Raw genomic sequence first — 72,089 nt, forward strand, 5'->3', positions numbered from 1 at the left:
GGAAAATACTGCTAAAGAAGGAACTTCATGACCTTCCTCAGAAGAACGTATCTTAAAGATGGAAGAATCTCAAAATGAGATCCTTCAACTCCTTCGAGAGACTTGACAACTAGCGCTAGCACCATAGGAGGAGGTTTTTCTCCCTCGAGATCCACCACTAGCCGAAGATGTTCAACTCAAAGATCTTCACATAGAGATTCCTCTTCTTTTGCTAAGGAAGCATATGCAATTACATCAAGATATAAAACTTGATGACACTACAAGTTCTACCCATCATTCGTATATAGATCGACAACCTCACATTCCTCTAAACATCCCTAAAAACTTAGTCTGACTGCACGTTCTTGAGATCACTCACAATTCCCTATGATATGAACTTTGAAGATTTATCCAAGAAGAGTTTCCCATGAGAGGTGTAAGACAACCTCTTCATTAGTGGGACTTCTAGGAGTCATCACTCATGATTGAAGCCATTATTAAACACCTCGTTCTAACAGGATTCAAACTACTAAGCATCAATTCTTATGACGAGACATCTGACCCATATGAGCTTACCAATCACTATAGAACAAATATGCATAACCAGCAAGCCTCAAACAAGCTCCTCTGCCAAGTTTTTCTTGTTACCCTGAAAAGATAAGCTCAACTATGGATCTATTCACTTCTAGCCAGAACGATCCCTACTTTTATCAAATTGGCTAAAGTGTTTACCGAATAATTTATTATCATTCAAAGAATTGATAAAAATTCTTCTCACCTTTTTAGGACCTACTAGAATAAAAGAGAATCATTAAAGGAGTATTTTTAATGATTTTCCACCAAGGCTCGACAAATTTCAATAGTAGATCCTAAATTATTGAGAGGTGTTTTTCTTGGTGGCCTTCATTCTTTCCCCTTTTATTCAACACTCATGTGAGACATGGTTCATTCATGAGGTGACCTGATCCATTGTGTAGAGGTACAAATCTCTATAAATGAAGCCATAAACACTCATAGAATGTAATTCGAGCAAATAAATAGAAAGCATAAAAGTACACCTGGGATGGATAATTCGTTCTCACAATAAAAGACATAAGAGAAGAATAATCTGCCTCCTAGGCCTCCAACGCCACGATGGGAACCTCGATAGGAAAGGAGTCACCACTAAATGTATCTCAAGCAAATGTGTTGATAGTCATCCGAGATTAGGAGATTAAGAAGTGGCCTAATCTTTTGAAACTGAATATACGAAATAAGGATCAATATTACCATTTTCATCATAGTCGTGGCCATACTAATGAAGCTTATAAGCAAATCAAGGATGAAATTGAAAGGCATATCTGCCAAGATTATCTTCAATTATTTATTCGAGATCCACCTGCTTGAGAGGAATCACATCCCACTAGGGGCAAATTAACAATAATTGATACAACCATTGAATAATCGTCTAATAGTTGGTGAGATTGAGACCAATGCTGGAGGCCCCTTATTATCAAATAAGGTCTTGTTAGTTGTAGATGAAAATTTGGCACCAAAGAAGGATTGTATTTATCATTTTATTACTTTTGATTTTTCTGATTTGGAGGAAGTAAAAACCCTTCATCAAGATCCGATTATGATTAATGTGGGGATAAGTGATCCATGTTGCAATATCAAAATAATTCTTATGGTTAATGGAAGTTCCATTTATGTCCTCTTCCACTCTATTTTTCTCAATATGGGCATCACCAAAGAAAAGCTTCAGCCTTCTATAATTCCATTATAAGATTTGAAAATCGACTTATATAAGAATAAGGAACAATTAATCTCTTAGTTGTACTTAGAGAATTTCTCCGACAGACTGCACACTCCATCTAGTTCTTTATAGAAAAGTCAAAATCGGCTTATAATGATATCTTTGGTAGGCCACTCTAATCAATATTTGGGATTATCACCTCTGTCTCTCACCTTAAAATGAAGTTCTTTACCCTGGCGAGAGTCAGTGTAAGGCGTAGAGAAAAACAAATAGTACAAATCTCCAATCTTAGGCAGGTTCAACCACGTCCAACAATTATTTTGAGTATCAAGGATTTTGATCTTTATATCAAAGATATCCCTCAGAGAGCTTCTCATGTAGAAGACTACACTATTATATCCATATCAAAAGAACACCCTTCAAGGATTGTACATATTGGGTCTATTGTCTCAAATGAGGAGAAGAAAAATTAAGTATATTTTTATGTAAGAAGCAGGATGTTTTTGTGTGTAGTCTGATAGATATGCCCAGAATCGACCTTGAGTGATCGTGCAATCCCTCAAAGTTAACCCAATATACAAGCCAGTAATCCAAAATAAATGAAATTTTTCATCAGATCATCAACAAGCAAACGAGCTGGAAGTTTATAAGCTTTTGAAAGTTGAATTTATACGGGAAGTACACTACCCCACTTGGTTGGCGAATGTCATCATGATAAGAAAGGCTAGTGAAGCTTGGAGAATGTATATAGAGTATATATATCTCAACAAAGTATACCCAAAGAAAAGTTTTTTGCTTCCTTCTATTGACCAGTTGGTCGATACCACCTTTGGACATCAAATGGACTACAATCAAATAAAGATAGATCCTTTAGATGAGGAGGCAATGGCTTTTGGATAGATAAGGGGTTACACTATTATCTAGTCTTGCCATTTGGGCTCAAACATGCCAGATCAATATATCAATGCCTTATGAATAAGGTTTTTAATGACCTCATAAGACGTACTATAGAAGTATATATTAATGATAACCTGGTAAAAAGTCTTCAAAATTTTCAATATATATCTCACTTAGAAGAGTGCTTCTACCTGCTACGATGCTTCAACGTGTGACTAACCCTGCCAAGTGTACTTCTAGAGTCGCATCTAGAAAAGTCTTCAAAAATTTCAATATATATCTTATTAAAATAGTGTTTCTACCTACTACGATGCTTCAATGTGCAACTAACCCTGCCAAGTGTACTTCTAGAGTCGCATCTAGAAAGTTATTAGGGCTTATGGTAACCCTCTAAGGAATTGCAGCCAATCTTAAGAAAATTATGGCACTAAGGGATATGGTGCCTATAAAGATTATCAAGGAAATCTAGAGACTGAATAGAAGGGTGTACTGTCTCATTTCCTGGCCCATTCATGAGATAAATATTTGTCATTCTTCAAGATACTCAAAGGTGCTCGTAGCTCAGTATTCCAATTGATCGATGAATGCCAAGAAGCTTTCAAACGATTATAAAATATTTGGCATCTCTACCACTACTTTCTAAACTAATATCAGGAGAAAAGTTGTATTTGTATATGGCTATTTCTACCCAAGTTATCAATTTGGTCTTGGTAAGAGAAGAAAATGATGTACAATGCCCCTATATATTATATCAATAAGATTTTTTTTGAAATAGAGGGACATTATCCACTAGATAATAAAATAGATTTGGCATTAGTTTACTCTGTCGGAAAACTACACCCTTACTTTCAAGCTCATGTAATTGGAGTCTATATAAGTCTGTCGCTGAGAAGTATCCTATAAAAGCCAACTCGTCAAGTGCTTTATAGAACTGGGAGAGTTTGACATCAATTACCTACCTAAACCCGATATCAAATCTCAAGCACTTACAGATTTTGTATTTGAATGAACCTTTGATGAAGATTACTGAAGCCAATGCCAAACAGTTCCTATGACAGAATATAATTTGTAATTTTGGCATTCCTATAAGGGTTATCACCGATAATGGGACCCTAATTTATTATAAAAATCTTTGCATCTTTTTGTAAGAATTTTTATATTCAGCTAGTCCACACAGTTGTCACCCATCCTCAAGCAAATAGGCAAATGGAGGTTACAAATTGAACAATTTTAAAAGGGCTAAAAAGAAGCCTAGGGAAAGCTCGGGGGCAATGGGATGAAGAACTCCCAAATGTCCTCTAGGTTTATCGAACCACCAACATAACTCCTACAGGACAAACCCGTGCAATATCTGCTTTAGTATGGAAGTAGTCATACAGGTTGATATTAGAGTTCCAAGTAATAATGTTCAAACTTTCAACTTCAGTAACAATGAGGAGAAGCTCAGAAATAACTTGGATCTCCTCCCATAAGTAAGAGATATAGCCTCACTTTGAGTCACTGCATATCACCGAAGAGTTTCTCATCACTACTACTAGAGGTTGAAACCTTGATGTATCTCAATCGAGATTCTACTTATGTGTAGCATCAAGGTAGCTAAAAAGGGCCCCCAACGTAACAAAATCTCTCCCCTATGGGAGGGTCCTTATTTGGTGGCTACTATGGTCAAGCGTGGCACCTTCAAATTGAAGGATGCTAATGGGAAGATGCTCACTCAAACTTAGAATATTGGAAACCTTTGCAAGTATTATCAATAGGTGTTGATAGTACTTTTTGTCTTATATTATGTATTTTCTCCCAAGTCATTATGATGTCCTCGTAAGTATCCTTTTGTATTGTTATACTGATCTCACATTCATCTCTTTTATGTTGAATGTGGTAAAACTCTTCTAGCTACTATATTCGTAAGTTATATAAGGGATTTATTGTACTATCTTATATAATGCAATAATGTGATTTCCACTTTGTTCTGATAATATCTCCTCTTGTAAAATAAAAAACAAATAAAGAATCTAACATCTTTATCCATGATTCAAGAAATACAAAATTTACATTGTATTTCAATCACTGGATGATCAATATCAAAGGAATTTGATCCAACCTATTCCATATAGTTTAATGTTATCTAACAAATGCTTTGACTAACAATCTCATATAGGTCAAATATCCTAGGAGGATGTCTTGAATATCAAAATCACTGGATGATCAATCTCAGGGGTATTTATTCTAACATCTTCCATACAAATTAAATTTCATCAAGGAAATTCTTTGACTAATAACCTAGGATAGGTCAAACATTTAAGGAGGATGTCTCTTACACTAGCTTAAGTCAAAAGAGCCAACTAAAATATTTCTCATCATCCAAATTTGAAATAAAACTAAGTAATTTTCATATGCATATAAGAAAGAAAAGAAAAGAACACTAATAACTTATTAATATATCATATATAATATATGACAATATCAACATCAAACATATCCTATAATCACTAAAATATAAAAAGTGGTACAACCAACAATTGAACAACACTACATAATTTCAATATCATCATCATCCTTAAGGGCAAAGGTCTTCTGTAACTCACTCTCTATCTCATCACCATTATAATATAAGAAAGAGTCACCAAAAGCCTAGCTAAGTGTTAACCCCTTGATCTCCGCTCCAGTCATGCGTTGCACCAGACTGATGCCCTTAAGAAAACCTTTAATGAAGCCTTCCTCCATACACTCCAACTCCAAGGCCTTTACCTCCACATCATTTATATGAACACGAGCTTCCCGAATCTAATCCTGGATGATCATCTTGAAGGTAATAGACTTCTTGAATTCTTATATAATTCTAGAAGGTGACTATTCTAACTTGGAAATTGCTTCCTTCTCAGACAACAAACTCTTGAATCGCTTGTTCTCATTTTCAATGGATACAATCTTCTCCTCAAGGACCTACTGATCTTTAACATGCTGGTTGATTTCTACCTATGCATCTACTAACGCAATATGCAGATGGTCCATCTGTTGATTCTATAAAGAGGCTAAAGTTTCCATAGTAGCCAATTCTGCACTACACTACTAGCTGCTCCTCCACAGTCTTCATCTCCCTGATCTTGTTATTATACATCTTCTTGTACTCTCCTTAGAGATATAAGACCTTCACAAATTTATTATTCCAATCATTTAAGGTCTTGATCATTTCAATTTTAAGATCCATGTGTTCTACCAACTAAAATAATAAAAAAATCTTATTAAGAGATATATCCTTATTAGAATGAATAAATATATCAAAAAAGAAAATGGGAACTCACCAACTCCTTAGATAGTCGATGGCCAATATATTGATTTTTCAAAATATCTTTTGAAATGTGTGACTTAGATGGAGAGACATGGTGACATTTGCTAGTGACAATCAAAATCTACTCCACTCTTTTCTTCTTGAATGCATGTGGATCACCCTCATTCCCTGATCATTTAGGTGGAGCCTTTAAAGGTTGAATAATTGCCTCAAGGACTTTAGCCAACTTCTTTAGCATATGAGCATGCGATCTCCTTGCATGAGTAGATATTACAACCTTAAAAAAATATTCTTCATCTACATATCTACTAAAATATTGTACCTCATAGTAGAGGGTGTCAACATCTGGGAGATTGAGTATCTTCGGTAAATCCTCTACTCCAACGTGTAGGGGAATGGATAAATCCTTAAGTTTTTCTCATTTTTCCTAGAGATTCTAGTTATTCTGCACAAAAAAATTACTAACCCAACTCTTTGATATGTATTGAGTGCAAATATCCAATCACTTGGATCTTAAAGAAATACGACCCTGCATATCACCAATAAGACTACCCTTCCGAGAAAGGTACTCTGGAGACAACACCGCTCCACGATCTCTAAAAAAAACATGATCAATTCATTATGATCAACATGGCTCTATAAGAAAGCTGGGAAAAATGCATTACACATGTCACTAAAATGTCAATCAACTTTGGAGGAGGGGGAAATCATAGCCTCGCTTGCAAACTGAACTCGTACACAATCAAAAATTTTGGAGGAAGGGAATAGGAATGAGCAGATTTTTTAGGCACTTTCATTACAAGATCATTAAGGAGATAAATTTTTTTCCTGAAAATGATCAAAGAATCGCCGGTTATGGTGGATACAACATCATTAGCTTTGGCCACTTTCTTAGTCTTCTTCATACCCTTAGATTGGATAGCATGTCGATTTCCTTTGGCTATGGGGATTCTGGTAGAGGTAAGGTCGCCCATTTGAACTTTTACATTAAAGAGGGGCATTGAATTTGAGTTGGAGATGCCACCTATCAAAAATAGTTGAAGACATATAGAGTAACAAGAAAAATGAGGAAGAAAGAAAATGAAAGGTTACAAAAATTCTAACTTCTATATAAGGAGAGGGACACTAGAAAGGGGGTATTTATATGATGAAAAAGGGGCAAAATTTTTTGAAAAAGAGAGGGAAAGCGTCTTCTAAAAGCTTTTAAAATTTTTAGAATATTATATAAAATTTTGGATTTTTTTTGGGCTCAAAAATGACAATTTTTTGAATTTTTAAAGAAAATCATAAAAAATAAAAAAAAATAAAATAATATAAAGGGGTAACTATAGCCATTGCCCCATTAAAAAAAGGGCGTTGGCCCCACAAAAAAACATTACAAACTGCCTTCATTGATCGCATGCTCTAAGGGGGGCGCCCTTTCAAAGCCGGCTGATGGCCGGCTAGTTCGGCCATCAAATCACTTATGTGCCCAATTTTTTGGCCCGGACAGTCCAAATTAGACATTTTTTGGGTCCTTGAAACCATTTTTCGACATTTCGAACTTAATTCAAGCAATTTTAAAGCTCAATGGAGCTCCTATGATCAAATTTGAGTAAAATTATATTTTTTGGAATGTAATTTTTGGACATTTTTTGCGATTCGATTAAATTGAAATATTGTGACATATATTTTCGGACTTTTGATGCTTCATCTTCTGAAAATGATGGACAACTGATATTCATCAAAGAATTTTCTTGACCAGGCACTAATTGCAAAGCAAAATAAAGTTGGAAACTTCAAAAATTAAATAAAAAATCATATGAACTTTAATTTTGGCAAACTTATAGTCAAACTGAAGGTCTCAAAAATATGAACTCAACGACACCAAATTCAACCCAATCTGAGCTCCAATGGGTCCAAATCAAAGACTCGAAGCACATTTGGAAGTTTCAATCCATAATTTGGATTATGAAATAGTTTCCAAATGTGGTGTACTTATAGTCGAATCAAGTGGATCAATGAGTTGAATCCAACGAGCCCAAGATTGCCAAATTCTGATATCATTAAGATATTCAAATACTCAATAAATGGTCCATGATCAAGGGATTTAACATCGGTCGTCCATTCAAACCACTCCCAATTTACCCTTGATCCTTCTCTTATTTATTGGTCATGCCACTCTTAGAAAATTATAAATAGAACCCTCATTTCTCATGAGAGGGAACCCAAGCCAGAAGAGAAGAGAAGGAAGAGAGCTTTCTTGTCACCAGACTCCTCGACCACCACCGGACTTCTACCTGATAGCCGACCGATGCTGAAGTTCTGCCCAATTGTTGACTGACGTCGAATTTCTGCCCGACTGTCAATTGAAGCAAGATTTCCGCGTGACAAGCAAACATCGCCGGATTTCAGATCTCTGTTTGTAACTAAATTTCAATTTGGGAGTTGATTATTGTAATCTGATCGTCCTCAATTTCAGAGACGAGTTAGTCACTTGTAATCTAAGCAAATACTAGAGTGGAATCCTTTCAATTAGGTGTGGCCCTATGATTTTTTTTCCTTTTCCATAGTTTCCATATAAAAATTTTGGTGTTACACTTTTCTTCTGTTTGTGTGCTTAATATTCGTACAACACTGAGATTAAAATTTTTTAACTCTATCGATGCGTATATTCTAGCCCGCAACAATACTATAACCTATACTATACAAAATTTTGACATGTTTCATTTACCTATTTATATATTGATTATCTATAGGTATTTAGTCACTCTTAGCCTTTTTGATTTATTCATGCTACATGTATATCTTATTCTTTATGCTTATATATATGAGTTAGTTATTGAGTTTAAATTGTTAAATTTATTGGTCATTAACTTTATTATAGCATGTCTCATAAGAGTATTTACCACAACAGCATATTTGTCAACTGTACAGTCTAATAGGTAGTTTTATTTGTTTATTTTTTTTCGTATTTTATTTGATTTTATTTGTGGATTTAGGTAGTTTTATTTTAGTAATTGCTTATTTTAGTGCTTGTTTTAACTACTATTATTTCTACTTTATTGATATGCTATAATTTTGGTTTAAAATAAAAAATAAAATTATATTTTTTTTCTTTATTTATTTATTTTATTACATTACTTGCATATAATTTTTAAAAAAATACAAAACATGTTTTTCTTATTACTACATCAAATCTCGATGTTTTTGGGCGAAACTAGGGTGCAAGTGAGCCGAACAAGCTCAAACTCGACTTGATAAGGAGCTCACAAGCTGAGCTTATGAAGCTGCGAGCTAAAAGAAAAAAAAAAAAAAAAGCTGCAAACGGACTTAATCGGAGGTCAAGAAAAAAAATGAAAAAACTTCTTCCATGGCATTATCACGTCAACAGCTGTCTTCTTCTTCTTCTCCTTTTGGCCCTTCTTCTTGTTTGTCAGTCTGCACCTAAAAAATGAGTCGTGTAATCGAGCTCGAATCACTCTTCCTCTTGCCTGGTATTTCAGACGACTTCGAATCAGGCCCTCATCTTCTTCTTATTGTTAGATGTTTTAGACATTGTGAATCGAGTAGTCAAGCCGAGCTCGAGCTATACGAGTCGAGTTCGATCTCACTATGAAGTAGCTCATTGTGAGGTAAATTGGCTCAGGTCAATAACATCAATATTCGATTTGACTCGTCGTTTAGACCTCTAGGCCAAACATCTTAAATATTGGCTTGAAATATCGTGACTAAACATAATTTTTATTAGGTGCGGAATTTATACATAATTTTGTGTCCATACTTCAATAAAATCATGACACATGTACTATACATGTGTATATTCTTTTATATTTCTTATTTAAAGCTTTTTTCCAGCATAAGTAACCCGGCCCATAACAAATCATGTTCAAATTTTAGGGCTGAGCATTGACGCTCTTTTTTTAAATGAAGGGCCACAAAAACATCATATTTTTAGAATTTTAGTTCAAAAAAACATTTCATAGATGTTGAGAAAGAAAAATGAGTGAAAACCGATGAAGATGAAGATGAAGACTGCTATGGAGGAGGTCAAGGCGATGAAGATGAAAACTAGTCTAGGGGAGGCCAAGGCGACGAAGATGAAGACTGATCTGAAGGAGGTAAAGGCGATGAAGATGAAGATTTATTTGGAGGAGGAGAAGCCGTTGAAGATGAAAACTGGTCTGGATAAAGGAAAAGCCGATGCGATTACTATTGGTTAGGAGGAGGAGAAGCATGAAAATGAAGACTGGTTTGGAGGAAAAGTCGATGAAGAAACGAGGAATAATAGTTTTTTCTGTACACTTAGGGAATATGTAATTTTGAACTATTATTTGTATATTGATAATTTTTTTCTGTACACTTTGGGGGAAGAATGAAGATACTTTGCTTTATTTATGTTTTTTTTCATTGTAGATGATTATTAGAAAAAACATCACCGATAGAATAACACCATATTCTTAAATAAGGTCTGCTATGTACCGCTATGTATCTGTTATATTGGCTGTTATATTGAAATTTTGGCATGCATCGGTAGATATTTTAATCAAAACTGAAAATATGCTTTGTACCACTGCATTAATTTATGTGATGTTTTGTTTATTTTGATATTGTAGATCTCGGTACCGCTCGGTACCACTCGAAATTGCTCAGTACTGCTCCGTACCGCTTGGTATTGCTTGGTTCCGCTCTATATATCTCAATAAGCAATAATAAATAACTATATATTTCTTAATCATATTTCTTACAACTAAATCAATATGATTGATACATAGCAGTACCAAACATAATTTTTCCCTTAATATCAATTCAATATTTATATCGAAGAACTCTAAGTACCAATGCTCGGTACCACTCGGTTTTGAAACTCGCTACCGCTTGGTATAGCTCGGTACTGGTCGGTACATCTTTGCAGCGCTCGGTATCATGCTAGGTATAAAAATTTGGTCCCTCTCAATATTGTAACTTGGTACCGCTCGATACTGCTTGGTACTGATCTGTACTAGTCGGTACCATTCTCGGAACTTGTCGGTACGAACTTGTCGGTACCAATGTTAATTCTATTCTTTATTTACAAATGATTATGTTTTTAACTAGATGGTACCAAGCTATATCGAATGGTACCGAGTTCCCATTTTGTGTACCGAGAAGCTAAGGCATATAAATAAGCTAAGAAAGTTTTAAAGTTTATGTAATTCATATTTGCGAAAAAGATGAGAAAGCTTTAAAATGAACTAAAATATCACGGAGTACAAACGACTGCACTTTTACTACTAAAAATCATGGAGTACAAACGACTTACAAACTTTGAAAACAAACAGAACTTTAAAATTACTCTTACAATAAAAATTTGTTCTGGGAGCAGCGTCCCCGGAAACCCCCGCAGGGAGCGCTGCCCTCTCGGACCCTCGGCAGGGGGCGTTGCCCCCTCAGAACCTTCAACATATTCCCTAAATATACAGAAAAAACTGTTATTCCTGCAACCTATTCTTCTTTCAACTTCAACTATCCCTCTTTCTCTTTCCGGATGTTTGCATATCATTATCTTTATCGGCTTTTCATAGTTTCTTTTTTTCTCAACAGCTATGAAAATATATTTTGAGCTGAAATCTTAAAAATTATGAAACTTTCGCGATATTTCATTTTAAAAAGAGTGCCAATTTGAAACACTAAATTTGAAATGGAATATTTTGGACCGAATCGATCAGGCTGGCAAGAAAAAATAAAAAATAAAATAGAAATTAACATCTACTTGTACAGGCCAAATGCTACGATTCCTCCGGAAGCAGAGCTGTATCTGGTGTAGGCACCTGATAAAAATTCGACTAGACGACAGCAAAATCATTAAATATTTGCATTTGTTTTAAATAAAGTTTAAATAATTTTAAAATACAACCTGATTAAATTTGCGAGAGAAAATATTCGACTCCAAATTTTCCCGACGGGAGAACTAATGCTCTTTTTGTTTTCAACTTTTATAATGAGTGTTATAAGAAAAGCCATTAGCTCGCTTCTTCTCTCTCTTCGTCGCGTCCCCTTCACTCGAGGAAGAGCAAACCCTAATCTAGGAGATGGCAAATAGCAATTTGCCCCGTAGGATTATCAAGGTAATAGATCTATTCCGATCTTACAAGATCTTAGATGAATTGCATGCTTGAGACTAGTATAAGTGCATCTGCCTATTGCCAAGACCTGGATTTTTTTATCTATTGTTTCTATCGTGATTTTTGGACCATGACGTTTATTGGTTTATCGATCTTGTGTTTTGATAGGAAACGCAGCGTCTCCTTAGTGAGCCAGGTAATTTGTCTTTCCTTTTGCTTTGTCTAATCTTATCAGTTGGAACCGTTGATTTTGAGTTTCTGGGGTTAATTTAGCTGATATTTGATGAATTAGGGCTTTTGCTCATGTGATGAATTTTAATCTATATGACTTTTGCCCCTCTTTTTTTATTTGTTGGTTTGCCGATGTCCTGCAGCTCCAGGGATCAGTGCGTCGCCCTCGGAAGAGAACATGCGTTACTTTAATGTGATGATTCTTGGGCCGTCACAATCTCCATATGAAGGTGGCTTGCCCTCCTATTTTGATTGATTGCTTTGTTGTTTATTTTGTAACAGCATGCTAGTCGATCTTTGTTTCTGTTCTCCCTTGTATGGTTTGTTAGCGTAAACTTGGGTAAATAGTCATGCTAGATGTATGGTAATATTTATTTTAGTAAAGTGAACTCCGTGTGTTGCAGCTTTTGATTTTCCAATTTAAGTGGAGTCCTTTTTTTCCCTCCCTTCAGAGTTCACTTTGCTTGAAGGGTTAAATTTTTTATCTGAATAATCTCTTATTATGACTCCTCAAAATTCATCCTTTTCTCTTGCTCTCATTTTTTTCCTTGTTGAGTTTTATATTTTTTTATATATTACGATATATATCTAAAGAAAAAATGATATTCAGTGAGGGTGACTTAAATGGATATATATGTACATAAGATGATTCATGTTGGGGGTTGACTTTGGGAGTATTCATGTCAAGGATTGAAAGGAAATAAAAAGGAAGCGAGATAACCCATACTTGTTTTCATCGCTGAGCATTATATTTCAATAAAGAATTGTGTATATGATGGGAGGATATGGAATTCGTCTTACAAAGTGGAATCTTCTTGTGGGTCCTCATTAGGAAGGAAATTATTATTATTTTAATATTATTAGTCTGTTCAGCAATGGGATTTAAAATATCTAGTATAGGTGGCATCACTTGAGGTAAATGTTTGAGGAGTTAGAATGCACTAGAGCAAATGTTAGTTTGTCTAGATTCGGAAAATTATCAATGTCCTCAACACCATCATCTCAAATTGGTCTATAGTAAGCTTAAAGGATGATAGTTTGTTGATAATGTGGGAGTTGACTTATTAACAACTGTTTTGACGTGCTTGACATCAAACATAGAGCTATACAATGGAAGGGGGCTGAGAGAAGAGACAAATAAGTGCTGAAAGAGAGACTTGAGGGGAGGTGACGGATGAGACATGATAGAATGGATAAAAGGAAGAAATTGAGAGTTGGAAAATAGAAAAAGATGGCTGTTTGGAAGGGCTAGGAGTAAAATTCAAATTCATTATGTTATCAATCATATAATCCAGAATCCAAACTCCAGGGTCTTATTTATGGTAAAAATACTTTAATAATAATTGCACATAATAAACTTAAATAAAAGTGACCTAAAAGTTATCAAATGGGTAAGTTCAAATACATCAAAGAAAAACCTAAAACTTCCTATCACTAATAAAGTGTGAAAATGACTAATCAATCTCATGTTTTTGATGCTGATCATAAGTCTTGATTGGATGCATCAAAGAAATGCGGTAGACCGAATGTAATATGGATCGATATTGTTCAAAAGGATTTGTGAAAGGTTTAAAAACTCATGCAACATTTCATGAATGAATGGAAAATGATGACTCAAAATGCCAATCCCAACTAGTTGGGATAAGGCTATTGATTATGATGGGGTACATTGCTCTGCTGCTTAGGACAAAAAAACTCATATATTAGTCGCCAAAATGTTTCCTAAATGGGAATATTTGTAAGTATTTGTTTATAGAAAGTTATATTTTAGTATCTGTATTTGCTGTTTTTGGAATTTAGGCCTTTGTATAGTAGTTTTGTTCTTACAAGTAATGTATTTTTTGTGTGGATAATTCATTTTTCCATGTTTATATCAGTTATGTAGTACTTTGTTTCTTACAAGTACTGAAGTTTTACTGTGGATAATTCATTGTTACATTTTTTTAATCATTATGTAATAGTTTGGTTCTTACATGTAGTTTACTGTCGATAATTCATTGTTCTATGTTTATATCAGTTATTTCAAAAGGTTGCTCTTTCTTGGCTAGATTTAATATTTAAATTGCTGGTTTTGTGATGTGATGTGCCAGATTCGATTGTGCTTGAGCTGCACTTGACTATATGACATTTAATTGATAGCTGATTAAATATGGATATTAGGTGAATTTGTATGAGAATTTGTTTGTTGATGAGGCTGTGAAGTTATTTCCTGCCTCAATGATATTAATTATCCAGCAGTAAAACAGCTACTTTTAAAAAGGATCGCATAGGGTATTACCATTCTCAATAAAAGTATCTGTTGTGAGAATTTGATTGTTACTGTTACATAAGCATCCAGTCAATGGCTGCCATAATGATTATAGTAGTCACTATGGTTACAATAATGATCTATATTTTACATTTTTGTCTTAGACCCTCCATGAAATAGTTTTAAGCAATGTTTTGAAAACGGACCTGACCGGCCGGTTTGACTGTGAACTGGCCAAGTTACTAGTCCGGTCAAATTCAAAAACCGGATCCAGATTTGTATCAAATTTGCTCAAATTGCTTCGAGCCACCGGTTGAGCTGGAAAACCAGTAAAACTGGTCCCGATTTTATATAACCAGTCATTTTTAAAAAATATTTAATTTTAACTAATTATCTTTTAAATAATAAAAAAGCTTTTAAAAATTTTAAAAGCATATTTTTTAAACATGGAGATGAATTCAACCATGGTATATACATGTCAACTCTCATAGCATGTCTTGTTGTAGGTTGTGTGCTTTTAAACTATATAAAATACAACTATCTTAAACTCCCCTTAGTCTCCTATGATGTAGAACTAAAAAAGTTGCTTGAAGCCATGAATACTGTATGGATTAGAATTAGAACTTGGGTTGGATGGGGCTACACATTTGGTTTGATTGGATTGCAAAATTTTTTAATATGTATTATAAATTTATTATAAAGTGCATTACAAAGTAATAATATAATTTATTTATTATATTAAATATATTCTTACTATAAATTATATTTATATTTATACATTTATTATATATATATTTTTAAAAATTTGGTAAATATGTTTAATGCTCATATATTTACATTTATAATATACATGTGCTTATATCTATATTAATGGCTAATCAAGCTTCTTATCATACTTTATATATCTTTAAGTAATAGTTTTTATTGAGTTTATTATATATTCACTTTTAAAAAAATTATTTATTATATTATTTATATTATAGTTGAATAGTTTTAATATTTATTATGTCATCCGATTTAACCCTGGTTGCACCATTGAATTTTGAACCTCTTGTCCAGTTTTATGTCCAGTCTAGTTTTCACAACCTTGATTTTAAGAGCAAGTTGGATTATGAATAAGCTTATTTATTAGAGATGATGCTTAATTGTGAGAATTTCTAAATCTGTAATTCTGGTAGTTAATTACATATCCGTAAATATTCTCTACGAATCTGATTCACTGTTGGTGTTATTTTACCTTTGTCCATCGTTGGCATTTCCCAGCTTATTGATTAGCGTGCCTTGTTTCCAATTTCACTCATATATGATGGTTGTATTTAATATTTTTTTCGAGTTTTGTTGTATTTTCAAGATGAATACCCTTCGGTCTTCAGTGAAGCTTTATCTTTAAGCAAAAAAGATACTTCCTATTAAATGTAATTCTTTATGGTCTTGGGCTTTTGGTTTTGTGATTGTATAGACCACTCTGGACAAATTATTGATTTAGACCATCTCGATTTGGCAATTAGATATTTTAACTCTTTACATACGTGACCATAATATCTTTTAAATATCTCCATAAAAAATAAAAAAAAAGGTATCTTTTTTTTCATGATTATAATCATAATGAACTTGCTCTCATTTGCTACTTGATTAAAACTTTGTTTATGCATGTAGGTTTTTGCACATTTCATGATTTAAATTTTACGTGTATTAGTGGAGGAAATATAATGGAAATAATAGACCAAATATAATAAGGCTTGAAATTGTTAAAAAAATTTGCATTAGAGTTAGCATCCCAAGCAATGCTTAGAAGTAATGACAAAGTAAATTGATTCAAAAAACTGTCCTCAAATATATATGATAAGGCTAATGATAATGACAATGCTTGGTTAGGGATGGATATATTTAAAGTAGGTTAAAGTGCTGAGATACTTTTTATGTCGTTGTATAGTTACTCATTCTATACCATAAAGAAGTAAGCATATGCATATTTCTATTTTTCTAACTAGAATTTGATACATTTTTCCTTTTTTTGTTTCGTTGGTTAGGAGGAGTTTTTAAACTTGAACTTTTTCTCCCTGAAGAATATCCAATGGCTGCTCCAAAGGTATGAAGACTGCATTTGAAAATGTTTTTTCCAATTTATAGTTGAACCCCTTGACGGTTGTGTGATTTTCCTGCCTAGGTGAATGCCCAAGTGCTACGAACAGTCTTAGGAAAGAACTATATATATATATTGATGTTAAAAATAATTCATTATGACAGGTGGTTATTATTAGGACTTGTAATTGGTTCAATTCAATTTGGCATAACTGAGACTATCCTTTTATTTATCAAATTATCTTGGTAAGCAATTTGTAAGCTTGTAGATTTTTTTTCTTTCCCATCCTGTACACCCAAACACATTTTAGTTGAACTAGTCAGGTTGTAAGGTGTGCTTGATAATTTGCATTTTCCGTAGTGTTTTATGCATAAACTTGTGGAAAAAAGAATCTATGTTCCTTACTTCAAGCAATATGCTTGGCATGTGATATTTTGAGGCATGTTGGACATCATTTGCTATCAAAACTTTTGAGAAAATAATATTGCATCACTAGTTCACAGACTCACTGACTTTGTGAAAGTGTTTAAGATATTTTGTGATCCATCTCGTGTTAGTATATGTGGCATTTTGAGTAAAATAAAGTTCTCTAGTCACCTACTTTTGCGAGAAGTTGAATGAGACTAAACATGGATGCTCTATTTATATAGATAATTTTATACTCTCATTTAAGCTTTAAGATGTTTACAATATTATTTGTTACCAAAAGAATTTATTATCAGTTATGCTTTTTAGGACTTGAAATATGTGATTACCCAAATACATAAAGTAGTAGGCATAAGTAGTAGGCATGTCTAGTGGAATGTGTACCTTCAAGATTATACATTGTCCTAAATCATTCACCTGACATTCATAATGTAGCAACCGATGTAATACTCTATGCTTTCCAACTCTTAACATCATTGCACATTAATGTGTTGGGTTGTGATAGAATACAAGAAGAGTATTTGGCATTTTATGACTTTTGTTTGATTTAATATGATCAAAAGGATGTCTTATGTTCCTTCTTACTACTTGTATGGTTTGAGATGGATATTTTTATAAAAGTAGTTGGGTTTTGCATTCCTCGGACCTTTTTTTGTAATCATTATAATTAGAAATACATGTTTATGGCATGGCTTGAATGCAGGTTTTACTGACCTTCATTAAGAAGGTATATTATTATGGTTATTAGTTAATTTTGTGCACATCAAATAGGAGAAACTATTAAACAACATGCTCTTATGCACAATTTCCTTCTTGGCCCTTTTTCTCATTGCTTGATTTGTGTATGAACTTTGTACTAGGATTGCCTAGGATTGTTAGATGTTTTGATCATAAACTAGTGATAATAGACAGATCTTTAGAATTGTTCATTACATTCAATGCTTATGTAATGCTTAAAAACGACATATGTATTTTCTATTGCCAAACTTTTCTTAGGAAAAGTTAGGCGATTGGGGTTCCCAATGCATAACATATGATAAAAATATCAAATTTATTTCTTATTTTTAAATCTTATGATTAATCGATACTAACCTTAACTTTTCATCAATCTTCCACCCTCAAATTGATGGTCAAACTGAAGTAATAAATTGAAGCTTTGATATTTATCAATAGATTTTATTATAAAAAAGGTCTAGATTATCGGGATCGGCATGTTATTGTTGAATTTGTGTACAATTATGCTATATATAAATCTATGGGCAATATGCCATTTTAAATTATTTAGAGATTGGAACCCTAGAATGCTTGTAGGTATTTTCTACTGCTTTCATTTGTAGATTTGGGTGTATCATTTGCACAACATTTTATGATGAGGTTTGAGAACATATTGAATTTATATAATTAGAAATATTCTAAACATGTGAATTTTTAGATTGTGCTTGTGAATTTGTAATGATTTGTATATGCGTTGAACACTTATTGCAAATCATGTATAAGACTTTGCATGAAAATACCGTGTTCCTTTAAAAATTAGTAAAAAAATCAGTTTCAATGCTCATATTTTATTTTTAACTATTGATATGTTTATTAATTATATTTTCAACATTGAAGATATATTGCCTAATCAAACTTGAGAATTATGTTTTTTGATTCTTGTATGAAGGATTTATACTACAATTATTATTTCTACATATTTTATCATTCTAGCTACATTTGGCTGCTTAGATGTTGAAAGTGTATTTTAGATAAAGGGGCTATTTGGTTTGATAAAAAGTGATTGTAAAGTATTACAAATGTAGGGAATTTAGAAATTTCAGTGTTTGGTTGTATGAATAAAATAATGCAAAGTAAAATTTTGGTGAATTTTAAATTCACTCTATAGTTATTGTTTTGTTGTATTCTAAGCTTGCTATTCTTTGGCCAAATTCCAAATACACCACAAGCCAACTCTACTGTCATCGTTGACTGTCACCCACCTTCACTCATTTCCATTAACCGTCGCCTATTGCCAGCCGCCAATTGCCATTTACCACCATTGTTGGGCTTTGCACTGCTTTCACTTTACTTCAAACTAAACCAAAAAGTAATCAATTGTTTTTATTTTATACTCATCCAAACAACTACAAACATTTCAAATACATTGCAATTCTTTGTGTTCTATATTTCATTTTACTCTGTATTCCTTTTTTTAGCCAAACAAATAGCCCCACAGCAATACTTGAAAAAATGTTGAGCAAATATTCAAATTTAGTGGGATGAAGAACCTCCTTTGATTGATAATTGGATGATTAAAGATGAATTGTAGGAGCTAAGTCCTGATTTTTTTGGATGATTAGATATATATTAATTCTTATCAAAAGAGTTATTTGCATCCTATGAGATTTATGTAATACGTGCCTCTAATCAGGCCAAGTTATCCCACAAAAACCTAATTGGCCATAGGTCAATTATAAAGAATTGAGCCCTTTCAAGCTTTCTAAGGCCCATTTTTATTTAAGAACGAATTTCCCTTGTTTTTAATAATATTTATTTTTTGAAGTTCAATTATCTTTTTTCTTAGATGATGTTATTTTTTGAATGTTGTTAAAATTGGATAGGATTATATTTGCCTTATCCTTATAACTCTTTCTATAAATAGGTGCCCTTGGTTTGTAATTGATTATTATTAGTTGATGAATGAAAGAAAATTACTTATTTGTATGACCAATTGACTACTCTTAATAGTCAAGTTGTGTTTTTAGAGTTATTTTATGTATTTGTGGCTTGTGCTCCCACATACACATGCATGGACATACGTGTAATTTTGGTTCCATTTGAGTAGTCTAATCAAGTCTTTTTGAATTTTTTTGTTTAACTTGAGTTTTCCTAAATTTAAATTTTATGAGATTGCAATTAGACTTGATTTGTTCTTTGGATCTAACTGTTGGCTGATAAGTAACCACTAATAGCTAAGTTTAATGTGAGAAAATTGAGAATATTAAGATACGTATTATAAAACAAAAATAGAATTGATTGAGGAATGATTATGTGAGAGGGATTGTGGGTGTAATATTTATTGAAATAAGATAGTAAAAAGTACTTGGGTAGTTTGGATATGTACTTTGGAGTGTTCAATATGCACCAATAATAGTGTATGTAAGATTAATGTTGAAAAATTAAGAAGAAAAATTGATAAATAAATAGTTAAATGGATGTTTCCAAGCAAAAATATTTATATGAAGTAACCCTTCGAGCAACACTTAACAAGAATGAACAAAGAATGCTGATCCATAATTTTGCCCCCAAGCAATAGGGTGGTAAGCCTAGTGATGCTAGCGATTTGGTTAATCTTTTATGTGCCCGACTTTCTTTATAGGAAATCATCATATGGTATCATGATTCTTATTTAATCCATTAAAAGTGGTATGTTGGTTCTTTTCAAAAGGGGCACAAATGTATGCTTTTTAAATTGATAGAACTTTGCACAAAATGGATATTTAGAATAGGTCTAGGGTCCATAATTTTGGGACCAAAATATGATTTGCACCACAAGTTTAACTAGTGCTGTTATTATGATGATAACATGCAACTTCTAGATGGCTTTTTATTTAAGGGTAGACATCTTTGCATTCCAAACTCATTGAATGATTTGTAATCTTAGAGTTGCATGCTGGTGGTTCTACAAGGTATTTTAAGAGAGATAAGATCTAATGATGACAAATGAAGCTCGAATTAGAGACAGAGGCATTTTTCCCTTAGCAAACGTGTGGGACATGGCTATTGTGCTATAATTCTTAACAAAAGAATATAAAGGCTTGTTGTTTGGATGCGAAATCTTATTTTTCTTCAACACCATGCGAGAGACATAACACTTGCCTTTGATTGGTTGTGCCTAGTTCTAAGCATAGTATGTTGCTTCGACCTTCCTGCATCTTGATGCATATAAGATAAAAAGAATTCGTGAATAAGTGAAGCTATTTAGTGCTTGTGCCTTCGATTGCTTGATTCTAAAGAATATTTAGATGTGCCTTACACTTGCTTGTCAGTGTGCCTTAGCCCTGGTTGCCAGCGTGCCCAAGCCCTGGTTGCCAGTGCGCCCCTGCCCATTCAAATGTACTAATAAGTACTCAATTAAATGCTTTTTGACATCACGATAGCATGTTGGATACACATGGGTGTATGTACAAGTAAAAATGTACTTTTTATGGAAAAAAATTTAAGCTTTCTGGCCATTTTTGAACTATCAGAGCATTCTTGGCAAAAAAGACCCTGCCTGTCTGTTGGAGGGGAGCCCAAACATCATGCAAAGTCATATGTTAAAAAATTTGGTTTAGATGTAAAAAATCTGAAAATTTGGAAAGATACAAAGTTATTTGTAAGGAGTCTATGAAAGTAATTTGCGATGAAAAGATTTTAGGTTTTAATGATTTATATAATAAATTATATACTAAAGAGGGCGAAAGATGTATGTGTAGGCTAGCCAAACAAAGATATATGAGTAGTAAGAATTTATTTAAGTGAAGTGCATTAAGGATGAAGATCAAAAAGTACTTTTTTTAGAAGAGGATATTCAGCAAAGGTGGATGAGATATTTTACTAAACTTTTCAATGAAGATTGTGAAAATACAATTGGCTTTAGTGACCTTAGCACTCTAAATGAAAATAGAGATTTTTGTTTTTATTTGCGTATTACTAAAAATGAATTAGAGAGGCTTTAAAGAAAATGAAGTGTGGGAAAACTGTTGAACCTGATGATATTTCGAAAGAGGTGTGGAAATGTTTAGGAGATGAAGGAATTCATTGGCTTACTAAATTTTTGAATATTATTTTGAAGACTTAAAAGATGCCAGATGTGTGGAGAATTAGTGTGTTAATTCCTATCTTTAAGAATTAAGGTGACGCATAAGATTGTACGAATTATAGAAGAATTAAGTTAATGTATCGTACTTTAAAACTTTGAGAGAGAGTCATGGAGCATAGGTTATGACTTGATTCTAATGTTTCAAGTAGATGAAGGAATTCATTGGCTTACATAAAACGACGGCCTTCAGATGAGCTAGTTAGGATAGTAGATGTATTAGATTTGACCTATGTTAAAAAGATAGAGGTAGACCTAAAAAGACTTGGTTAGAAAATTTTAGAAATGATTTTTTTCTTTATTAGATCTAAATGAGAATTTAACTCTTAACATGACACAATGGAGAAAATGAATTCATTTAGCTGACTCCACGTAGTGGGATAAAGGCTTGATATTATTGTTGATGATGATTCTCGATCTTTTATTTTAAGAATTCTAATATTTTTTGGCTGCCCCCCCCCCCCCATTTTTTTTGGCCCCCCCCCCCCCCCCCCCAAAACCCAAATTTTTGTTTGATTCAGCAATTTTCCTTTGAGACATATTTTTTTGAAATAAAATTTCCATTTATTATTCATTAAAAGAGCATCCCTATTATTAAAGTTATTATAATGATTTGATACCAAACACTACAACCCATAACCTTATATATTCTTAGAATATCTTTTGAAAATATATGTTAAAGCTCTTTGTTTTGTTTGTCCTGCCTAACGTGAGCATACGCAATGCAACCAAATACCTTTAGATTATTGCATACGCCTGGTTTTCCAATCGCCTATTCTTGTGCGGCCTTGAACTTAATTGCTAATGAATGACATTTATCAAATATGAGATTATATCGATTGCTTATGCCCATAATATCTTTAGTAGACTTGCATTATTCAACATGCCTAATGTGAGCATTATTCTTTGTTAAAAGCATTCAACTAGACCATTTTGTTGAGATATCAACCTCAATATGAGATGTCATGATAATCCATTCTCGTAATACTTCATAAATTGATTTAAAACAAAACTCAGAGTCGTTATTCTCTCATTTTCTTGATCTTATTTATTGTTTTAGTTTTAAAGAAAACCTTCCATTCTTTGAATTTTTTTGAAGGTTTTCTTTTTCTATTTTAGGAAATATGCCCACATTTTTTAAAAATAGTCAATAATAAAAGATAGAAAATTCCTTGCTCCGCCGAGTGTAATAGCAAAATTCAACTTTTTTTATATGTAAATGCACATAATCCTTAATTTTTTAAGATTAATGTTTTGAAGTGGCAAAATTCAACTTTTTTTTGGATTTTTTATTACATAACGATCACAAAATTGAAATATATAATATCCGTATTTCTTAAGAACCTTGATTGTATTATTCTGGTCCTCTTAAGCTTACTGATGCATTTTGGAAGAAAAAAATAATAAAATAGATAAGAAGAAATGCAGGAATACAAATATACGGGCTGATTTTTAATTACTCATTCAATTAATAACGAAAGATACAATTGATCTATTATTCCAGAGGTAGATTAGTTCTCCCACATACCCTAGCTACCGCTAGGAACTCACAACAACAAGAGGAAAACAAACTCAATATACATTACATGAAAATCCTAGACATAACTCCTTAAACAGCCCTAACAATTAAAACATTCCTAAAATATTAAAACCTTTCACAATTAAAACTTTCCACAATCAAAACCTTCATAAATTAAAATCTTCCACAATAAAAACCTTTTTCAATTAAAACCTTTCTCAATTAACACCTTCATAAATTAAAACCTTCATAAATAAAAAACATTCCTAAATAGCTCCCCATTGATTCCTTACATAATGAATAATAGCTTATATAGTCTGGCTGTGCCCCCCCCCCCCCCCCCCCCCCCCCCCCCCCCCCCTCTCCATCATATCAATACTCCCCCCAAAGATGTACCTTATCCTCAAGGTTGAAGGATGGGAACTATCTCTTGATTATCTATTTCAACAACATAATCTACTTCATGACGATTACCACTTAACACATGTTCAAGTTCTATATCCTTCATTATTTGCTCGTGCTTCACTCTAGAGAATATGCCATCTTTCAACAATTTAACATCTTTGCTAATGCCTTCACTTTTGTGCTTCTATTTGACTTTCATGCTTTGACTTTTCTTGTTTCATCATCCACATTGGTATCAGAAACAACTTCTCCTTTAGAAGTCCTTCAATATCTGCTATTGCTTTCTCAAGCACCTTAACCTTTGCACGTAACTTTTTTAGCTCTAAGATTCTGGCCGATGCTCTTAGACTTCTTGAGCTGTGATGCTTGCTTCGTACTTGAATGAAATTGTTAGGTTGTTTTCTCTTACTGTTCAGTATGCGAAGATTTTTCAATGAAAGAGTGTGTTCCTCCAGTGGCGTAATCTCATTTTCCAAATATGCAAAAAGGGAAGCATAAGCATTCAATTCTGCTTTCAATCCCTTATTTTCTTTTCCAAGCACTTCAACTTTTTCTTTTAAATATTCTTCTTGAACATTTCCGCAAGCATTTTCTTCAACTGGAAACTTCATTTGCACAATATCAGTTGTCCCTAAGCCCTTAAGTATCTACATCAACTCAATGAACTTCTCCTTAAATATCAATTCCATGAGATGAAACATGAAGGTCATCTAGGAACTTTGCAGCTTCTGCTTTGTTGGATCTACATTCATCCATAACCTTTCTTGTAGAGTTGTCTTCCAAGGTTACTTTGCCTCTGCTTCTGGCCTCCAATGAGATGAACTTGCTTAAATCTTTAGTCATATGCCTCGAACGCTCGCTATCCAGATACCACATGCTTTCATTGGACTCGTGTGAAGGCATATCTACAAAATTAATAAAGGTGATCGCTTTGGAAAACAAACCAACTTGGGTCCCAAAGTGTGAGAATATGTGGTCATGCCATATTGTGCTAATGAGGCCTCAGGCCTCCAAATATATCATGTGTTATGATGGACTCGAAGTGGATAGACTCGTGCAATGTGTCCTACCATGTCACAAGAAAAACACCTAACATAGGGAATGAATGAGCAAACTTATGTGATGATGGTTTCTCCTTATATGTTGAGTATGCATGTGGTGCTTTCCTAAGTGGTGAGTGAGCGGATCTTGGTGCGTGAGACTTGAACATTTTAATTTCTTTTTGGAATACTTCATTTGAACTTGTATAAATTCTCAATTTAATATATGCATCATGCTCACTATTATCCAAATTCTAAGTCAATTCTACTAATTTTTAAATGCATGTTTAAAATTAATATGGTCGTGTTTTATCCCTAAGATTGTTTTTCAACTGTAATTTGTTTTGCAAAATAGTGTGTTGATCAACTAATGCAGTATGCTTATCTTTTAGTCGTGCAACAATTTTTACTAGATCTGTTTGCTCTTCTACCAATGCAGTATTATTATACTTTAGGCTAATTAATTTATTTTTAAGTTTTTTTACTATAATTTATTTTTTTATTATGAATTTTCTGTTTTTACCCTCACTTAAGAGGGTCGTCCTATGTAAGCCCTAGGGGCATGTGTCTTGTTTTAGTTTCTTAGGCCTATATATAGAGGCCCTTTCTTGTGTAATGTAATGATGGATTATTAATGAAATTTTATTTGCACTTGTGTTCTTCGGAGAGAACTTGGGTGAGGGAATCAGAGTTTCCACTAGCCGCAGGATGGGTCCAGGCTCGTGGTGTGAAGTCCCTTGGAGAAGGGCAACGTACTACCCGTCAGCTGCAGGATGTGTCCGGGCTCACGGTTATATCTTTCTTTCCTCCCAAAAAGCTTAGAAACTCTCATCCTACTTCCCATAATGATGGAGATGCTGCTCCCTCCTGCTCCTCGCAACAATGAAAAGGCCGCTCTCTCATACTCCTCGCAATGGTGGAGAAGATACTCTCCTAGTCTCCTTGGTTAGTGATGAGTCTTTCTCCCAATGACTTCTTCTATAGAGCTCCTGTCCCAGAGCTCCAAAACCACAATCCGGAGGACCAAGGTGCAAACTAATAAAGATAACCGTGTGCACCCCCTAACACAACCCTTGACTGCCTAAATAACAACCTCTCAACCTCATCTTTTCTCTCCCAAGTGGATTGGGCAACTCTCTCAAGCAAAGAGAAACCTCTCTCGCTCTCCAAAGGATTCTCCTAGGGAAAAAAGCTCTGGTTACTAACTTGTCCCCTACACGATTGTTATGAAAAAATCAAATTAGGTTCTTTAAAGGAAACCTTAAAATTTCAATTTTAATACACTAATCATACAATATGAAGTGTGGATCGTATTGCTGAAAACGTTTTTCGTCCGTGAGGCGAGGCGAAAGCCTTGAGGCGGTCTGAGACGTAAGCCTCACGGACGAAGAATTGCGTAAATGAGAATTTAAGGGTTTTAGCAGGTAAATAGTTGTAAGATTCTCACATACAATAAAAACATCTAAATGACAAGTGAAATTAGTGAAAAGTAAGGAAATAAGTGCAATGAAATCATGTTCCAAAGTACAAAACCACAAAATATTAGTCTATCAAAATTCCCAAAGTACAAATAAGAAAGAATATATAAAATCAAATCATGTCTCATCACTAAATGGGTCTTCAAGGCAATCTTCTTCTCCAATTGTATCTATGAATGTCATATCTTCATCATCTTCAATGTGACTTACTTTTCTCTTCCCTGTTCAATAAGAATGATCATTATCATGTTAATTACCCAATTGATATAAATATAATGTAATACTAGCATATAAGAAGTTGTGGAATACTTTTATTTTGTTGTTGTGGTGCAAAACTAGTGGATGTGTGTGGTGTGGTAGTGGTGGATTGATGCAATCATAATTTCTGTATTTTCATTTTCAAATATTGAACATTAGTATTTTATTTAGTTTTTATATATTTTTTTAGCTATCCAATGATGGAAGGCATCCAATGATCATGGTAGGTTGTGCTTGGGCTTTGGTAGACCTTTGGTTTGCTAGCTTGTTTGATCCCTTGGGCTGTTGCTGGTTCTCGGGTTGGCTTATGGTTCTCGGTTTGAGCTTATAATGATGTTGGGAGGTGGTGGTTTATTGGAGTTGAGCTTTATTTTTCTAAGTTGCTAGCTCATTAATGTTGAGCTGAAGTTTAGTTCAATTATTGGGAGATTTATTGAGCTTCCTAGCTCATTATTCCAAAAAGGTATGCTTTAAATCAAGGATTTAATTTGGAGTGGACTTGCCTCTTCTCCTCCCCTTTTTCTTCTCATTTCCCTGTGCTAGGTGATTTCCCGTGCCTTGCTCCTTTGGTTCTTGTGGCTGGCTGTTCGGTTCTGCAGCTGGCTGCTTGGTTCCGTGCTGGGCTGCTCGGTTATGCGGTTTTCTGCTTGGTTCCCGTGAGTTCCCTCCTCTGTTTTGTTGTGCCGTTTGGGAATTGTTGAAATGTCTGTTGACCTTTCTTTTCCCTAAATCTTATTGGCTTATTTGGAGGTGATTTGGCTGTTTGGTTCCCCTGTCTTGCCTATATATAGTAGATGATTTTTGAAGGAAAAGATTGTTGAATTTGGTTGAGCTTAGTCTCTTAAAAAATCTGAGGGTTTTCTTCTTCTTGGAAAAGCTTGAGATCTTTATCCACTTTTTCTTCTCTTCTATTTCGTATGGACTTCTCACTTCTTTCTTCTCTACACAAGTTCCACTCCATTTGTATCCTTTTTCTTGAGCTTTGGGAGGTGTTTGTTGGCTGATTTGGGAGCATTTGCTGGAGGAGTTTGTTTGGATGTTTGGACTATCTTGCTGTGGTGGACCATCGATTTGCTAGCCTTAAGCACATACTTTACTTAACCTACATTTTGATGCATGTGAGGAAACTTTTCTGTCGGTTGTTCTGAGGATAGCGTCTTTTTATATTTCTTTTATTTCTTTTGATCTCTCTTATCATTTATTCGTCGATTTTTGATGTCATAGATGATTGCTACTATTTGATTCAAGTTTGGTTATAGTTTTGCCCATCGTTCTCCTTATCTGGCTTTTCTATCTAGTTTGCTTGCATCAAGTTTGGTATCAGAGCAAGTTCTTATCCTTGGTTAGTGTGTTTTGTTGGTTTCTTGTCTTTGTTTGGTGGGTCCTTTCTAATTTCTAAGATGGCTAATTATCCGGGGGATTGGCAAAATCTTATGCAACAACTGAATAATTTGTAACAAAAAATCAATACCATGGCTGAAGCAATTGAAAATCTGAATGTTAATAATGCTAATCCTAATGTGCAAATATCTAAAAGTGAAGAGGAGGTTCCTAGAAATCAGCATAGGCAACAAAAAAATTGGGATCATAGAATAAAAGTTGATGTTCCTAACTTTGAGGGAAAACTTTAACCCGATCAATTCCTTGAGTGGGTAGAAAAGATGGATCAATTTTTTGGGTGGAAAGAAATACCTGATAATAGGAAGGTTTGCTTTGCTAGTGTAAAACTTTCTGGTCATGCCTTAACTTGGTGGAAAAACTTTCAAAATAATAGACTTAGGAGAGGAAAAGAAAAAGTCCAAAACTGGGAAAGAATGAAGGAGAAAATGAAGGGGAAACTCTTACCAACTGATCATGCTCGAACAATATTTTAGGAATTTAATAACTTGCGACAAAGAAATCAATCTGTTGAAGAATACACCGAAATGTTCTATAAACTTCAATCCATAAATGATTTAAATGAATCTAAAAAGAAAACTGTTTCAAGATACATCAATGGCTTAAAGTGGTCAATCCAAGATCAACTTAACTTGCATCATATCATTAAAATTGACGAGGCTTATCGTATGACACTAAAATTGGAAAAGCAACATCAAAGGGAAAGGGGTCACAATAAAGTAATGGAAATATATAAACGACGACCAACTGGCGGGATTAAAACTCAATCTCAAACTTCTGGGAGAACATCTGGTGTGAAAGTTAAAACATTTGAAAATTAAAATGCAGATAAAGGAAAGGGAATTATAGGTGCTAAATCTACTGATCAACCTAGATTAATTGGAGCATGCTATAAATGTGGGCTTTATGGTCATCTCTCTGCCACTTGTAGGAAAAACAATCCACCAAGAAATAATCTTATTGAAAATGATGAAAACTTGGAGGAAGAAGAAGAAGTAAATGAGTCTGGGTCTGAAAATGACATTGAATTAGAAAAGGTTGATGTTGAAGGTGATGAAGGTGAAGAGTTTTTAGTGATTCGACAAGTCTTAACAACAAAAATTGACAATGGGGATATGTGTCTAAGAAAAAACATATTTAAAACAACTTGTACAATTGAAGGGAAAATTTGCACTTTTATGATAGAAAGTGTGAGTTTTGGAAATTTTGTTTCTCAAAAACTGGTTGACAAGTTTAAAATAAAGTCAACACCACTTGCCAAATCCTATAAAATCTCTTGGTTCAAAGAAAGGGGAGATGTTCCAATCACCAAGCAATGTGCTATCAATCTATCAATTGGGGGATCTTTTAAATATCAAGTTGTTTGTGATGTTGTGCCTCTTGAAGTATGCCATATTTTGTTAGGATGATCTTGACAATACGATCATAAAACTATTCACAATGGAGAGAAAAATACTTACACTTTGATTCAAAATAATAAAGAGTTCACTCTTCGTTCACAAAAACATGTGCCTGATTCACCTGTTAAGAATAACATGGTTGCCAAAATTAAGTCTCCTGAACTGCTTTTAAATGTTAATGATTTGAAACATTCTGAAGTCGCTTATTTGGTTTTGGGAAAAGAATCTGATACTGCTTTTCAAATTCCTAAAGAAATGCAAGCTTTAATTGATGTGTTTTCTGACATAACTCCTGATGAGTTGCCAATTGGGTTGCCTCCGATGCGAAATATTCAACATTATATTGATTTAATTTATGGAGCTACTTTGCCTAACCTTCCTCATTATAGAATGAGTCCATCTAGGCATGCTGAATTTTTTAAGCAAGTGAATGATTTGTTAAAAAAAGGTTTGATTCAAGAAAGCTTAAGTCCATGTGTTGTGCCTGCTTTATTAACACCAAAAAAAGATGGAACATTGAGGATGTGTGTGGATAGTAGGGCAATAAACAAAATTATCATTAAATATCGATTTCCAATTCCTAGACTGGATGACACGCTGGATATGCTAAGTGGTGCCAAAATCTTTTCTAAAATAGATTTGAGAAGTGGGTATCATCAAATAAGAATAAGGCCTGGCGATGAATGGAAAACTTTTTTTAAAACTAAAGAAGGTTTGTATGAATGGCTTGTGATGCCTTTTGGGCTTTCAAATGCTCTGAGTACTTTTATGAGAACTATGAATCATGTTTTGAAACCTTTTATTGAAAAGTTTGTTGTGGTTTTTTTCGACGACATTTTGATTTATAGCATTCATTCTTCTGAACACTTAAATCATCTGAAGCAAGTGTTGCAAATTTTAAGATAACAAAAGCTTTTCATCAATCTTAAAAAGTGTTCCTTCATGACTTCGAGCTTGACATTTTTGGGTTTTATTGTTTCTGCTGAGGGAATAAAAGTGGATCTGATAAAAATAGAAGCAATTCAAAATTGGCCCATTCCTAAAAATATAAGTGAGGTGAGAGGATTTCATGGCTTGGCTTCTTTCTATAGAATATTTATAAAAAACTTCAGTTCTCTCATTGCTCCTATTACTGATTGCTTGAAAAAAGGGGTATTTAGATGGACACCTCAAGCTGAAAAAACTTTTGAAATCATTAAGGAAAAAATGAGTCAAGCTCCCATTCTTAGCTTGCCAAATTTTAAAAATATTTTTTGAAGTTGATTGCGATGCTTCTCATATTGGCATTGGTGTTGTGCTTAGTCAAGAGGGAAAACCTGTTGCTTACTTTAGTGAAAAACTGAATAAAACTAGATCTAAATATTCTACTTATGATTTGGAGTTTTATGCTATTGTTCAAATTTTGAAATTCTGGAGGTGTTATTTGATTCAAAGGGAGTTTGTTTTAAATACTGATCATGAAGCTCTTTGTTTTTTGGGCTCTCAAAAAAGTTTGAATAAAAGGCATGCCAAGTGAGTTTCATTTTTGCAAGAGTATACTTTTTATATCAAACCTAAAACTGGTGTTTTAAACAAAGTTGCTGATGCTTTACGTAGGAGATCTCATTTGTTGGTATCTGTTTATCCAACTAGCACTTTTGATTTTTTGAAAGATACTTATGCAAGTGATTATGATTTTAAGGGTATTTGAGATTCTTGTCTTGCTTCTGGAACTGATCATTCTGCACAGTTTGTTATATATTAAGGTTTTTTGTTTAAGGGGTCTAGACTTTGCATAACTAAAAACTCTTTAAGAGAATAACTTGTGAAAAAACTTCATAGTGGAGGTTTGGGTGGACATTTTGGGCAAGGAAAAACTATTGCTTTAGTTCAAGAAAAGTATTTTTGGCCTCATATGAGAAAGCAAATTGCCAAACTGGTTAAACAAAGTAAAATATGTCAATCTTTCAAAGGAACTTCATAAAATTCTGGTTTGTATACTCCTCTGCCTATTCCAAACAAACCTTGGGAGAATATTTCTATGGATTTCGCTTTGGGTTTGCCTATTACTATTCGAAAATTTGACTCTGTTTTTTTGGTGGTGGATCGCTTTAGCAAAATGGCACATTTTATTCCTTGCAAGAAAACTTCTGATGCTTCTTACATTGCTGATATGTTTTTTAAAGAAATTGTTCGTCTTCACTGTGTTCCTCGTACTTTTATTTCTGATCGAGACACTAGATTTTTGAGTTATTTTTGGAGAACTCTTTGGGCAAAACTTAGGACTACTCTTCAATTTAGTAGTGCATATCATACTCAAATTGATGGACAAACTGAAGTTGTCAATCGAAGCTTAGGAAATTTATTAAGGTGTTTTGCTGGAAAAAAACCTTCCCAATGGGATTTAGTCTTGCCTCAAGCTGAGTTTGCTTACAATAATTCTGTTAATCGTTCCACTGGTAAAACTCTTTTTGAAATTATTTATGGACAACCTATTCCTCACATTTTAGATAGAAACTGCTTGCATTTACCTAACAAAACTAGTGCTGAAGCTTTTGAAACTTTTGACCACATAAAGACCATCCAACAGCAAGTCCTTGAAAAACTCCAAAAAGCTAATGCTAAGTACAAGTCTACTACCGATAAATATCGAAAAGAGGTTATTTTCAATGAGGGTGACTTGATTATGGCTTACTTTCGTCGCCAACGATTTTCTGTTTGTACTTTTAGAAAGTTAAATAGAAAGAGATTTGGACCTTTTCGTGTGCTTCAAAAATTAGACACAAATGCCTATCTGTTGGATCTAACTATTTCTGTTGGCACTTCTCCTGTATTTAATGTTTATGACCTTTCTTTATATGAAGGAAATTCTGACGATTATGTAGAAATTGAAACTTTGCCACCTTCTACTTCTTTTGCAAAAACTGAAGAACATATTGAAGATATTATTGATGTCAGGATTTCTAAAACTAGACATGGCAAGCATAAGAGGTTCTTGGCAAAATGGAAGAATTGACCTCTGACCGACTGCACTTGGGTGGATGCTAATGAGCTAAAACGACGTCATCCTGATCTTTTTCAAAAAGTTATTGAAGCTTTCTCATCCGGAGATGAGACTCTTCCACAAGGGGGGGATTGATGCAATCATAATTTATGTATTTTCATTTTCAAATATTGAACATTAGTATTTTATTTAGTTTTTATATTTTTTTTAGCTATCCAATGATGGAAGGCATCTAATGATCATGGTAGGTTCTGCTTGGGCTATGGTAGACCTTTGGTTTGTTAGCTTGTTTGGTCCCTTGTGCTGCTGCTGATTCTCGGGTTGGCTTATGGTTCTCGGTTTGAGCTTATGATGATGTTGGGAGGTGGTGGTTTATTGGAGTTGAGCTTTATTTTCCTAAGTTGCTAGCTCATTAATGTTGAGCTGTAGTTTAGTTCAATTATTGGGAGATTTATTGAGCATCCTAGCTCATTATTCTAAAAAGGTATGCTTTAAATAAAGGATTCAATTTGGAGTGAACTTGCCTCTTCTCCTCCCCTTTTTCTTCTCATTTCCCTGTGCTGTGTGATTTCCCATGCCTTGCTCCTTTGGTTCCCGTGGCTGGCTGTTCGGTTCTGCAGCTGGCTGCTTGGTTCCGTGCTGGGCTGCTCGGTTCCGCGGTTTTCTGCTTGGTTCCCGTGAGTTCCCTCTTCTGTTTTGCTGTGTCGTTTGGGAATTGTTTAAATGTCTGTTGACCTTTCTTTTCCCTAAATCTTATTGGCTTATTTGGAGGTGATTTGATTGTTTGGTTCCTCTCTCTTGCCTATATATAGTAGATGATTTTTGAAGGAAAAAGTTGTTGAATTTGGTTGAGCTTAGTCTCTTAAAAATCTGAGGGTTTTCTTCTTCTTGGAGAAGCTTGAGAGCTTTCTGCACTTCTTCTTCTCCTCTATTTCGTCTGGACCTCTTACTTCTTTCTTCTCTACGCAAGTTCCACTCCATTTGTATCCTTCTTCTTGAGCTTTGGGAGGTGTTTGTTGGCTTATTTGGGAGTATTTGCTGGAGGAGTTTGGTTGGATGTTTGGACTATCTTGCTGTGGTGGACCATCGATTTGCTAGCCCTAAGCACATACTTTACTTAACCTACATTTCGATGCATGTGAGGAAATCGTTCTGTCGGCTGTTCTGAGGATAGCGTCTTTTTATATTTCTTTTGTTTCTTTTGATCTCTCTTCTCGTTTATTCGTCAGTTTTTGATGTCATAGATGATTTCTACTATTTGAATCGAGTTTGATTATAATTTTTCCCATCGTTCTCCTTATCTGGCTTTTTCTATCTTGTTTGCTTGCATCATGGATGTGCCAACTTGATCTGCTTCTCCCCTCAAGATATCCACACTTAGATCCTCTAGTTGTAGATCTGATAATGACAAATTTGTCTCGTCATCTATGAACCACTCATTATCAAATGCCACATCATCACAGAACAACGAGCCCTCATCATCCTTCAAATCCTCAACCTCCTTTCTCTCAATCTCTTGTTGTGCATAATATACACAAGGGAGTTCATTCTAAGTGTTGAAAGCCAATTTCTTATCTTTGTTTGCACTTGACTATATGTACTCCAGTTTCGCTCACACCCAGAAGGAGAACAAGTGAGTCCCGAAGCTCTAACAGTAAAACTCTGTAACTCAGGGGTGGAATCACCAAATTGTATCCACCATTCAACTTTTTTCAAGAAGAAAAATGATAATCAGAACATATTAAAGTGTTATGCATTTATAAAATAAGTATACATGGAGACCGTTTGACAATAGTTGATTTTGTTGCTTGCAGACCAAAAAATCCCTTCCTATTCCGAAATAAAACAAGTTATAAATCTGCAGGATCCCTGACGGTCTGGTCCCGTATTAGTCGTTCAATGCAGTGATTCAAGCCAAGCTTCACCTCCGGGTTTGAGGATTTCCTCTCTGAATATTGAATTGAGGATTGAGATAATATGCCGCTGCATGTAGATGATGGTGTAACTGGACCTCCCATCGAGCATCAATGATATCCCAAATCTCTCTATAACTTGCCTCCTCTCCTCCTAAGTTATGTGCAATCAACTTTTTCGTCCATCCATAGCATTATATATAAAACTCATGGCTGGTTTCTTCTCGGCATCCACTAAACATAGAACTTATACCAAGGGTCTCGTGCTCAATATGACATAGGTCACAGTAGCCCAAAATTTATCATTTAGAATTAGCCTTCTTATTTCCTTCCCCTCAGTTTTCTTCCCCCACGCAGAATTAAGCCATTGTGTTGATGTAAACATTACTTCAAGTGGTTGTCTCACATCCAGCAGACTCTGCAATATCAAATAAGATGTGGCAAACCTGTAGAATAAATTTGCATTAGGAATTGAAAATGATTTGTAGTGAACAAATGTAATAACGAACTTAGTGGTTGCAGGGCGAATGATTTCATTCTTTGAAAACTTTCTCATTAAGGCTAAGACCCATGATTGGTTGTATATGAACTTTGTGATATTCTTCGCCTTAGAAAGAGCGCTCTTGTGTTGATGTAAATCACCAAGTTCCTCCAATATGAGTTCGATACAGTGTGCTGCGCAGTGGGTCCAATACAGGTGTTTCCTCTTCTCCATCAACATCTTACCGGCTGTTTTATATGCACTGGCATTGTCAGTCACCACATGAACAATCATATACACCCCAATTTCCTCAACAACCCCATCTAGTAAATTGAAAATGAATTAAGCATTTTTAATCTTATTTGAAGCTTTAACTGATCGTAAAAATATCGTGCCATAGGGATTGTTGACAAGGATATTAATCAAGCTCCTGCTTTTCATGTCAGACTATCCATTTGACATAATGGTAACACCAATCTCAATCCATGTCGGTTTAGTCTCATCAATGCTCTGCTCTGTGTTATGCAACTCCTTCAAAATTCATGTTCGCAACTCATACATGGAAGGTGCTTTCAACCCTCTCCCATACAACCCTATAGACCGCAGCATATTGAAGTAGGCCGGCGATGTCGCAACATTAAATGGTATGGTATTCTCAAAAAAAAAAATGCCAATATCCATGCAAACCTGCCGTCTTTGGTACCAACAGCAGGCATCATTTGTGCTTGTCCTCTATTCTCTCATGGATTTGTCATATACTGGTCCATATACTAGTCCATAAGACCCCGTGCACCTTTATTATGTATAGTGGAGGAAGACCCTTTCCACTCTCGCTCCCTAAGTAAGCACCTTGTTCGACCCTTTCATTAAATTGCTCATGTTGTAAATGTTTGGCCGTCGTACTCTTTTTCATATAAGTTATAATTTCCTCTTGCACGTTATCCGAAACATCCGCACAAGGTGCTACATTTTTATGTGAGCCAGATAAGTGTTCCTTCATGCAAGTTACTCATCTCTTCACCACCTTATTACAAAAATTGCATTTTAAATACACGTCTTCTCGTCGCCTTCTACATCAACTTGCACAATATATTTCTAAGAAGGGTCACGTCGCAATGACGTATTTGCCTTTTCCTTGCTTTAACCATGTTTCCTAATACAAAAATATGAAAACAAACAAAAAATCTCAAAAAAGTTCAATCCTTAGATTTTCTTTCTCTTGAAAAATCTTTTGTTGAACTAAAAAAAAAACTTAAAATCATTTGTGGACTTCACCTAGAGGGCTGTCGGACACTTCAAGCTCGTCGGAGTGATGCGGCGCCGGTGGGAGAGGCGGCGGGAAGGGAGGCCGAGCGGACGTGCGGAAGAACTTGCGGGCTGCGGGTTTTTTTCCCTGCTCGGTTTTGGGTAGGCTGCGATGATAGGGAGGAAGAAGCCTTGTTGCATTTAGATTTAAGTGTGTGGGTCCTGGTTATTAGAGGCGTGCGCCTCACACTAAATTGCGCAATTCAGCCTCAGAGGCGCGCCTCACAGTGCAAGAAGCGTACGTCTCATGAGGAACTAAAATTGCTTAGGCAATGAGGTGATTTTGCCCAGAACTTCGCAGAAGCACGCCTCTGATTGCACAATTTTAAACTACGTACCCAATTTTGAGTTATGATAGATCCGACTGTACGATATAAATCGTACAGTACGATTAGTTGAATTGGATCAACAATCGTCCACCAAAAGTTCTATTAGTTCGTCTTAGACGATTTTGATCGTACAACATGAATGTTAATCAAGATTTGATCCTGATTCAATTGCTTGATCAACAATACAAATTAGACAACATTCATTTATAATTATACATCACAAATGTGCTCGTATACTATGATTAAGTCAAATTTTAAAATTCAAATTTGTCTAAATTTGATTGCTCATATCCAAGCGTGTGTGTTTTATCAAAATAACTAATCGTTATGTATGATCAAAGGTCATGTAGTTTGATTAATTATGCTGAATTTTAGTTTGATTAATTTAAATAAACATTTACTTTGTTTTTTGAAACAAGTGATCGTACAATGCAATTGATATCATATAATATGATTCAACAGAGAAATCAAGTGTTTAATTTTCATCCTCACCTTTGAGTGTGTGCTCGTTTGGCTTACCAATATAAACCTATATATATATATATATATATAGAAAGAAAGGGAAAATTATAGACTCTTATTATAAGTTTTGACTAGACTCTGTTGCAATTCTTGAGTTTTCTTCTTTGACTTGATTTATTATATGTTATATCTGAAATGTTAGTATAACACAAAAAACAACTAATATATATTGCAGAGAATAATATGTTATCTAATAAATAATGTTTGGAATTATTAAAACAATACGATTGGCCTCATGAATTTCAACACGAGTTGTCTATCTATATCATCATTTAGTTTGAGTTGAATGACTCCTTCAACTTGAACTATTCATGTCATGTTGTTTTATAAATACAGAGTATCACCTTTTTCATTGAGACTCAAAATTAACTCTTATTTAGGATACCAGAGTCTAGGATCCATGAGTTGCTTGGATCTTAATTTAATATTTATAGGATCTAAAGACTCTTAAAGCCTTCTTTCACTAACACAATATCTTTATCTTTAGCCATTTGTTTGTTCTTGCTCTTCATCCTGGGGCATTTTTTCATGGAATGATCTTCTTTATGAAAACGAATGCATTTTATTGTTGCGTTTGACTTGGATTTTGATTGGTTCTTAGACTAGTTCCCATTTTCTTCATCTTCTTCCCTCAATTAGCTTTTCAGTTATGATGCCCAGACATGAACACATCGACATAGATATGAGACATCAATTGTTGAAAATATTGGACATAGATGCGAGTTGGACATAGTATTATATTTTTTATATCTTAAAAATAGTCATAGTTATTAAGAAGGATTGAAAAATAATAGATCAATTAACTAGGATTTGTGATTAAAATGATTAATATTAGGATGTTAAGAGTTGAGTGTTGATGTTGTATGTCAGACATTGAGAGGGAAGACGATAATGTTGTTGACAGTTAGGCATCAATGTTGTGCAATGGTCATAGGGCATCAGGCATCGATGTTGAGACAGCTTCGACCATCGATATTGAAATAGTGTTGTTCATTGATGTTTAGTTGATGTTGATAACAATGAGATGTCGAGATGGCTCGGGGGCGTGATTGTGGGTATAGAAATTGTTGGCGTCGAGCATCAATGTCAAGATAACATCATACTTTGATGTTGAGATGAATTTGAAATGTTGATGCTGTGATGACGTCGAATGTCGAAGTTGAGATGGTATCCTAGGTGCAACATGCCACTGAGAAATAAAAATGAGAATGCTTGGGGAATGAGGTATTGAGCAAGGGTGAATAATTTGAGTATGTGAAGAGAAAATATGAAATTTATTTTTTATATTTTTAATAAATTAAAACTTGAAATACAAGATTTATATTTGAACTTTTTTTAAATAAAATATTTAAAACGCACGTATCCAATTTGTTTTTAATCTAACATGTTTAGGGTATCAAATATGTGTCATGTACGATATATGTCGGACACTGCATACCTCTTTGAGAAGAAAAATGATGGTACATCCTAGCTCTTCAATTGCAGCATTTTAATTAGATTCAAAATTTATTTGAAGTTCTTTTGAATTTAGTGCATTCTTTATTTTGACATAGATAAGGAGAGATTTCTATAATGTATAGCGTCAATCTTGGCTATAAACATCTTCTTGAATCTTTAATGTTTTTCTTCTTCCTTGATCTAGTTTTCATACCCCTTGTAGAGAAAACTTCTTCTGGTTCTTGATAAACTACAATCAGGTTGTCAACAAAACTCCACTTTCTTCAGTCTTACAATCCGTCCTTATATCCTCTCTGGTTTAGCGAAAGCAAAAGTACCTTCACTCTTTCCTTGATCTTCTTCAAGATTTTTCAGCTGTAGCTAACAATTCGATCACCCAATCCTTTGGAACATGTTATTTCTGTCTCCGACCCTTCAGCACTCCTTTTATAAGAGACTTCAGCACGTCATTTGTAAGAGATAGAATAGCTGCGCTAGCTTTTTCGCATCTCCACAAAAATCACGTGGTAGCAAGGAAGGAAACTCCACTGTTAAATAAAACATTATAGCCAACAAAAGGGTGAAGGGAAAATAGAGAGGAGAGGGAATAATAGAAAAGAAGAAGAGATTCTTTAACTAAGAAAAGGAATTGAATTGTTTCTGCTCTGAAGGGTGAGGTGTATTTATAGGCACACCTTTAAGTATTTATGCAAATTAAAATATACATAAATAATCTCCAAAGCAAGAAACTAATAACAATTCTTCTTAAAGAACTAAGTAAAAAGAACAAAAGGATTTGAGTTATTTTATTAAAGAGCATGCTTCTGGTTGGGATTTGATAGTACCTTTAGCTAGGAGTATAAATGAGCTGAGCTTGAGCTAACTGGATGTTTGTTCGTGTGTGGTTAGCTAAATGTTTTATTGGTTTGAAATTGACTCATATTTGAAATTATTCATAAACATCATGCTTGTATTTGATTCCTTTTAATCTTATTGAGCTCATTTGGCTCAAATTATTAAAAAAATAAGTTTAATTTTTTTTAATGAAGTAAGCATACACAAGAAAATAAATAATTAAAAATTTCACAAGTTGTTTTCACACAATTTAAATTGCAGTAACAAATTCCTACTCAAATTTTATAGCTCATCATATGATTTTTTGAAGTCAATTTAATTAAATATAAATAAGAAATGCATTAAGACGCTAATATCTATTCCTAAAACCTTTGATCTATAGCTTTAGTCTTCAATTATACAATCTAAGTGGACATGCTCTTCACTATGCACTTTTCAATGGACGTGCTCTTTTCTATCAACTAACTTGTTAAAACTTGAATTATTTACTTGAAATAAAGATATTACAAATTGTTAGTGAAATGTTAAATTGTGAATAATAAGTAAAGAGTAGAAAACACATCCAGTTTATGAGTGTTGAAGATGTTAGAAACTAATAATTGAAAATATTGACGTGCAGATTAAAATTTCAGTTTTTTACTTATTCTCATGTCATAATTGTTCGCCAAGTTTTATGTTGGCTATTGACTATCTAACGTAACCCTCCATTTTTCTCATCTATGATTTAGGACATGACAATGGTAGCATTAAAGCAAGAAACAAATAACAATTCTTGCAATAGAGGTATGGAAATGCTTAGGAGATAAAGGAATTTCTTAATTTACTAAACTTTTTAATATTATTTTGGTGACTAAAAGGATGCCAGATGAGTGGAGTGTTTTTGTATCTATTTTTAAGAATAAATGTGATGCACAAGAGTGTGCGAATTATAAAGGAATTAAGTAGTGTGTCATACATAAAAACTATGGAAAAGAGTAATTAAGCATAGGTTACGACGTAATACTATTGTTTCTCAAAACAATTTTGGATTCTTGCCGGGTAGGTTTACTATGGGAGCTATATATTTTACTAAGAGTTTTGATGGAGAAGTGTAGAGAGAATAAGGAGGATCTAGATATGATATTTATTGATTTAGGAAAAAATATATGATAAAGTTTCAAAAGAAGTACTTTAAAGAGTTTTAGAAAACAAAGGAGTTAATAATGTTTTTATTCAAGTTGTTAAGGATATGTATGCAGGAGCTAATACTTGTGTTCAAATACATGGTTGTTTGACCAAGTATTTTCCTATTTCAGTTGTATTACATCAAGGATCAACTTTAAGCCTATATCCTTTTGTTTTAATCATGGATGTTCTTATTCGACATTTGCAGGAGGATTTTCCCTAGTGCATGCTTTTTACTGATGATATTCTTCTTGTTGATAAGATTAGAGAGGGAGTTGAAGGAAAAGTTGAATTATGGAGGTCAATCATATAGTCTAAAGGTTTTCATTTGAGTAGATTTAAACTGAATACATAAGAGTGTAATAGATTTTGTGAGGGAATTGTGACTTTAGGTAATGTAGTCATTAAAAAGAGATATCTTGGGTCTATTGTTCAATGTGATGGTGAAATAGATGGAGATATTATTAGTAGAATTCAAGTAGGATGATTGAAGTGGAGGAATCCATCAGGCTTGTTGTGTGACAGAAAAGTACCCCTCAAACTTAAGGGAAAATTCCATAAGATGGTGATAAGACCTGCAATGTTTTATGGCACCGAATGTTGACCATTAAAAGAGAAGCATAAAATTAAGCTAAGTGTTGCAGAGATGAGGATGCTCAGGTGGATATGTGACTTTACTCTTAAAGACGGAATGCGAAATGAGTGTATATGTAAAAAGGTTGGAGTATCTCTAGTGGTAGATAAGATTAGAGAGAGTCGCCTTAGATGATTTGGTCACATAAATTGTTGGTGTTTCGATAACTAGATTAGGAGAGTAGATGTATTAAGTTTGGCCTATGTTAAGAAAGATAGAGGTAGACCTAATAGACTTGGTTTGAAAGTATTAGAAATGACCTTCCATTATTAGATTTAAATGAGAATCGGACTCTTAATAGGACATAATTGAGAAAAAGGATTTGTGGTGCCGACCCCACAGTGGGATAAGGACTTGATGTTGTTGTTGTTGTTGTACTTCTCTTATCCTCTTAAGGGCTGCCCATCTTTATGCCATATTAACCATAGAAGAAACATAATTCATATCTGAGGTATCAGTTGTAGATATGATTATCTTTTAAATTTATGATAATCAACTTAAATAAATCATCACAGTTTCTCTCTACCAAACAACATTTCTTTAGAAACCCAATAAGTAGCTATTCCTAATGGACAATATAATGCTGTGTTACACCGTTACACTAAGCAAGCTGTGATAATATATGCATTGACATAGAGATCAGTTTCACAAAAATTAACAAATAACTGAATCAGCCAACAGAAAAACATAATAACATTGACCATTTGCACAACAATCCAGCAAGAATAATAAACTTAGTTTTATAAATGAACCAAGCTACATAATCAAGTGACAACATTTATGTGTACCAAACTCATAACATGGAGTATTTGCAAAAAAAAAAAAAAAAATCATAAACATGAATACATGATTTAAGTAGTTTGAGTAAAAAATAAAAATACAACAAGAATTAACTAGATTGAGTAACCACATCACCTGATCGCAAGGAGATATTGAATGAACAAGAAGCAAGTGGGAAACAATGTTTACTACTACAACAACAAGAAGAGAAATGCTTAGTAGAGTTCTTGAAAAGAAAGCAATTAATAATGCTTATATTCAAGTCAGTAAGAATATGCATGCAGGAGCTATTACTTGTGTTCAAACACAAGGTGGTTTGACCAAGTATTTCCTATTTCAGTTGGATTGCATCAAGGATCAGCTTTAATCCCATATCTTTTACTTTAGTTTTGAATGCTCTTACTAGACATTTGCAAGAGGATGTGCATTGGTTTATGTTTTTTGTTAATGATATTCTTCTTGTTGATAAGACTGGAGAGAGAGTTGAATGAAAATTTGAATTTTAAAGGTCAATCTTAGAGTATGAAGGTTTTCATTTAAATACATCTAAAATCAAATACATAAAATGTAATTTTAGTAGTAATAGTTTTAGTGGTGGGATTGTGACTTTGGGCGATCAAGTCATTAATAAGAATAAACGTTTTAAATATCTCGGGTTTATTGTTCAAACTGATGGTGAAATAGATGGGGATATTATTAGTTGAATTCAAATTGGATGGTTGAGGTGGAGGAAGCATTCAGCTTGTTGTGTGATAGAAAAATACCCTTTAAACTTAAGGGAAAATTCTATAAGATGGTGGTGAGAACTGCAATGTTTTATGCACATGTTGGCCATTAAAAGAGAGGCATTAAATTAATTTAAGTGCTGCAGAGGTGAGTATGCTCTAGTGGATAAGTGGCTTTATTCTTGGAGACAAAGTGCAAAATGATTATATATGTGAAAAGTTTGAATAGCTCCAACGGTATATAAGATTAGAGAGTTTCCTTAGATGGTTTGGTCGCACAAAAAGTCAGCTTTCCAATGACTTGGTTAGGAGAGTAGATGTATTAGATTTGACCTATAATAAAAAAGGTAGAGCTAGACCTAAAAAGGCTTGGTTAGAAAATATTAGAAATGATCTTTTTAGGTGTGTATCTTAATTGACATTTGGCTTTTGTTTGTTTTAATTTCTTCTTAAATTTCTTTGATTGGGGAAATTGTTATAGTACTATTTGATGTGAATTTATCATATTTGTTGGTTTACATCAAAACATGGCAAGTTCTTACTCTAATTTATAGTCTTTAGATTGAGAATTTTCAACCAGAATTGTGTGATTTGATACATTACATTATTTTGTTGCATTACAAATTCCAGACCTAAGACATCCTGCACCACCAGTTAGTCTAATTAATTGAAACAACTAATTATTCTTGTTTAAAATATATGTAAGAGCACATTAAAGGTGTTTCAGAAATAATTCATTTTGTTTTTAAATTTGAAAATGAAAACATGAATGTTGAATTAATACTTTTTCAACTAAAGTAACTATTTTTTAAAAAGAAATAAGAAAATAGGAAATTTGGCCATGTTTCCATCCATTTTCATTTCTAGTTTTTTTTTTGAACAGACCATACAAAAAGATGTTTGCTTTTATTTCTTATTTTATATTTTAAAAAAAGTTTTTTCTTGAAATAGTTTGAACACACTTATGGGTGTTATCACATGTTTTGGAAACATTACAAGTGGTTGTTTAGACCAACTAGTCAAATTAATGGATATTTTTCATGAATATTTTATTATTTTATTTATTATTTATTATTTATTTATTTTTAATTTTTTTTTTCATGAATATCATTAAGTTTCTATTTACATTTAATTATGGTTATTTGATCTAGAATAATTAATTATTCAAAATAATTTATTATGTATTATGCATTGAGGTCATTTAGATATTACTTAAGGGGTTGTTTGGTTTGAAGTAAAAGGGTGTAAAGTATTCCAAATATAGGGATTTGGAGAATATTGGTATTCAGTTTTTGGTTTTATGTCAGTCAAATGTAGTATAAAATTTTGGTGTATTTGGAATTCACCTTCTAGTTCATTTTGGTATATTTGAATTCCTTAGATTTGGGTGATTTTTCAAAAACACTGGAACTTCATTGCGTGTCGTCGCTCGCCACCGCTGTCTGCCACCACTACCAACCTTCACCATCGTCCTCCACCACCATTGGCCGCCACTGACTGTCGTCGACAGGCACTGAACGCCATCGCCCCTCCAGCCTCCACCTATCATATTTTAGACTACATTCATTTTAGTCCTAGCCAAAAAAAAAAAAAAAAAATCCCTGCATTTATTTTACACTTCCAAATAATTTGAAAGTATTTCAAATACACTTTATTATTTTTACATTGCAGTTCTTTTTACAATGTATTCCTTTTTAAATCAACCAAACTACACCTAAGGTAATTAATTATTCATAAAATAGGTATTTAATTATTCTTTTTTTTAGTTAAAAAATTTGCTCTGAAATCAGAAATTAATGATTAATTTTATGAATAGTAGTCAGTTAATTATTTTCTTAGATTGTTATAGTTAAAATTGAGGTAAAAAATAAACTCTTAGATGTCTAAAGTGTAATTGGTAGTCAACTAATGTTTTTTTACCCTCCCAAAAATCCTCAAGTTGGGAGCTCATTATAATGTAGCCAAGGATCGAATCCAAGGCTTTGGCAACAACTTCCAAGGACCCAAGGTCCTTTCCAACTGGATTAGTTCTCACCCAAGAATTAATTATTATGTTAATTAACTGTTTAGGCAAATAACTATCAATAAGAATTGAAGGTCTTCGTAGTGTTTAGCTATAGTAATCAGGTATTGATAATTATTTAATCAAATAGTTTTGGATTATCATTGATTGCAGTATTTTTAATGACGATTTTCAAGGCTTTAGAATTTTTTATTTGTGGTTATCTGAGGCTGTTGTCTAGAGTAATTTGGTTTTTTTCTATTAATAAATATGCTTCTTCTTTCTATTCATACAAACAATAAATAAATATGGCCATCTTAATATAAATTTTTATTATTTTAAGTGAAAGAAATAACAATGAAATTAAAAAAAAAATCTTCATGGTGGAGTGAATTGAATCGGGTCCTAAGCTTTTAACACTATTATTGTACCTAGTATGAATGTCTGACCTGTTTGGTGATTAATCTTGATTGAGTTTAATGCGTTTTAAAATAAGGATACAAAACAATTTTCAATTATTCATGCAAGTATATCATATATAGGTTAATCTTATGTGGCTTTTCAGATTACTACACATTTGTATAGCCCTTGCATACCAGTTGGAAATTGGAATAGCTTTTACAAGATTTATGTTTAGATCACTTGAATTTGCACTTTCCTGTAATTTTTCTGACCCCATGTTGTGGGATAAAGGCTTGTTGTTGTCGTTATATGATGTTTATAACACAATATTTTATTTTTTTGTTATATATTGCCCATGGACCTATATCTTCATTGATTATTTCGTAAAGATAGTGCATGATCATTTTCTTCAAATTTTAACTCAGCTTCCAAAACTTTCCACATTCATTCAAGGGTGCAATTGTTTTTTCACACGCTGGAAGCATCTTTTCATATTTGCATCTTACTAGTTTCATGTACGTTAGAGTCATTGACTTATGAACTGTAAATGTTTTAATCATCATTGTAACAGGTCCGCTTTCTTACCAAAATATACCATCCCAACATTGATAAGGCAAGTGTATACACTCTTATTGGTTGATATGTTTTCTATTTTGGTAATTTTTTCTTGATGATAGGCATCTACACGTGCAGCTAGGACGGATATGTTTGGATATTTTAAAGGATAAGTGGAGTCCTGCTCTACAGATTAGAACAGTTCTGTTGAGGTGACATTCCTATTATTCTTCACTAATAAATAATTATTTCATGCACTAATTGAATTATGATCCCCTTCCGAAGTTTTATTACTTAAATAATTGAAGAATTATTATCTTTTTTGTTAATTTGGTTGCAACAAATGACTAGAAATTTTAAAAATATTAAATGCACTACTCATATGATCAAACACGGATAAAAATCACACTTTGAGTTTTCTCAAGTTTCTTTAAGGTAATGCCTCATCACCGCTCATTTTCATCTTGACTCTGTAAGTTTTGATCATTAGTAGTGCTTTATCTCAACAAGAACAGAAATCTCAATTTAGCGTGAGTGATGTTAAATCATTCCTTATAGAATTTCCTACAAGGAATTCTTTACATGAGTTCAGTCCATCCAACAACCCTATGTGGAGGATGCCAGCTCATGCTGATGTCTTCTGCCCATGAGAGAGAATTCAGACTGTTTTATTCAGATAGAGTTACTTGACATTCCGCTATTACCATTGAACATTTCCACTACTTTTTGAAAATATGAATTGGGGTATTAGAAGAAGTTTCATGACATTGAAATTGTGAAAGTAAGATGTTTTTTTTTCTTTCCCTCTGCAACTATCTAATGTTATATTCTCTACTGTATAAATCTTAAGCTTCTTAAGTCATTGTAGTTAATGTCATTTATTACTATTATGTAGATAATTGTTTCCTTATTATAAATGCTATTCATGAAAATGACCTACCACATTTTTATTTTGGTATGTAACAACGTTTCATTACTTTCTCTCTTTTAGCATCCAAGCCCTTCTCAGTGCTCCAAACCCAGACGACCCACTTTCTGACAATATTGCTAAACATTGGAAGACAAATGAAGCTGAAGCTGTTGAGACAGGTTTGCCCATATCTTATAAAGTATTGTTTTTCACTCTGGATTCCATTGCTGGGGCCGAGCTGGCAACTTCTGCTTTCCTTTGTAAGCTTGGAATTGTTTTATTAGATCCTAACATTGATTTCATTCTCTTAACTGGATTGGCGCAGCCAAGGAATGGACTCGCTTATATGCAAGTGGACCATAATCGTGTTTTCATCAAATGAAATTCTACAATCCTGATATACCCTGGTATTAGCTTTAACGGCAATAATGAACTGGAAAGTTTGAAAGCTTCTCCATCAAGTAGCTGGTGGTGGTATAAAATCTGCATATTGTAAATTTACTCTTAATTTCAAAACAACTAACTCAATATCTGTATCATGAGCTACTGGAACTGCTTGCTCTTTAATTTTTCTTGGGTTTCTAATACACATGCATGTCTATCATCCAAATCATCACGATGATGCAAACTAAATGTTTTTCAGACCTTTTTTAGTGAGCTTGAGGTGCTCAATTACAATGTTCTCGTCTTACTTTGATCTGTTTGCTACGTTGTATTGCTGCTGCATGATAAAAATTCTTCAAAACGCAAGCAGCCTTTATTGGACCAAGTTGTGTCACACCGAAAAATTCTGTTGTCTTGCTTCATATGCCTTTTATTCAAGCTGTAGATTCAAATAAAAAATATTTATAATTTACATGGATTTCTGTCTGTCTCGGTCAATAGAATTGGATTAGAAAAATGATTTAGTTGAGGTGCTTCATTTCCACTGGAACAAGAATTGGATTTTTTTTTCTCACATTTATCAAATTGATCTCTCCGTTTTTCAAATTCAAATCCCTTGGATTTATTGATTCTCTTATGAATAGGAAATGCATAAAAGCCAGGTCGATTCATTGTTATGATCAGAAAAGGGGATGAGAGCATTGGTAACTGTAGCTCTAAGAAATTCAAGCATGTTTGAAGAGGTAATCATATTTTGCCTCTGTTTTTGGAATTGGGAATCACTAAATTTTGTTTCTTCTAATTTGGAAGGTTCATTTGAATGTTTGTTCACAATTTCAAAATTATCTCTTTGGGAAGCTTCAATTTTTTGGAATTCAAAGATTCATTTTAAGAAATTTATTTATATTGACATATTAATCTTAAGAATTATCATTCTTCCAACAGTTTTTTATTTCTTTTACACTACTTGCAACAGATTCTTCCTCCATGGCTTCTATTCCTCTGAATTTAGATGTAGGCTTCCAAATTGCTCCATAGAATTGGCTGAGGTGGGCGAAATTATTTTGTGCGGTCATCGGAGGTCAATCGGACGTGTCATATCATCAATTTACTATGTATGATCTTTGTATATTATTATGTATTGGATGATGTAGCATGTCCTGATTGACCTCCGGATAATTTAGTGACTGCATGTAATAATTTGTCCCGAGGTGGATGGCTTTAGATAGTTGCTTCTCTTGTTATTCTTCCATCAGTTACTGGGTTTCCTCTGATAGGGCTCTCGGTATCACTGTTTCTGAGGTTTTTACCTACTAATTTACAGCTCCTCTCAGATTTTATTACTGTTGACTTAGTGGACACAAATTCTGCTGCAAAAAATTGCTTGGAATCAAATTAAAATTTTCTGACCTAGGTTAACTAATCTATTCTAAGTTTCTTTTTCTTCTTCATTTTCTTCCTTGATTTCTAATCATAAGTTTGCCAATAATTTCCAAGAAGCAAATTCAGAAAACAGATATCTTTTGTGCTCAAATCTATTGTCTTTTGGATTTGGCCGAATTATTTCTCTTCTATTTAGTTGAATTAGTTGGTTGTCCAAATATACTCTCTTTTGGATCTGGTTGAATTGCCTCACGCTCCTCTTCATTATGACATATACTCGATTTCTTATTTAATTTAGTTTTTTTTTTCTTTTTATGCTGTGTGGGCTCCACAATTCGAGCCACGGCCTCTTCTACCTTTTTTTTTTTTCTGTTGGTGAGAAAAGTTTTAACGAGTTTAAGTTATGGTGTAAATTTTTAGAATACATATTGAATTTTTAGATAAGACAATCAAAAGATTTTATCCTTATTTTGTGACGAGTTAATGATTTGAGTTCTAGTTTCCTATAGGTGTAAGTCTTTATAGTTAATTATCCCTTGCGATAATGAGTTAGTTCTAATTAAGGTTAATCATTGGATAGACACTATGTACCCAATCAATAGTAGCAATAGAATTAAATATTGAAAAGTGAAAATTTATCACCGCGCACATAAAGTGGATGGTTGGGGAATGGTGATCACATGGTTTTGTCTTCTTTGGTCACCATGGTCTTTAGTTTTAGTCAGAGGATGTAGTAGACCTAATCCGACCTAAAAATTATTTTCGATAACCATTGGTTGCTTAATACAATGATACCTTATAGACTTGAGGTGAATGATTGTCTACGGGCATAAATTTGTGTCCATCTTAACTTATTAATTATATCTTATTGATTCACTATTCAAGATTTTAGAACTATTGAGGAACATATAGGCTCTGGTCCTGATCATAATTTAGTAGTATAATTTGATGGTAAAACTACTTGATCAAAGAGCCTTGGTCATAACCGTTTATTTGTGATGTCATTTGATGATGAAATCAGTTGTAAGAGGACACGTGCCACATTCTTCATGACAAGAGATGATTTGAGAATGAATCATAGTGATATTATCGACTAGACATTCACTTTTTATGAGCTGAATTAATTTTCAAATTTATTCATCTCGACAAACTATTGCGGATGGTGGATGAATTTTTATTTTAAGTGTTTAGGTGATTTATTTTGATTAGATATTTTCAAATTTTGAAGAGCAATATATTTGAAATCTTTATTTAAACTTAGCATCAAACAATAAACTTTGAGATTTGAGGGTATTTCTTTAAATTTGTTGGACCCCTCCAGTTGAGATTTACATTCAACATGATCATAATTGGAGTTTTATGGGTATAGTCATTTTATTAGTCAAACATTGTCAACAATGTTTTCTAGCAAATATATAATTGGGTTATGCTCCTATTTTTTGGAGTTGTCGTATAGATATGCGAAGTAGAGTATTTATTTTAATATGTAAGTTTCTTTTGTAAGAAATTTTGAAGGTCTAATATGAACGTATAAAATTAAATACTTCGGTTAATTTCAACAAGTGTCAGTTCAAAGAGTTTATGCTTTTAATAGTGAATTTTTATTATAATAGAATTCAAAGGCTAATATGAATGTATAAAATTGAATATTTTAATTAACGTCGTGTATTTGTTCGATGTTTCAAATCGTGTCAAATCCGGCCTATTCAAAGTAGAGGATCGAATTTGAACTTTATATATATATATAATATATATATCATGCTCGTCGGGGCCCATGCAGGTATCTTAAATTTCATTTTAAATGATATGTGTGTGCATATCAACATATTTATACAATATATTTTGTACATTTGAAAATTCATTCATTATTTCTTTAGTCTGCACAACATCTTCAAACTTCTTGTATAGAGTTTATGCTTTTAGTAGTGAATTTTTATTGTAATAGAATTCGAAGGCCTAATATGAATGTATAAAATTGAATATTTTAGTTAGCGTTATGTCGTGTATTTGTTTGATGTTTCAAATCGTGTCAAATCCGATCTATTCAAAGTACAGGATCAAATTTGAACTAAGTTCACTTTTGACATGCACAATATTATATTATGCTCGTCGGGACTCATGCAGGTATCTTAAATTTTATTTTAAATGATATATGTGTGTGCATATCAACATATTTATATAATATATTTTGTACGTTTGAAAATTCATTCATTATTTCTTTAGTCTGCACAACATCTTCAAACTTCTTGCACATGTCATGCTCGTGAGGGCCCATACGATATTTTGCTTTTTCAATGCATTTTGCAATATTATATATTTGTATTGTTATTTGATTCATATTTGTATGATTACATATTTGCGTGCTTCATGATTTAAACAAAGCATTTACATAATATGAGTAATGCTTATATATAATTTGCATATGCATTTATATGATTCTTGTATGATTGGCATAATGCATTTGCATAATTGATATAATGCATATGGAGAATTGATACACATGCATAAATGGCCCATAGTGTATTTGCATACATATTTGTATGCTTGTTTATATATGCATTTGCATGTTTTTATATGCATTTACCTATTTGTATGTGCACTTATGTGCTTGCATATACATTTGTATGTTGCTTAGTATATGTGCATCATATACTTACATTTATATAATGCACTCATAAATTTTATTTAGTGCATTTGCATGATGCATTTATATATTTGTTTAATATGCATGTATGCTATCTTGACATGATTATTGGTGCATATGCTAGATGCATTTATTTGATTAATGGTATGAATACATATTATGTAGTGCGCCCAGACGACTGGAGATATAAGTAAATGCCACTTTATGTATGTGTATAATTCATTTGTATATATTTGATATATGCACATTATATAATAGGGGACTCATAGATGACACCTTTCAGTGATTTGACATGTCGTCCATACTTTAATGAGGGGTCATATAACTCATGATACGCAACAATGTTCTAATGCATATGATTCATAATTGATTGGCATAATGCATTTGCATTTATATGATTCTTGTATGATTAGCATAATGCATTTGCATAATTGATATAATGCATATGGAGAATTGATACACATGCATAAATGGCCCATAGTGTATTTGCATACATATTTGTATGTTTGTTTATATATGCACTTGCATGTTTGTATATGCATTTACCTATTTGTATGTGCACTTATGTGCTTGCATATACATTTGTATGTTGCTTAGTATATGTGCATCATATACTTACATTTATATAATGCACTCATAAATTTTATTTAGTGCATTTGTATGATGCATTTATATATTTGTTTAATATGCATGTATGCTATCTTAACATGATTATTGGTGCATATGCTAGATGCATTTATTTGATTAATGGTATGAATACATATTATGTAGTGCGCCCAGACGACTGGAGATATAAGTAAATGCCACTTTATGTATGTGTATAATGCTTTGTATATATTTGATATATGCACATTATATAATAGGGGACTCATAGATGACACCTTTCAGTGATTTGACATGTCGTCCATACTTCAATGAGGGGTCATATAACTCATGATACGCAACAATGTTCTATTTTTTTTTCAAAGACATTCACAGGGTGTACGACACATTCACAGAGTGATTACGAGTCTCTAACTTTAACAGTTAACATACACGTACTTAAGACACTTGTGCGCTTGTGACTCCTCCGCTTGTCATTTTGTATTTGGAGTTTGGCTCAGCGGGTCCTAAAAGGTGATCAGTTTTCTGGGTCATAAATAGGGAACTTGATCCTAATTCATTTCTTTGCACATTTCACTTCATAGAGCGTGTGTTGCTAAGGGGTTTGAGTGTGCATTAGCTCTTAGCAATTAGTTCTCGTACAAGTTCATTAACAGTTCTATTATGTTGTACTTATTATTATTTTTCATTCATTTAAATTTTTAGTTTTCAGAACCTAGGTTGTCATGTACTTTTTGTTGACTTAAGAGTTTAGATAAATTTCAATTTCTTTAAATTTTATCTATCATTCATTTTGTTGTAAATTTCAACAGCACTCCAACATTTTCTTCGTATAGGAGGCTGCATTGGGTGTGCTAAGTCTTCCCATCTGCTAATAAAAATAGCTACCATAGGTGTTAGATGACAATACGAGCAAATTTTTTTGTTTCCCGCTTGTTAATAAAAACGGTCATGGGTATTGAAGTACCTGTTTATAAACTGTAACATTTCCCTGCATATTAAGAAAAATTGTCATGATTACTTAATTTTTTTTATACATATAAATTTTCCCACTCACTAAAAAAGCTGTCAAGTGTACTTAATTTCATGCATACGAATTTTCTCGATCGTTAAAAAAAATGGTCACGATTATTTATACTCATGCATACGAATTTTTTCGCTCACTAATAAAGCGGGCACGAGTATCTATATCATGCATATGATTTTTTTCGCTCACTAATAAAAGACGTCAAATGTACTTATATTCATGCTTATATATTTTGCACGCTCTTTAATAAAAGCAGTCAGAGATACTTATATTCATGTATTTAAGTTTCTCACTTTCTAATAAAAGCGATCACGGGTACTTAATTTCATACACATGAATTTTCTCTTGCTAATAAAAGTTGTTATGGGTACTTATATTCATGATAACGATAATGACGAGCCAACGAGTTAACGTGTCACATGAAACCTGTGATATACACACACACACACATAAGTTATTCTTATTAATTGTATGCATTTTTTTTAAATGAGGGCCAAAGAGAAAGAAAGGGTGCAACCTCTCTATCTAGACTGAGAAAGAGAGAAAAGGGGTCTTTAATGGATATGGTGTAGGAATATGTTTGTGATGAGGAGGGTGATGTTAGAGAGAGAAAATCTCTCTTAAATTTTGGAGAGATTTTTTTCTTTTTAGGTAGAGGGAAAATAAGAAATGATGGTGGGAGGTGTAGAAGGTGAAGAATGAGGTTTTGAAGATTAAATAAAGAATTTTCTCTTTTTAGAAAGAGAATTTTTTTTATCTAAGTCTAGAGAGAGAAAGTGTGAGATGATGGAGCTTTTTGGTGGAGGTGTCGGTGTAGAGGAAGGTTTTTTGTGAAGATGGATGTGAGATTTGAGGGATGAAGGGGGAGAATTCAATTTTTTTAGGATTAGAGTTAAATTTATGTCTTGGAAAGGAGGAAGAAGAAGGTGGGCAAGGAGAAGAAGGGGAAGCGGAAGAGAAATAGTGGAAAGGAAGAAATAAGAAGGAATGGAAGAAGAAGAAGAAGAAGAAGAAGAAGAAGAAGAAGAATAAGAGGAGGAGGAGGAGAAGTTTACCTTACGGTGGTAGTAGCAGCAAAAGGCTTGGCTGAAGGCTGTTGGAGTCATGTGAGAGGAAAAACTGAGTGGGAGAGTGAGCCATGCATGAGGGAGTGTCGCGGGCATGATTGTGAGACGTGATGAGTGAATAAATGATTGGGGTGAGTGTGTGGGGAGTGTTTAAGTGAAATATAAGGTGTATTTTAGGAAATTATTTAGATTTAGGTGTTTTTTTATAAATTACTATTTATAATTAATTTTAAATACAAAATTAATATAAGTTTTTAAAATTACTTTTTATCACCTTGGTGTCCATGTTGTCATTGTCGTTTGCACACATTGATGTTGCTCGATTCGTGTGCACAAAATTTAAATTTTTACCAATCGACGATCCCAAGCAATATTGTTGTTAGTTTTAGTTATTTTCATTACTCCAGACACATTGTCGTTGTCTATTTTACGAACGACATCCATTTCAGTGATTTGGGTTTTTGTTTAATGCATGTCGGGTGAGTTTTACACAATGTAGTTCTCTTGTGCTATCAAATTCATAGTTCATGGTCGACCCAATCTTGAAACTAATATTGAGGTCCACAAATGCTTACCAACAACTGTGGTGCTTACCTGTAGTAGACCATATTTGTTGCAGATAGTTGAAACTATGAATCTCCAAGAACTTTATATTTTTTCTTGGATGTCAACACATGATAGGGGCTAAATTTATGGGCCACTCATTTAAATTTATCCCCATATCATTAACTTATCACCTCTTTTCTTGTCATCTTTATCATCGTAGTTTTTTTTTTGTTGGTATTAATGTTTGGCCTGAAGAATTGGACATAATTCAATCATTGATGTTGTCAAAGATCATGCACATGAATCTTGACTTAGATATTAAATTTGAAACTGTTTTGGCTAAGCTATAGTAGCTTGTTGAGCTAATTGGGATTACATCAGTCTGATGTTTTATTATAATAAACTTGTTGATGAAGAATCCAATTTGAAATTTGAGACTTGAGGTTGTGAACAAACATGCCTGAGCCTTGACCAAAGTGTCATGCTTATAGTTGCTTTTGGTTAGGCAATAATTGCTTGTTGAACTAGTTGAGATTGTTTTTGGTCTTACGCTTTTTGTTAATAAACTTACTGATGACGAATCCAATTTGAAATTTAAGAATTTGATTCCTCTATCTTGTTCTTTGTACAATATACCTAGGAAATGATTACTTGATTAGTCTTCATTGACTTATTAGGAAACTTGCATACCTTCAAACATTTGCTTTTTTCTTTGGTGGATTTGATGAAAGAGTGCATGTTAATGACTTAGCCCTCAGGTTTTGCATTAGGTCAATGACTAAGGGTCAATGGCCTAGAGCTTTAATAATTTGATTTCTCTAATCCTTTGCTTTGTGCTTTGATGGACTTATTGAAGAAAAATTCCCTCAATCCTCATTTTGTATTCAATAGATTTATTGATGGATTTATGAGTTTTGATTTAATTGGTAGCACCAAATGGAGTTATTACCAAATATAGGTAGTACTTTGATCTTTAACCAATTAGGATGACCTTGATCTGACTTACTTAGGCTTATCAAGTTAAGTAAGCTAGAACTTGACAGCTTTTATCATCTAACTGTTGAGATAGGATTCCTTTATTACAGCCTTTTTTATGGCTTATTTAGTAAGCAAAGTTGTTAGCGACTCGGCTACATCTGAGCATGTTGAGTCCAACCTCATATGCCCACTCAACCTTTAGACTTGGGCTATGGAGAAACGTGCTCTTCGAATAGGATTTATTGAAGTTTGCAGATTTGGAGTTTTCCTTTGTGATTTAAGATTTTGGAGCTTGCATACATTTAGTAACTATTTTGAATGAGACTTGTCACTTCAATTGTCACCTCAACCCGTTAGTTGGTGAGAAGAATCTTTTGGGCCATGACTAGTTAAACTTTTCGAGCCAGATAAGCTTTGAGAATCTAGTAGTCCTAGTTATCTGGAGGACGAAATGGGGGTTCCCTCATTGTGTCCTTTTTATGGCTTATTGAGTAAGTAGAGCTGCTAGCGACTCAATCATATTTGGGCTTATTGAGTTCGTCCTTATACACCCATTTGAACATTAGCTTTAGGCTGTAAGAAAGCTTGTGATACTTTATCTTGGCTTATTGGAGTGTGTGACCATGAAAATTTTCTTTCTTGACCTTCAAAATTTTGGTATATTAAAGAGGCGATGTCTTGAGCCTTGGAGAATCACCTCCATGTACATGTCGAAAGGAAAACTGCCATATCCCCTCAATTGAGAAGATGTTTATATTTGATGATTTTAAATATTTATTTGTGAATCTTAACATGAAATATGATGTCAATTTAAATAAATATTTAAAATATCCCATCTTGCGGTGGTTGGTTAGACAAGTTTATAGAATTTTATATTTTATGATTTTAAATATTTATTTGTGCATCTCAGAATATATCATGATGTCTATTCAAATAAATATTTGAAATATTCTTAAAAAATGCATCATATTGCATTGGGATTTTCATGGTTTATTAGAAATAACTTTTTGCACTACAAGAAAATTTTAAAAAATATAGTACATATGTAAATATGTATATATAAAGTGCTCATTTTTTAACATGAGATTTTAAATGCTATGTTTTCTTAAGAAAACTTTATGTATGATATTTTAAATATTGATCATTGGTTGGAGGCATGAGTCTTTGTCCATTCAGATCAATAAGTTGATAGGCTCCTTTCTGATACACCTTTTCGATGGGAAATAGGCCTTCCCAGTTAGACTTAATTTATCTCCAATTCTTTGATATGATATTATTGATCTTCTCAGCACCAGGGCTAATTCCCTTCTTAAAATGCTCGATGATGTACCATATGATTAAAAGATCTCATCATTCTTGCTTAATAAATCTCTTGATTTCGTTTAGTTTGTAGTCTAATTTTGTATAAAACATCGAGCTCTTCCATTCTCAAACGAGCATTTTTCTCTTGAGTGAGATTATATAGGACAACTATCTAGAACGATAGTAATTCGATATATAATCAACACTACTTTAACCCCGAACACCAATGCATAAGGAGTGACTTTAGTTTGTGCCTTGTAAGTAGTATGATATGCCCATAACACTTCTAACTTTTTGGTATCTCACTTCCTTTTATTCTTGATAAGGATCTTTGTAAGCATTTCTTCGATATTTGTTGAAGGCCTCTGCTAGGTCATTCTCCCTTAGATTGTATATGGATGATGATATCAATCAATTTTAAGCGGATCAATGAATTTATAAATCTTAGTATTTTTAAAACCTGGAACATTGTTTGAGATTATGCGGTGCGACACATCAAATCTATAGATGACATTATGAGTAAAAAATTTGATCATGTTTTTAGAGGTGACTTTTTTAACAGAATCGCCTCAACCCACTTGAAGAAGTATTCAGTTGTTGCCAATATAAAGCAGCGTCTAGCTAATTACGATGGATCAATTAGGTTAATTATATGTCCCCAAATATTCAAATGGCCAAGATACCACCATATGGTGTAATATATTTGGCAGCTGATATATAAAATCATCATGAATTTGACACTCATGACACTTCTTAACATTATTAATAAAATCTTTTATTAGTGATGGTACTAGTAACCAAGTTTTTTGATCTTGACAGCTATTTGATGACCTGATTTGTCTGCACCATAAAGTCTCTCATGAACTTTTACTACCATCTTATCATCCTCTGTGTTTCCTAAACACCGTAGCCACATCTGATTGAAAGCTCTTCGATACAACATGTTCTTAACAAGTATATATCAATGCTCTCTTCCTGATATGTATAGCTAATGATTTATCTTTTGGGAGTTTGCTTTCTCTTAAGTTAATGATGAATGACTACCTCCAATCATTTTATTCTTCGACCTCTTAGGAGTGCCACCATAACTTTGAGGTTCTACTAGATTTACGTCTTATTTTGACCATTTAAGGTTTTTCTGTTTGGTTCTCAAGAACAATTTGTTGGGGAGGTTGATAATCAACAGAGTTGCATCCTACTGGCTTGGATTCGATAACCCCTTTATCTATGGGGATTATAAATTTGTTGGCTCTAAAATTTGACCAGTGTATACTCTGATCAACACATGCGTATCGCTCATACTTTTCATTTGCTTATCCAATTTGGCTAGACAACTAGCCTTACTATTTTGAATTCGGGGAACTCATGCTAATTTAATGGTTCGAATTTGCTTCATAAGCTCAAGAACTCATCGATGATAATATGCTAACTTAAGCTTATTAATTTAATAAACGTACAATACTTAATTTATAACAAGCTGATTTTGAATTTTGATTGAAATGACAATTTTGAGACCCATTGTTAAAGCCTCATATTCAGTTTCGTTGTTAGTTTGAGATTTGACTATACCAAATTAGTATATCATTATACCTCTATCAGGTGCTACAAAAATGAGTCTGATACCAATTTAGACTTTGGCTAACTTTGGATGTTTGACAAGCTTAATCAATGACGCTTCATCGAAATGCATCTCTCAAACTTATGATGTCTCATTTTCTTGGATATGCATAATTTGTTCATCAGGAAAATCATCATTGAGCGATGAGTCTGTATGAATAGGATGCACGATGATAAAATCCACTAGGACTTATCCCCTCATTACCTTTTGTGGCATATATGTGATATCAAATTAAAGGAGTATCACTACTTATCTAGCAAAATGACCTATTAATTCTAAAGTTTAGCTGACCAATGTTTTTGATATCAAAGAAATTTTATGAGACAACATGTAGTGGCAATGTTTTTGGGCAACAAGAATCAATGCCAAGCAGTGCTTCTCATTTGGGGTAATATATCTCTGATCTAGTCATCCTCGAACTAATGTAATAAAAGGCATTTTATTTGATTTCTTTATACTAGGTTAGCAGAGATCCAAGGGACTCTTTCAATACTTCTGTGTATAAAATGCGAGGCTTCCTCAGAATTGGCACTATAAGAATTGACGAGCTTAATAAGTATCTTTTAATATTATTAAAAGCTTCATTTGTCGCATTTGAGGTGGCAATCTTTCTTCATCAATTTTAAAATAATTAACACATGTCTGACATATTCGAAATAAACTATCGAATACAAGCAATTTACCCTTGTAACGAGTGAAGATTTCGAAGACTCTTTAGTGGTGTCCTCCCCATAATCTCTTTAATTTTATTGGGGTCAATTTCAATTTCTTGATGACAAATGACATACTCTAATAGTTGTTTATATCCCAACAATTTTTCTATGAAATAGAAGATGCCGTAATTGGATGTATTATCAACTAACAACTCTGATACTGGTAGCAAAAAGTTGTCTTGTTGACATGCCTTGTTGAAATTCCATAAGTTAATGCAAATATCAATTTCCCAATTCTTTTTATGAGAATAATATTAACAATTTAATGAGCATATTTCTCTTCTCGAATGAAGCTTACTTTTTCTAATCACTTGCTCTTCGATCTCCAATCTATTTTTCATGGAGCTTGCTTCACAGGCGGTACATCCGATATGATAACTAATCTGTGAACCGCTATATCAGGAGATAATCCAGGCATTTCGGCATATGCTGAGACAAAGAAATCCTTGAATTCATAAAAGAGATCTTTTATTTCTTCATCTTGATCCTCGGGGAGAAGATCATTGATGATGATTGGATGAGAATCCTCCTCTTTTCCCAAATTAACTTTATTCAACTCATCCATTATAGTAATATGTCTACCATCTTCAAGCTCTTCTAGTGGAGATTTAGATTCTACGTGCTGTTTATTTGAAAGATTAATTTCATAAAGTTCTTCCTTATTGCTATCCTTAGAGTCAACTTTCATATATATTATTGCACAACCAATCTCCTTTCGAGGGTACTTTTGTACAATAAACTAAAGGCCTCTTCTTGTAAGGACATTACTTTTTTCACATGCGAGAGGACTTTTCTTGTACTATATCTTCAGAAGGAAACTAGTTTGTCGCTTAGTAATACCTTTATGAACTCCTTGTTTTCACATAAACTTTCAAACTCTTCTGAGATAATACCTAGGAAACATTGTAGAACTATCTCTCCATGATGAATAAGCTCAACGAGCTAGTAAAACCTCTCTTCTTGACGTTCTCTAGATTTGTAGAATAAAATCTTTGGTCTATTGTTTTCACTTAAAGAACATGTGTAAGATGTTTTGAGTTCTTCAATGTTATGCACCTCATGAGGGATAATTTCTCTAGAGTGTTGTGGAGGGAGATGCATATTAATGAATGCACTTTTTGAGTTTGACAAGTCACCTATTCTGCTTGAGAATATACACTATGCTCTGCTTGCGCAGGTGGACTCATATTCATAATTATAATATGAATATTTTGCATTCTTCTTTCCTTTGACTAAATACTGGTAGGTCTTCTTTGATTCATTAGGGATGACATCTTCCTCTATATTACTTCCCAAACGAGACATAGTTATATTCGGTTTGGATACAATGCCTATTTTAGGAAGAGTTAGTGTTGCCTTCTTTTTTCCTAATTTCTTTTTCTCAAGTTCTTCTTTGGGATGCTTTGCAGTTTTTGAGTTTGCTATCTTGGCTTCAAAAGAACTTATTGGTTTCAGCTCTTTTGGGATGAAATACTTTGCATCTTCATATATATTTACTTCATGAATCGGAAAGGGATACATTTTGCCTAAGACTATGAATTCCTCTACATCTCTAAGGTACTTCAAGCACTGCTTCTGGGTTGATGCCATATTCATGCAACTAGGGGTGGCCCATAAATTCCTTAAATGAATTATGTGCATCTATCACATGGAATTTAACTTATGTATAAAGTTCTCCAAATTTGAGAGGAAGTATAAATAATCTCATAGTTTTTAGATCTTTCTCATTAAACCAATATATCATTTATTTATCCTGATTAAGACATTGCACGTGAAGGAACAATGATCTCAATGACCTCAAACTCATTAGATTTATGGAAGATTTGTGATTGATCAAGAATTGTCTTATCATGATGCCATCACTCTCTACGGTAATATACAGAGGGTGATTGTGGTTAGTCGTTCTAAATATCAGATCATTCTCAATAAAAGTAATGATATGTTCATTCTGAGCCTGTAGAACAATCATACAACATTTAGAGAAGTATGCTTCATATCTTTCAATTTGGGGGTTTTGATAGCGTGGATTAAAGTCTCTTAAAAATCTTCAAATATTATGAGAGCTTTGTATAAGCTGACTTGTGCATGAATCTTTCACAAATGAGACAATATATTATAATCTATCCCTTTATTTGAAGTAGAATTCTTCGTTGAATCTTTGAGAATAATTTCTTCGTTGATGAATAATTCTTTTCCATTGTCTTTACTTGAGACTCCATTATTTAGTGGAGGCGGCAATATCTTTCTACATCTCAACTATACTTGAGCCACTTCATTTGATTCATATTCATCTAATGAAGCACTTTCTTTAGAATCCACCATTGTTATTTTGGAAGGCTCTTCTACAGGTTCAAAATCACTACCCAACCTCACATGCTCCATTTGTGACTCTATGTATGATTCTGACTCATTTTCATTTGGGAAGTATAAATCTTCATCTTATTTGTAGTCCATCGGCAACACATCAGGTAATACTTAGAAGTCGCTTCTTCAATATATTCTTCTTTTATTAATGTATCTGATGTCATTGAAATGACTCAACATATCTTCACAATAAGTGAATTTTCATCAACTTCTTCTGTTTCAATAATCTTAAGTTATGGCAAAAAGTCAATGAACTTAACATGCTGCCTCACAATATGATAATAATTATCCAAATTATCTATAACCCTTTGGGTTGCGATCTTTTTCTCTTTTATCTTTTTTTAGTTTAGCCTTTGTTTTAGGAAGATTTGATCTTATTTATTAGACTTTAATGAACTAGGTTGAATAGGATGCTATCTGGAAGTAGATGCACTTAAAATTAGCATTCCTTTTAAGTCTAGCACCAATTTAGTAGGAGATCTCCATTTAGTTCTAGGAAATCCTTCAAGCTACTTTAACATTTTCAATATATTCATTAAGATCGTAGTCTCCCATTATTCATTTTGAATTGGTTCTTCTTCTATGTTTTCTTTAGTCGAGGGTATGGAAGACGACATGACCACCCATGTTTATTCCCTCTTGGGATGAACCAAATTACTCTTTGATAGTGTAAACTCTCATTTTTAGTATTTCTTCTAGCTAATTCTTAAAGGCGTAGCAATCCTCAATAGGATTGTTGATTACCTGATGATATTGGAAATAATTTGCACTATCTGTATGATTGGCCACCTAGGCTCTCTTATCTTATGACAGTTGTATACCTGCTCTAAGTGGTTGCCAAAATAATTTGGCAATACTTTTCCTCTTAAATAGATACTTATTTATTCTATCTTTTAGGGATGGAATGTTCAATCATTGGTTCCCATTATTTTCCTTGAATTTCTCCTCCACCAAGAAAGGTCAGAGGCTTGACATTTCCTTTTAGTATTAGCTTTGATTGAGGATTAGGATTGACTGGCTGTTTCCCTCTATCTTCTTTATAAACAAGTTATTTTTCTTTATCAACATTATGTGCCACATGTTTTCCCTTATCAACCCTGAAAGATAATATTAAATGAGCTTTCACTCTTTATAGTGTCTGTAGCTTTACATTTACCTATTATTACAGGTGGCCTTGAACTTGACCAAGTGTTGTTTAGGGTTACTGTTACAATTGAATATGTTATACTTTGGGTAAGTCACCTGTTCATTTTGCATGATACGGATGATCTTTGTTTACTATTTTTTCTATCTAATCAGAAGCTATGATAGCCTTAATCTTCTCATTGATGATTATCTTCAACTGTATCACAATTACAAGCTCGGTCGTGCTTGCCATATTTTGAGGAGTAAGCTGGTGGGCCAAATAATCATTTATTATTCCTACTTTATGTGCAATTTACACTCTTAACACTTGGGGTCCTGGATGAGCTGGCAAATTAATGAGACCACTGCTTGATGCTTGATGATTTATTTGTTGGATAGGTATAAGATTGGTTGTGACATTTCTTTGGACCATCTACATTATCATGGCCATTTGCACCGTCATCTCAATCATTTTGGCATTTGACTGAGCTATTTATTTAACCTTTGCCTTTATCTAACGTCGCATCTGCCTTTATGCTTCTACCAGTGTAGTAGCATCAGCTAAGAAAGGATTCTCTTCAAATTCCACATCTTCTTCATTCTCCAAGGAGTCAACATCTCAACTGGCGCTAGATCCAACCCCATGTTGTCGTTGGTATGCTTGTAAAAGTGGCAGCTCATTATCATGCCCACCTTATAGACCACTTTAACATCAATAATCTCTTTATTGTCATATTCTGTATTCAAATCTCTGAGTGGCACTTCCACTAGATCTTTAGCTCATTATTTAATACAAAATGTTCTTCGATACATAGATTGTGATCGAAGCTAGCTTCTTCTAAATAAGGGATTGGTAGACGATGGGATCCCCTATAGAATTCTCCAGAGTGTTGATAAACAGAGAGAATGTTATCTGGGATCCTTTTCGATACCCATTTTAAATGATTTTTATTAATGGGAGTGAATCTTTGGGGGTTGCACTAGATGTCACATCCGTACTTATTCTAATTTCTAATATTTTTTTATAAGGCTTGAGCTTCCAAATCTCCTTACCCTTCCATTGGGCCCTTTCGATAGCAGATTCTTTGACACATGGTACAAGTGTCACACGTAAATGTTATTCTAGTGGAGCTGACTTAAATTTCCTTTTGAGTCACTAGAGGTAGCACTCTCTTAGTGTGGTTCTCATGGCTTCAATTATTATTGGCCTTTGGTTCTTCTTTTTCATCAGCTCTTTTTCCTTTGCGACCTTCAAAACATGGTGGACCCCATATAGAGTCTCGAGATCTTTTCTATTTCTAAGGAGTCGGGGCTTAGGGTTACTGCTCCAAGAATTATTCTTTTAGCTCACTAAAAGAGCTATTTCTTTTCATCCATTTTAAATTTGTGTATTTATTTTGGTAGTGATGCTAACATCTTGCTTTGGTTGCTGAGTTTGTAGCTCTATATTATTCTTCCTTCTTTGCCTCCTTAATAATTTTCTTCCAGTTGAGAAAGCTATAATGTCATGCATTCTAGGTGTGAAAGGCTTATTTAACAGGCACCATAACATTTTTTTTGCCCAGCTATAACCCTCTTCATAGTCAGGGTCCCTGACTGGGATAGTCTTTCGAAAAGTAAGGTCCTTTTTTTAGGGAACCTCATTAACAATAATAACTTTGGCTTATTGTGCTCTCTGTGCTAGAGGATGCATGCGACGAGCAGCTACTTTAGTAACGTGATGCCTCCCAATAAGACCTTTCATTATCAATGCTATATATAGCGATGGCTATAACCCTTGCAGTAACTGCAAATAATTGTAAACCACTAAATTGGATGCAGGTACCAAAGTTTATGGTGTTGATGATAGCGTTTGCTAACTAAATGCTAGCACCACATCGCAGCTGGATGGTGAAGAGTGTTCTAGAGGTCCATTCCGCAAAGAATGAAAGATGATGATCGATAATTAAAATTTAATATATTATCCTATACTTTCAAAGCATAGGGACTCGACATAATAAAGTCATAGAAATGGATAATTTGTATAATTTCAAAATACCATTTAGAAAATTTTAATGAGTTCAATTAAAAATCTCATTTCACGAATGATATTTAAATTATATTCATTGTATTTTGTTTATACTATAACTTAAATATATGATTAGCTAAAGATGGAAAGAAAAGTCATCCCCAACAGACTCGCTAGAAATCTGTTGGCTCTAAAAATTTGTGCCTCAGTCTGGGATGCTTTCTTTTTGTGTCGACAAGGTGAGTTTTTAATGAGCTTATGTTGAAACTTGTTGAATATGAAATAGGTTGTTAGACCTAAGCTTATGTCCCAAAGGCAAACCAAGAGGGGGATTAAATTGATAATTTAAAAACTTAACCCTTTCTTGGATTTTAAAGATTCAGAACCTTTTTAATAAACTGAGCAGGTTGATTTAGATTTTTTTTTAAAAATAAATTTTCAACCATAGAAAAATAAAATGCAAAATTAAAGAAGCTGAAATAAAAAGGCACAAATATTTATAGTGGTTCGGTCAAAAAATAACCTACATCCACTCCCTGAAGTCTCCCAGTTCAGGTATTGCACTATTACCATAAGTGTCTTTCCTTTTGCTCTCACAGCAAGGTGGAGAAGCCTTCATAAAACGCTTTTCCACCACTACCTGGTGTGGCAGAGAACTGTCATCCTTTTACACCCTCTAAGTGTTGGCAGAGAACCGTCGGCTATTCACACTCTCCAACTGTAGGCAGAGAACCTTCATCCTTTAAGACCCTCCAAGTGTAGGAAGAGAACCTTCGGTTGTTTACACTCTCTAAGTGTAGGCAGAGAACCTTCGGCTATTAACACTCTCCAAGTGTAGGCAGAGAACCTTCGTCTTTTTACACCCTCCAAGTGTAGGTAGAGAACCTTCAGCTGTTCACACTCTCTAAGTATAGGCAGAGAACCCTCGGCTATTCACACTCCTTTAGTGTCGGCAGAGAACCAGATCTTCTTGAAAGATCTTCAAAATAGAAATATAAAAGGATAAGAAAAAAAAGAGTGAAGTAAATATAAAGTATACACAGAGATCCTTACCCTTGAGTAACCAAGTGAACCCTTCATGCTTCAATAGGAAGAAATCTCCTTCAAACACTCTCTCTCACTCTCTCCTTCAATTTCTTTTTACCATTCACAAAGACCACGTGACAAAAAGATTAAATGATAGTCTTAAGTCGACCTTTTATAGAAAAGACAAAAAATTGTACAAAAAATTGCAATTTTCAAATTTGACCGTCCACGATCATCCTGTATGATCAAATTTTGTATGTATGAATAATTTAAAATTTTTTGTCTAAGAACTCATTATGAATAGGTATAAACTATATTCGTACTTGATTATCGTTTGTACAAAATATGTTCGTCCTATCTGAATAGAAATTTTAAAGCACGTATATACGAACGTCTAGACGAAAACTCAACAGAGCCCATCATCCCAGTACAATCAAAAAATATCATTTGTATGAATTACTTTAGAGGACAAAACAGAGAAGATCGTCCTAGTACGAATGAAAAATATCGTTCGTACGATCTTCACATTCATAAAAAAGTAGAGAAGATCATCCCGGCATGACCGAAAAATATCGTCCGTACGATTTTCACATTTGTCCAAAATAGAGAAGATCATCCCGATATGAATGAAAAATATCGTATGTACGATCTTCACATTCATCAAAAATAGAGAAGATCGTCCTGGTATGAACAAAAAATATTGCCCATACGATCTTCATATTCGTCAAAAATAGAGAAGATCGTCCCGATACGAATGTAAATATCGTCCGTATGAACTTCATATTTGTCAAAATAGATAAGATTGTCCTGGTATGAATGTAAAACATCGTCAGTGCGATCTATACTTATAAATTTTTTTTGCCATTCTCTGTTCATTTCATTGCTTATTGGGGAAAATAACTGACCAGATCGTCCCGTACGAAATTGTATCGTACCGTACGATCAGTTTAAAAATTATAAATTTTAAAAAATCTTTCCCAGTGTGTGTGTGCTCAGTTTCTCAATTACAATCTCACTCTTTTAGACTTAATAAAATAAAAAAATACAAATTTCAATTTACAAAACACTCTAAGCTAATCTTGATTTAAAATCTTCAATAATCTGGAGTATGATTTTCCTGAAATATTAGTACACATAAGAGAAAAAACAATACTTCTAAAATATGTTAGAACAAATAATAATCAAAATAATAATTTTTGGAATCAACAAAAATATACAAGTTGCAAGAATGTCAAACATGCAAAGCTATGTAGCAACTATCTCAACAATCTCCTCCTTTTTTATGATGGCAAAATAATTATTGTTTGAGTACAATTGAAAATCTTAAATTTCTCCTTAACTCCCCCTGAATGAATAAGCATACGAATATAAGAAGTTTTTATTATGAACAATTTAAAATTTTTGTAAATTTTCAAGTTTTTTTTTTATCACACAAAGCACAAACAAATAATATTTCTCCCCTAAACACGAACAAAAAAAACACAAAAACATATAAAAGTTCAAATAATGTTTCTCCCCTTTTTTTACAATAGCAAAAAGAGAAAAAGAAAAAGACAACAGAAATGTAAGAAGTTATATGAGAAGCTTTTGATAATTGATCTTAAAAGAGATGGAGTTATAACTGCAATAATAAGATTAATGTTCTTTAAAGAAAAATAAATATTCTTATCATTTAAATTAAGATATAACAAAGATAAGATAAATATATCAAGGTCATGAATCAGTCTAGATAATTGGATAAGGAAAATTATTGCAAAAGTGATGGAATGAAAATTAATGTAAGTCAATTTCCAATACAAAATATAATTGAACATTAGATTGATTTGAAATTGAAGAATAAAAAATAGAGGAAAGAACATATACTTTTGCCGACATTGCGCATCTTTTCAATATTTGTGGCACACTTTGTGCATCTTTTTATATTTGGGCTAATTTTGTGCCTCTTTTCAAGTTGCAAACCATTGCGTATTCTTTTGATTTTTGTACACTTGTACATTTTTTAAATTTTTAAATTGATCTTTCTAAAATCAATAATCTAAAAGCTCAAATTTCTCTAAGTACAAAGATAATTATATTGAAAAGAGAAATAAATAATAATAAGATATCAGGATTACAATAATAATATTAAAAAATTTATATGCCTAAAAAAATATGAAATTGATATCCTTAACTTGATCGAGTTATACATAAATTTATAAAAAAATTAGATTTTCTAATGAAGTTAATTTTTGTATTGCTTGTCAAATTATACTACTTTAAGATCATTTAAGTTAGGATTATCATATAGGCAAACAAACATTTCAACCAACAAATATAATCAAGTAAATAAAAACATGACATGTTTTATTGACATCAAAATAAAGGATAATACATTGGGGCTCAGTTGATATCAATTCACAATGGATATTGTAAAACATTAAAATAAAAACTAAAAATAGTCACAAAAACTATCAAAGTCATCACATCAAATCCCAAGTGCTGGCAAAGGAAATCATAAAAGAAGTACATTTTTCATTATGAGGGGCCCTGGTCTGGAGGAGATGGCTGGTTGAAGAGATTAAAATAGTTATTTATCATAGCCATGTTGGTATTGACCGAGTCGAATAGACCTCAGATCCAACCCATATCCTACTGATATTGATAATACTGCTGCTGTAGATGAGTCTCAATTTGATCAAAGCGTCGATCAAAGTGGCTCTCAAGATGATCAAAGAACTGGACCAGGTCCTGAAAGGCTAGTCCTTGAGCAGGCTTAGGTGTAGGTTCAGGTACTCCCCCTTCTTCCTTAGAATCCTCATGTCCACCTCCTTTCCTAAATATTGCTCGGAATGAAACATCAGTAAAATAGGTAGGAGTTTCCAGATTAGGATAAGGGTGGACTAGGTCGTACTTCTTCTCAAGTATGTATGTCACAAAGTGTCCTAAGGCTATGTTCTTCTTTCTCTTATGGGAGACATGGCTAATTTCAGAAATCCCATGAATATAGTCAAGAATGAGTTGGGCTTCATCTATAGGTTGATCAGTCATAATAAGATAGGTTATAGTGAAAATAAGTGGTGTGATATTGATACGGTCACGAGCTTTAGGAATTATAGTAGTTCTAAGAATGTGCTGGATGATTTGAGCATCTAGGTTCAAAGTTGACACCTTAGGAAAATGGCATACGTATCAAATTCCTCTAATCACTTAATTTATTACTGTCTAGTCATAGTCAGAAGCAGAAGTCAAGGTATGGGCTCTTATTCTTTTAGTCCTCAAATTTAAAAATATTCCCATATCCTCCTTAGTTATTTCAACCCTTTTCTTCAGAAAATAACTACTAATCTTAGTCTAATCAGAGCTAAAAATCATATTGGCAAGGAAATAGTGGAAAGTTTCATTATTATAAGAGTGAATATGAGTGTGGATAAATGTGAATTGGGTACAGGCCAAAAGTGGCATGACTTGATAGATGATATTTTCTTGCAAAATAAATCTATAAGGAGTGATTTTTGCTAAGACAAATCTAAAAAAAGATTCTTCGCTTATTTTGGACAGGAAATTTTCTTCGGTATTTTTAGAGGAAGGTCCCTTAGTTAGTTGATTAGCCAATCTACCCCTTTTGCTAGAGCTTGCCATTGAAGAATTTGGAAAGATGAGAGGATTTAGAAAGACTTTTGAAGTATATGAAATTAGATTTTTAAAGCCTTCTATTTAAAGAGAAATAATCTTTCATACGTACGAAAAGGGCTTTGTACCGTACGATGCTTGAAGTCGTACGTACAAAATAAAATTTTGTATGTACGAATGAATGCATCCAAAATGAAATGACTTTTTCATAATTATGCAAGTTATGAGATGTCCTTTCATACATACTTTTTGACCAAACGATCATACAGACGAACAGGTGTTCATCCGGGACGATCAATTATTTAAGATCATTTTTATGATGTCTTAAATCATCCCCCACTCAGAATGCCACATGTTCGTATGTACGAATGTAAGGTTCATACATACGATCAGAAATAATAACTGCTCCTATCTGTATAATCGTCTACATGCATACATACAAATGAATACATATTGTCCAGTTGATCTATGGATCGTACATATGAACTGTAATGAAAATTAAAAAATTATATGCATTCTGTTCTACCCAATGATCGATTTGCCATAGAATTCATCCAGTATGAATTGAATTTTATACAGTACGAATAGAATACTTAGAAAATTTCGTTCAATCGATCAAATTCATGAATTTTAATGTGAAAATATTTTGAAAACACATAAAACAAACAGACAAAAATCACAAAAGTAAACACGCACATAAAATGATAAAAATAGAAAGACATACAAATAAATCAAAACACAAAATACACACATAAAAAACACATATCAAGGTAATAGAAATTTTAATTTTCCCTTTGGATCCTTATCCAATTGAACTAAGAAACTCATAGGTTTACTAACAGGTTTAGCATTATTCATTTCATACTTTTTGAGGATGTCCTTAACCTATTTCGATTAACTAAGAAATATTCCTTCCTCAATTTACTTAATTCTAAAGCCTAGAAAGTAATTTAAATCTCCCATTAGACTCATTTCAAATTAACTATTCATTATTTTAGAAAATTCATCACAAAGATTTTTATCAGTAGATTCAGAGATGATATCATCAATATAAATTTATACAATGAGTATGTCATCTCCCAATTTCTTCAAAAAGAGAGTTGTGTCCACACATCCTTTTTCAAAAGATCTCTTAAGTAGGAAAGTGCTCAATCTCTTATACTAAGCCCTAGGTGCCTATTTCAAACCATATAATACCTTTTTCAATTTAAAAACATGATTTGAGTATTTTGGAATTTCAAATCCTGGAGGTTGCTCAACATAAATATCCTCTTAAATTACCTCATTTAAAAAAGCACTTTTAACATCTATTTGATACAATTTAAATAATCTAAAATAGGCAAAGACTAACATAACCCTAACTGCTTCAAGTGTAGCTACAGGGGAAAAAAATTTCTCAAAATCAATCCCTTCAATCTGATTATACCCCTTAGCTATCAATGTAGCCTTATTTTTAATGACTACTCTTGAGTCATTCTTTTTATTCTTGAATACCCACTTAGTTCCAACTACACTTTGATCATTTGACCTTATAATTAATTACCAAATTTTATTCCTTATAAATTGATTCAATTCCTCTTGCATTGCCAAAATCCAAAACTCATCCGAAAGTGCTTGATTTATATTTGTGGGTTCTATTATAGAAATAAAGGCAGAATGATTAACTTCTTTGCTCAGTCCATGCCTAGTCTTAACACCCTCACTAGGTTCACCTAAAATCAATTCCTTAGGGTGGTTTTTAAAAAAACTCAATTTTTTAGGCAACAGATTTTCTATCTTCAAATTTTATTCCAAATTAACTTTCTCAATCTTTTAGGAGTTTATTTCTATCTCTTCCTCTTCAATATTCGAATCTTCCAAAATACCAAATTCATCAAAAATAACATGTATGGTCTCCTCAATTACCAAAGTTTTTTTATTGAATATCTATAAGATTTTTCAACACCAGAGTATCATAGAAAAATTCCTTCATCTGATTTTGGATCAAATTTTCCTAAGATAAATTTTCCATTATTATGTATGAACACCTTGCATCCAAAAATATACAAATGTCATAAATTAGGTATTCTTCCCTTAAGTAACTCATAGGGTATTTTATTCAAGTTCGATTTGATATTCACCCTATTCAAAACATAACATGTCGTGCTAACCGCTTTAGCCTAAAAATATTTAGGAAGTGAATATTCTACTAACATGGCTTGAGAGGTTTCAATCAATGTTCTATTCTTTCTTTTGATTACTCTATTCTGCTGAGGGATTTTAGGTGCAGAAAAATTATAATCAATTCATTTTTCCTTACAAAAATTCTTAAATTTTTCATTTTCAAATTCTCCACCATGGTTACCTTGGATTGTTTAAATTTCACACCCTAGTTTCCTCTATTCCCGTATACTATGCAAAACATCACTACTATTTAGGCATATTATGCAGCTAGTAGGAAAATATTTAACATAATATCCTTTATCACATAGCTGACTAATACTCAAAGATTGTGCTTTAAGCCTTCAACTAGTAGTACATTCTTAATAAAAAAAAGTTTTTCAAATCTTCTATCATACCTGATCCAACTACCTTCCTTGTGGTGTTATCTTCAAGTGTAACTTTGCCTCCATTCCTTGCTTCTAGCGATATGAATTGCTTAGTATCTTTAGTCATATGCCTTGAGTAACTACTGTCCAGATACCATATGCTCTCACGAGGCCTTGTATGAGAGCGTGCCTGTAAAATCATAAAATGTTAGACCTGGGAACCCAAACAAGTTTGGGTTCACCTTTTGGCAACTTTAAAACAGACGCATGTATGATATGTCTATGTTTATGCATCTTTGGTCTCCACACGAAATGAGTTTTTCTATCTAAAGTACAAGTGTGTGTAATATGACTAATTATCCCACATCTATAGCATTTAACTCTAGGAAATAGATTTCTTAATCTTCTATATATGTTCTGATTCTTCCTGAGTTGTAAGAATTTTGGATACAAAATAGGATTAGTAAAATCTTCAAGTCTTGAGGGTTTCTTATTTTCCTCAAAAGCTTTTACTTTCAATTTCAAAAATATCTTCATATCTTCCAACACATTATTACTATATTTCAATCGATATTTTTCACTCTTTAATTCATCCTTATAATCTTTAAATTCATTTTCCAAATCTGCATAGGTTGATTTCAAATTCTCATTATTCTTATTCAAATCATCGAACTCATCAAGTAAGCTCATGTGGTTTCTATCAAGTAATGCATGATCTATTCTAAGAATTTCATGTTCTCTCAGCAGTTCTTATAATTTTACATTCAGACTATCATGCATTTTCTTTAACTTTCTATATGCATCATGTATTCTTTCATAAAATTCAAAAAGCTCAGCATAGGCTAAGTCACATACCTCTTA

The 72,089-nt window shown here is 33.2% G+C and overlaps 1 protein-coding gene across 1 annotated transcript; it reads left to right on the plus strand.

Annotated features, from left to right (window-relative positions):
• Window positions 1-11,822: 11,822 nt before the first annotated feature.
• On the plus strand, window positions 11,823-47,002 carry LOC110109748 (ubiquitin-conjugating enzyme E2 36). Its single transcript, XM_020840969.2, has 8 exons — window positions 11,823-11,986; window positions 12,152-12,179; window positions 12,358-12,444; window positions 16,493-16,551; window positions 45,410-45,451; window positions 45,532-45,605; window positions 46,385-46,482; window positions 46,629-47,002. The coding sequence occupies exons 1-8, from the start codon at window positions 11,951-11,953 to the stop codon at window positions 46,664-46,666; spliced, it is 462 nt and encodes a 153-aa protein (XP_020696628.1). The 5' UTR covers window positions 11,823-11,950; the 3' UTR covers window positions 46,667-47,002.
• Window positions 47,003-72,089: the final 25,087 nt, after the last annotated feature.

The sequence above is a fragment of the Dendrobium catenatum genome, unplaced genomic scaffold (assembly GCF_001605985.2).
Source record: "Dendrobium catenatum unplaced genomic scaffold, ASM160598v2 fragScaff_scaffold_370, whole genome shotgun sequence".
Taxonomy (NCBI): Eukaryota; Viridiplantae; Streptophyta; class Magnoliopsida; order Asparagales; family Orchidaceae; genus Dendrobium; species Dendrobium catenatum.

What these genes read in the sequence shown, in the direction of transcription:
- LOC110109748 (XM_020840969.2), top strand. Translation starts at nt 11,951, where the DNA reads ATGGCAAATAGCAATTTGCCCCGTAGGATTATCAAG. An exon ending in GTCACAATCTCCATATGAAG is followed by an intron (nt 12,445 to 16,492) that starts GTGGCTTGCCCT and finishes TTCGTTGGTTAG; the next exon opens with GAGGAGTTTTTAAACTTGAA. An exon ending in ATCCAATGGCTGCTCCAAAG is followed by an intron (nt 16,552 to 45,409) that starts GTATGAAGACTG and finishes TCATTGTAACAG; the next exon opens with GTCCGCTTTCTTACCAAAAT.